General features: G+C 40.3%; 2 protein-coding genes and 4 long non-coding RNA genes across 6 annotated transcripts; 3 read left to right on the top strand and 3 right to left on the bottom strand.

The window, feature by feature from the left end:
• Nucleotides 1–16,086: 16,086 nt before the first annotated feature.
• On the bottom strand, nt 16,087–16,705 carry LOC110367247. The gene is made up of 3 exons (XR_002427335.2): nt 16,440–16,705; nt 16,273–16,333; nt 16,087–16,183 (listed from the first exon to the last, which is right to left on the bottom strand). It is a non-coding gene; the product is annotated as an uncharacterized LOC110367247 (long non-coding RNA).
• A 9,261-nt stretch (nt 16,706–25,966) lies between these two features.
• On the bottom strand, nt 25,967–27,944 carry LOC118566232. Its single transcript, XM_036147667.1, has 7 exons — nt 27,563–27,944; nt 27,394–27,453; nt 27,281–27,316; nt 27,123–27,180; nt 26,940–27,043; nt 26,169–26,441; nt 25,967–26,074 (listed from the first exon to the last, which is right to left on the bottom strand). Exons 1-7 carry the CDS (start codon nt 27,638–27,640, stop codon nt 25,967–25,969), a joined length of 717 nt encoding a protein of 238 aa, XP_036003560.1. The 5' UTR covers nt 27,641–27,944.
• Nucleotides 27,945–32,301: 4,357 nt separating this feature from the next.
• On the top strand, nt 32,302–34,748 carry LOC118566081. The gene is made up of 5 exons (XR_004932780.1): nt 32,302–32,809; nt 33,670–33,778; nt 33,869–33,904; nt 34,135–34,191; nt 34,718–34,748. It is a non-coding gene; the product is annotated as an uncharacterized LOC118566081 (long non-coding RNA).
• Nucleotides 34,749–34,764: 16 nt separating this feature from the next.
• On the top strand, nt 34,765–36,951 carry LOC118566086. The gene is made up of 3 exons (XR_004932785.1): nt 34,765–35,329; nt 36,509–36,747; nt 36,866–36,951. It is a non-coding gene; the product is annotated as an uncharacterized LOC118566086 (long non-coding RNA).
• On the top strand, nt 36,947–47,525 carry LOC118566231. Its single transcript, XM_036147666.1, has 11 exons — nt 36,947–37,044; nt 37,150–37,243; nt 39,571–39,663; nt 39,745–39,862; nt 39,983–40,074; nt 40,182–40,296; nt 40,786–40,887; nt 41,099–41,260; nt 41,548–41,694; nt 41,915–42,059; nt 47,486–47,525. Exons 1-11 carry the CDS (start codon nt 36,986–36,988, stop codon nt 47,523–47,525), a joined length of 1,167 nt encoding a protein of 388 aa, XP_036003559.1. The 5' UTR covers nt 36,947–36,985.
• Nucleotides 47,526–51,189: 3,664 nt separating this feature from the next.
• On the bottom strand, nt 51,190–55,736 carry LOC118566080. The gene is made up of 3 exons (XR_004932779.1): nt 53,855–55,736; nt 52,249–52,417; nt 51,190–51,388 (listed from the first exon to the last, which is right to left on the bottom strand). It is a non-coding gene; the product is annotated as an uncharacterized LOC118566080 (long non-coding RNA).
• Between the last annotated feature and the right edge of the window lie 16,353 nt (nt 55,737–72,089).

Raw genomic sequence — 72,089 nt, 5'->3', positions numbered from 1 at the left:
GGACATCAGGGCCTATTTTTCTCACTGATTTCTACTGTTCTCCAGTCTAGTGTTCTCCAGTTTTGCATTGCATTACATTTAAACGACTTGTCATTTCAGCTTTGAACTTTTTGCTCTCTCTCTCTCTCTTTTTTTTTCTTCATAGTAGTTACATCTGGTCTGGCGTTCTGTTAGCTGTGACATCATCCAGGGACGACAGATCACCCGCTATTACCATCTAATGTAGAACAGATTACTGGATCAATGTGTGCTTCTGTGCTTTGTGTCTGTCTTGTTGTGTCTCTGCTCTGTCTTCTGTAACCCCCAGTCGGTCGAGGCAGATGACCGTTCATACTGAGCTTGGTTCTGCTGGAGGTTTTTCCTTCCCGTTAATGGGGAGTTTTTCTTTCCGCTGTCACTTCATGCTTGCTCAGTATGAGGGACTGCTGCAAAGCCATGGACAATGCAGACAACTCTCCCTGTAGCTCTACGCTTCTCCAGGAGTGAATGCTGCTTGTCGGGACTTTGATGCAATCAACTGGTTACCTTATATAGGAAATATTTTACCAATCTGTATAATATGATTGAATTTGACTTTGTAAAGTGCCTTGAGATGACATGTTTCATGAATTGGCATTATATAAATAAAATTGAATTGAATTGAGTTGAATTAAGCCAGTCTGCCTGTTTGTGTACCAACCCTGGACTGGTATAACGACCATGAGCTTTGTCTTGCCCTGCCCTTCATTTCTGCCTGCGTGTTAATCCTGGTTCCTTCTCCCGACCTTTTGTTTAAATAAACCTTTTTTTAATTTAACCCTCTTGTCTGGCTGAATACTGTGTCCTCAGTCTCTGGTTTAAGACAGGTTTTCCATATAAATCTGCTGAAAGAGTTTCAAGCCTGCCAGGAGCATTTACAGCAGTTGTTGGTGAGAGCTGTAAAGGATGAGGAGGTGACCGAAAAGTTTTTTACCACCCCTGTAATGGAGCCTGCTGCCATTGACATGTCTCATCTCATTCCCTCTCAGCAAGAGGAAATAAAACCTCTACTTGATCCAGATTTGTTTCAGGAGACCCCTGGCTTTACTTCACTGGTAAAGCACAGGAACCGGTGCAAAAAGGATACTCCAATGAGACAGATGAGCTACCGTATTCCTGAGCAGTTGGGACCAGTGCTGAAAAAAGAAATTGAGCTAATTCTGGAGCTTGGAATTATTGAGGTCTTTTTTTCCAGTGTTCTGTCTAGCAATGTGGCAATAGGAATTGATGTCTCAACGCCAGATAGAGCTCGACAGATTATGCTTTCACAAGTGGAGCGAACAGCTTTCGCCATAGTGCTCCGCTTGATTTATGCATGTAAATAGCTTTATTGTAATTCCTGCAGGGAGAATTTCAAATTATATGGACACTACAATGGGAAAGTAAAGGAAGAACAAGAAGAGAAAAAAAGAAAGAAGAGGTGAAAGAATGAAGAAATAAAAGGGAGAGAAGGATAAAACGTTCTCCGTCTGCTCCATTACCTGGAAAGAGAGATGCAAAAAGAACAGCACAACCAACAGACATAAAGCAACAGATACAATCGAATAACACCTAGATGCCATTGCTAAATCATACGTACTATTATTTAAGCTGACATGTGTAAAGTGAAACCTAAAAAAAGAAAGTGAAAGAACATAAATAAATAAATAAATTACATGCTTTCTGTATACAAGTGAACACTTAATACCTGGAACCCTGCACCTGTGGGAGTTTGTGAGAGTGCACTAGTTTAGGTGAAAATTATCCAGAAGGAAATAGCTCGATAGTGGTTGTGGAGAACCAAAGGCCTGCCTTCCCCGAGCACAGAGGCAGGGGTCAGGGGACCCATAACCCTGGACTCCCAAAGGGGCCCCCAAAGCAGGGCGCTCAGGAGGGGTCTACACAGGATATCTGCAACCCCCCACCCCAAGGAAAGAGCAGAGACGTCCCCGAGGAAATCCCCCAGCCACCGCAATGCCAACGCCCCCAAGAGCCGCGGGGATGAGCCCGTGGGCTCCGCCAGCAGCCAGCCCCGCTGAAGTGGTCCCGGCCATGGGCCCTGAGAGCTAGAGGCCCCAGGGGCGCCCCGAGACCCACCAATGTGCCAGAGGGCCAAGGCATCTGCCAGCGCAGCGGAGGAGGGCAGGACGTGGGGGGATGGGCTCCGCTCCTAGCGGAGACTTGAGGTGTTCTTGGGAGAGGGAGCAGACCGGACCCATACCTGGAAGAAAAAAAAAAAAACTCTTTCACACCATCCCTCCCTAATGCCCCACTCACCACACACAGATTTACAAAAACCCAGCCAGAACCCTTCCTCACCCCCTAAATACCTAATAAACCCCCTCCCTCCCCCACCTTATCCTAGCCACCCCTGCCCCCCCACCTCTCCTGGGGGGAGCGGAGGCGCCAGCCCCAGACCAGGCAAGCCGCTGACTACCCACAGCAGCCCCCTGCCAAGACCCCGGACACAGTGGCCCGCACCTCCTCCAGGCCCCAGACTCCTTGCCGCCATCGGAGAACGGGGGTGTGCAAAAGACCCCGATCCTCCCTACGCCCGCTCAGATGTTGTATTGTTGCATGTTGTTCTCAAGTGTGTTTAAAACTGGGAGCACCAAAGAGGGTGCACGGCAGAGCCCACCCCCCTCCGGAAGGAAGCTGGTGCCAGCGCACCCCCTCCAAGCAACTGCCCAGAACCCTCAATGTCTAAGTGCGAGAGGAGGTGAAGGGAGCCGTCCGAGGCGAGGCTCACACAACATAAGCCCCCCCCCCCCAGACGTCTCCCCCCCCCACCCCCATATGATGGCCTACATGAATGTGCGTTGTGAAAATGTTTCAAGTGAAAGTGTCTAAAATGCATGATAAAATTGGGGAGAGGGACGTCACCAGAAAGTGGCAACCTCAAGTAACGCCCCCTCCCCAAGGACCTACATGTGTGGCGGCTGATGGAGCAGGCAGAGGGAGTAGTCCGGAGATGGGGAGCGAAGGACTGGGGAGCAATCCCAGGGAACCAGCTCCTCTACTGACTCCAATAGGCACCCCCGCTCCCCGAAAGCCCCACCCAAATAAGGGGGCCTCGCCAGCGGCACCACCGTAGCCCGGGGGCCAGGGAGAGGTCGCAGGGCCTGCCAGCCAACCACCCACTAGGACCAACACTTCCACCCCCCAGCCCACCCACCAAGCCTACTGCCCCCCCCCCCCAAAATAAATAAATAAATAAGAGGGGGGGGGACCCTGGCCAGCAAGCCCACACGAGCCATCCCAAACCCCACCCCCCAAGCGAAACCCGCACCGGGAGACGACACGGATCAGGATGGGGGCATGGGGCCGGACACAAGCCCACCAGAAACGTCCATCCCCCCCCCGTAGATTTAATCCCTCCCCAACACTAACATTCAAACAACTCACCATACATTCGACAGTAGACATCCAGGCTGGGAAAGTCCCTACTCCCACTCCTTCTCCTCCCCCAACTAGCAGAGTGCCGATCCAATGAAGGGGAAGAGCATCTGCCCTGAGATGTTAATCTCCATGCCCCCCTACCAGCTCAACAGGCCCCGAGGCCACCCAGCGCACCAGAGGGTGCGGACACCCGGGCGCGCGCCGGCCCACACCCCAAGCGGCACACCCCCAGGAACCGGAACCCCCGAGGCCCCGCCAGGGCCCCCGCCCGAGGGCGGCGCGCCCCAGGGACCCCAGGCAACCCCAGACTCACCCCGGCCCCACCCAGCGGCAGCACAGCTACCAGGTCAGTAACCCACATCCGTCACCACGCAGTTCCCCAAGAGCACCGCAAGCGGCTGCTGTAGGCCGCCCGTAGGCCTCCCAAGCCCTTCCCAGATGGGGGCAACAAACCCTGGAGTCAGACCCACCAGGCGCCCCACTCCGAGTGCCCCCAGAGCCCCAGGAACCCCTCCATCCAGCCACTGCGCCCTGCAGGAAGCAACCCACCGCCCCCTATTCCACTAAGTGATGGCGTTGATCAGAGGAGCCCAAAGAGATCGATCAGATGTGGATGCAGATGCTGTCTCAAGATTAATATGATCCAACAAATGATCTCTATACTGATTGATACTGAGATTTTCTTTGCTTTTCCAATTCATGAGGGTAGTTTTCTTTGCGATACATAATGCAGTGAAAACCATGTAAACTATTTCTTTTTCCAGAGGGCTTTCCTCAAAGTTACCGAGCAAGCAAACTGATGGGGATGGTGTAATTTTACAGCTCAAGCACTTTGATAAGTCCTTACATATCTGTGTCCAGAACCTCTGGACTGGTGTGCATAACCATAACGCATGAATATAATTATCAGGATGATTGCCTATGCAGTTTGGACAGATATTAGATTGTGCCAAACCCATCTTGAATAATCTTTGTCCTGTGTAGTGTACTCTGTGAAGGATTTTGTATTGTATTAGTTGTAAGTTGGTGTTTCTAGTCAATTTGAAAGTTCTTAGACATATCTGAGCCCAGAAGTTTTGTTCAAAGGTGACTGATAAATCCTCTTCCCATTTCATAATAGGAAGATCATCTATTTTAGTCAGTGTCCTGTATGATTTAGACAGTAGTTTGGGGGCTGGGGGTAAATCTAGGAACTCTAATATATTAGTTGGGATTTGTAAACCACCATTAATATGCTTACATTTATTTCTAATTATAGATTTAAGTTGTTCATATTCCAAAAATTAATTTTTACTAATGCCATATTGCATATTTAGTTTAGCAAAATTGATGAACTCGGTTCTGTCAAGTAGATGTTCCAGATATTTAATACCTTTATTCTTCCAGTATGTAAAGTTTATCATATTATTATTTTGTAGGATGTCAGGGTTGTTCCAGATGGGTATACGACTGCATGGGATAAGTGATGACTTCGTCATTTTAAGAAAATCCCACCATGCTGTCAGAGTAAAACTAATGTTGATATTTTTGAAGCATGTATGCCGTTTTATATTTGAGCTAATAAACGGCAAATCTGAAATCATGATATTATTGCACATTTCCTGTTCTATATCTAACCAAGGCTCATCTAGATGATTATTTTTTATCCATTTAGAGATGTATTGTAGCCTATCAGCTAAGGAAGAGTTATGGAAGTTAGGCAAATCTAATCCTCCTCTGTCTTTAGTCTTCTGTATTGTCTTTAAGCTAATACGTGGGGGTTTATCTTTCCAAAGAAATTTAGATTTAGAATAAATTCTATAATAATTCTAGGTAGGACCATCATTTTTATTGAAGCTACCCTACCCATAAGTGAAATTGGAAGCGATTTCCATCTTTTAAGGTCCTCTTCTATCCTGTTTAAAAGTGGGGTGTGGTTAAGTTTTAGTAAATCCGTTAATTTAGACGACACAGTAATACCTAAATATTTAATATTTCCTGATTGCATTCGTAAATCTAGGGAGTTTTCGAGAGAGCAATTAATTGACAGTACCGTAGATTTGGAACCAGTTTAAAGAGTAATCTGATACTTTAGAGAAAGATTCTAGTATTGTAATTACTTGTGAAAGAGAATTATTTGAATGCTGGAGATAAAGTAATACATCATCTGCGTATAGACTAATCCTATGCTCTATGTTCATGCATTTTATACCTTTTACAGCTTTTGTTTGTCTGATTGTTGCTGCTGTTCTATAAAGATGGCAAAAAGTGATGGAGAAAGAGGGCATCCTTGCCTGGTGCCCCTCTGTAGACAAAAACTGGAAGATATTTGATTATTTGTCCTGACACAGGCTGTTGGAGAACTGTATAACATTTTTTACCAGTTTATGAAAAAAATTGCCAAAACCGAATTCATGTAGAGTAGCAAATAAAAAATTTCCAGTTTACTCTATCAAATGGTTTTTCTGCGTCTAAAGACAATATATTGGTTTTAATGTTTTTACTTTAGGAATAATCAATTAAATTAAGTAATATGCGTGTATTTGTGGATGACTGCCTTCCTCTGATGAAACCAGTTTGATCTGGATGTATTATGAGAGGAGTTACTTTGTCTAATCTTTTTGCAAAAGCTTTACAGATTATCTTAATATCCGCATTAATTAAGGATATGGGACGATAACTGGTGGGCAACATAGGATCTTTGTCTGGCTTAAGCAGAAGGCTGATGGTGGCAGAATTCATATTAGCTGGAAATCTGCCTTTTTCCTGTATTTCCTGCAACATTCTGTGGAACGTTGGGTCTAGAATATTCCAGAACTCTTTGTAAAACTCAGTAGGGATCCCATCTGGACCTGGAGCCTTTTTATTAGGCATGCTTTTAAGAGCTTCCTGGGTTTCAACTGTTGTCAGCGGGGAGTCCAGTGTCATTCTTTGGTTATCTGATAATTTAAGAAGCTAATTTCATCCAGAAATTGCTTGATATCATTCTCTGATGGATTTATCTGTGGCGTGTGTAAAGATGTGTAGAAATCGCGGAAGGCATTATTTATACACTCCGGTTCACTTACTGTATTACCAGTTGAATCTGTAACTGCAAATATAGTAGTTTTCTCCTTATTTATTTTAAGCTGATTAGCTAGGAAGCTTCCTGACTTATTGCCATGTTAAAAATTTTCTATTCGAAGTCTTTGTATTAGAAATCTATTTTGCTTTTCAATATACTGGTTTAGTTCTAATTTTACTTCACGGATTTTACCTAACATTCCTTCTTCTTGAGAGGATTCTAGTAACTTAAGTTTTTCTTCTAATTGCTGAATCTTTTTGTTTTCTTTTTATGAGATGAGAAAGAAATTATTTTACCTCTCATCACTGCTTTTCCAGCTTCCCACAATATCGATGCCGATGTACTTGGTTGATCATTGTATTCCAAGTATGAAGCCCACTGTTCTTTGATGAATTTTATAAATTCTTCATCTTGAAGCAGTGATGTATTAAATCTCCAGTTTTTTTTTTTGTGGAGTTATTTTTTTATTAATTAAGGTGAGAGTAACAGGAGCGTGATCACTGATGGCAATAGGATGAATTACCGTCTCTGAAACTTCCGACAGCAGTGAGCTGCTTATTAGAAAGTAGTCCAGACGAGAGTACGAATGGTGAACAATTGAGAAAAAAGTATATTCTTCACTATTAGGATGAAGAGAACGCCATGCATCGCAAAGACCAAAATCACTCATGTATTGTTTGACTACAATTACTGACTGCCAACTACACTGAGTCCCTGTTGTATTCAACCTGTCTATATCGTTATTTAAACCAAAGTTGAAGTCACCTTCTATAATTAGTGAACAATCCCCGTGTTTTGAAAGTGCAAGGAAGAATTGGTGGAAAAAAGAGGGGTCATCAACATTTGGACCATATATACTGACAATACATAGCTTCTGGTTATGGATAGCTATTTTAATTATTATGTATCTACCTTCAGGATCTATAGTTTTGTCTAATATTTTAAAACTAACGTTTTTGTGGATTAAGATTGCTACACCTCTCTGTCTAGAGTTATAGCCGGCTGCAAACACATCAGGGAACTCAGGTGAATTAAGCTCACTTGCATTTGTAGCTGATTTATGGGTTTCTTGCAATAAGACAACATTTGCCTTTAATCTAGTAAGCTGGTTAATGATCTTCAATTTTTTCTCTCTGGTGCCAGCCCCATGCACATTCCATGTCACAAACTTTACATTCGCCATAGATGTGAGTGAGAAGTTAGAAGGTGCATGCCCTCGACAAAATCGTCATACATAGACCCAGGTAGCATCATATGATGTGCTTGTGATTGTCTGGTGAACAGGAAAGAAGCAGACAAATAAGATAGAAATACACAAGGAAATAAAAAAATGCATAGAGTAAGAGAATGTGAAAAAGGATAAACCATAGTCCATGCCTTGTGCACCCAACCGTGAACAACAACCATACCAACGTGCTCTTGAGCTGAGTGTATTTCATTTATCACCGTGTACTGATCTGTGCACCTTTTTTATTTATTTATTTTATTTATTAACTTTTTTTAAATCATTGAAACATGCTTTAAATCCACCTGTGGTGTAACTAATAAAGCCAAGGGGTGATCTTCTGATCCCTGAACAACTGTCCATTAATATAAAGTCTGTCAACCGATATGGTGGCTTTAACGCAATCCATCATGTATTTCTTCCTGATTGGGAACAGTACTCGCCTGCGATCTAGGATTTCCTTAGGAAACTGATCATTAACACTAAAGTCTGTCCCTCTCAGTTCCCTGCCGCAACTTCTAACAAATTCTGGTTAGAATTTGAGGTCTCTAACAGTGAGTGGTGTAGCCCTGTTGTTTTGTACCTAAAAAGTATAGTTCTCTATGTTTCTGCATTGATTTCAGGTACCTGAATGTAGTATTGAACATTAACCCGTACCCAATGACCCGCATCAATGATTTGTAGGAGCGAGTTGGGAGTGTAACATTCATCACTACACTGGATCTCTCCAGGGGCCACTGGCACCATAAACAAGATGATTAAATGCTTTCTGAACACCTTTTGGTTTCTATCAATTCTGGGTGATGCCATATGGCCTGCAGGGGGCCCCAGCCACCTTTCAGAGACTCAAGGACTATGTGCTGAGAGATATCTCTGAGTTCTCTGCTGCCTACCTGGATGATGTGGTCATTTATAGTCGTCCTGTGAGATACATCTCCACTTGCAAATATCTGTGTTTCACAGCAGCAATGAATCGTTGAGGAAATGGCATAAGCTGTTGTCAGTGACAGGCTGTTGTGTTTGTGTTGTTCTGATTTGAAACATTCTCAACCCAGGTGGAGCAATCCTCCTGCAGACAGCCCAATCATGGGAGTTTAAGGTTAATCTAAAGAAAAGGCTTCATTTACAGGATATCGTTTAGACCACTTTAAGACCCGATGCAGTATTGTTCTCTACTGAGGTAACAAAGATCATTCTGATCAAGTTAGTGTCCCATTGGAAGAGGGGTGTGAAGGGGAATTTATGAGAATGTCAGATCGTTAAAAGCACTGGTGCAGGACGGCAGGCATAAGGGTTGTCAGACATCGTTGTATCCATTGGAGATCAGGTGTGGAGGTTTTTTTTAACTCAGTCAAATTGGAATGTGTTTTTTAAGGATAAAATGATCCACTGGAATAAATATATGAATCACACATCAGCTTAAACTAATAATAAGATAAGGCACAGCTCCTCTCTGTACTACTTATGTCTGCTTGCACCAGTGTTGTGTGTGTGTTCTTGTACTTGCAGCTGAGTGAGAAAATGTTTTGCTCATTTTAGTAATAAAGTGAGAACTTTGATGTAAAGCAAAAAAAGGTCCTAAAAAAGGTTCTCCGGGCTGGGGGTTAGGTTTAAGACTAAGGTGTCAATTAGGTTTAGGGTGGGGTTAGAAATAAACCCCCAATGTTTAGGGCTAGGGTTAGGCTATAGTGTGTGTGTGTGTGTGTGTGTGTGTGTGTGTGTGTGTGTGTGTGTGTGTGTGTGTGTGTGTGTGTGTGTGTGTGTGTGTGTGTGTGTGTGTGTGTGTGTGTGTGAGTGAGTGAGTGAGTGAGAGAGAGGAGATGATTGAGGTTTTCTGACTTGCTCCAAAGTTTGCCTCACAGAGTTAAAATCTAGCTTTATAAGATTTTTGCCTAAGCCATGGTAGGAGCAATGTTAATGCATTAACAGCTCAGAAAATATTTAACCAGAGTTATATTATTTTCATAGAAAAGCTCTCCCCATTGAGAGCAGCCCACAGCGGGGCTGCTCTCAATGGGGAGAGTTTTCAAGGATTCTTCAGCTGTGAGCTGCTCTCAGCAGCTGTAAACACATATTATAACCAAAGAGACAAAAACTTAACAGCTTTCAGAGTGTCTAAAATTATTGAAGGCCTCTGTAATTCTGCGGATCTGATACAGCAGATATGTGGAACTAGCTGAAGTATCGTTTTTCTTTGTTTTTCCTTCCTTCAAGGGTGGTTTATGGTGTCTAAAGACAAATTCTATTTCGGTTTGACCCATTGCATTCATGGTGGACTTTAGTATTAATGTCGTCACTATTCAGTTTTTCTGGGCTTCTTCCTTCCCCTTAGCAATTACTGACAAGCAGTGTGTTCCTGTCAAAACTTCACTCAAATCTACTTGGTTTGACCCTGCTTCTGAGCAGAGGCAGAGAAACCCGGGTTGGCTCTGAAAAAAACTGTTGCTGAAATTTTTTGCAAAGCCGGCAGAGTGGCGTAGAGTGCGCCACACCGAGGCGGTGGAAATGGGATTTAAGTTGTTTCTAAAGTCTTTTATTTTTGTGACTTCAGTGCAACTCGAGTCAGAGGCTCAAACTTGAGTTGCCATATCTGGCCTAGAAGCCAAATAATGACATCCGGCAAGCATCCTCTCTCCACAGCTATCACATCAGATAACAGCCCAATCACATAATGGTAAACGTTTTAAACCACTTCAGGTAGTGCTGTTTTGTTTTGTATTGTGTACAGTGGATACTGCCTAGTATACAGTACCTGCTTCTTTTTTCTTTCTGCTTCTTGGAGAAGGCGAACGCTTTTCTTGTCTTTTCTCTCCTCTGTTCCTCTCCTTTTCCCCTCTGCCTCCCCCTTTTCCCTGCTTGCTTGAGTTAATCTTTTTTTGAGCCTCTTTTTACATATCTTCCAAACTATAAATTATGGATTTGGTCAGCTGAACTCTCAACACAATTGATAAAATTTTCTTAACGAGAAGACTGGGTGAAAGAGATCCCCTGTGCCGACGGGACATGTGCAGCTGGGAGGTGGGAGGAGGATCATGTGTCAGTCCATTTTGTCTGTTGAGGATGTTGAAAATGTGTTTTTAATCGGATTTATCATAACAAGATTTCTGCTTTTTCGGACCATGTCAAGTCTGCCTGAACTATGTGAGGGATATGTCCACTACCAGCACTCAGACTGACATGCTGTGTAAGCAGAACTGCAGGCCAGTTGCGGTTTGTGAACTTGCTGGCAGAATGACTACAATTTTGGCTGTTTTGACATCGCCATTAAGATTGAATTTGACTTTGTAAAGTGCCTTGAGATAACATGTTTCATGAATTGGCGCTATATTAATAAAATTTAATTAAATTGAATGTACCAGTGAGACTTTAAGGCAGCCAAAAAACAAGGGCCTGCCTGCCCAAAACAAATGCTGGCTCCCCTGCAATCTTAATTTCTCCTGGATGTTATGTTAACAAGACATGTGACAAATGTGACCTTGAAACTCTGCCCGATTTTCAAGCATTTAAAATACAATTTTTTCAGCCCTGCCTTTTTTCCCTGCTTTGGAGTAGGGTCAATTAGAGCAGAATAGGGCCAAAATATGAACAACAGACTGGTGTTCACTGCTCACCGAGCACCAGGCGAGGAAACTGAAGAGCGACAACATTAATATCAAAGACCACCATGAACGAAGTGGGTCAAACCAAAATATAATTTTCCTATTTACAAACCATAAACCATGTCTGTGGGAAACAAAAGAAAAGAAAAAGGACACTTCAGCTTTATATACACAGATGGGCAAACTGTATTTAATAACTTATATCAGATTTCTGGATATAGCAAGGCTTTCTCTCATTTTACACATGAAAGATATTCAGTTTTGTCTCTAAAGAGTATTAATGGTTCAATCAGGGACCGTGTACAACATTTTGAACCTCTTTATGCAGGAAAAGGAACCCCCCAACACGAAAATCCATAAAATACAGTTGATAGAGGATAGAGTAGATTAGAGGACAACCAGTGTAAGAGGAGCTATCGTCTTTGTAATTGTCTTCCTAGTTTGACCCCATCCAGGACAACTAGAAGACACAGCCTTGTGTCTAGTTGTAACACAATCTTTAAACATATTTAGTTTTCAAGAGCCTTTACCCTTTCTACATCTTTAGCTAACTTTTTTCTCATAAGACATTTTACTCTTTTCAGCATACCCGGTGTAATTTTTGTTTTTATTAAACTTTGACCATCCTATAACTAACACTGCAGACTAGGAAAAACCTATTAGCCAACTGGAAAATAATCCAGGCTTTCAGAAAAAACCCACTGGTGGTTGTTCGGACCTTTCTTCACTTGAAATCAACTAAATGTCCTATTCACTTGGAGGTCTGGGAAAACTCAATTATGGTATTATTTGAGATTTGAAAGTATGTTAAAACAGTAGGCCTACTGTAACCATAATATTTGGCCAGCTATGAGTAGCTTGCGGATTTACCCCTGCCTATTTTTCCATGTGGACTACCGGAACCAACTGTTTCCTGTCACTCTGCTGCAACTAAATAACAAGCACATGTCACATTTGTTTAAGGCATCCTGGAAATCATCCTGCCTTCGCAACACGACAGAATTTGGACCTCAGCTGCAACAAATATGAGTGACAACTATGATCATGCTAGCGGCTCCCATTGCGATTCCACATGCTCTTGTGTTTTTACATCTGTGAGGGAAAGGAACATCTTAGTGTTGCGCACTTAGAGATTCCTTCGCTCACTTTGGTTCCACCATTCTGCAAAAAAAAATTCACAAAAAAATAAAGTTATTAATTTCTTCTATTGAAAGGTAACATTTCAGTTTATGTGAAATCTTAATGTGTACAGTCACAAAAGACCTAATTTTTCATGCCTGAAAAAAGGCATAAATCAGATCTAATTATCTCAGTACCAGATTTGCTCCTTCAAACATGTCTTATTTTTTTCTTTTTTGTCAGTAAAAACATAATTTCGAAGATGACTCAGATAAATACAAAATGCAGTTTTTAAATTATGATTTTTTTATATTTAAAGGAAAAGGCAAAGTTGGCCATATAGGAAATTATTGTATAGCTGACCACCTCGGTAATCATAAATTAACTGTGATAAGCCATGTTCTTTGACTCAGCTTCACTACTGACACCCAGGCCCGATCACTACAAATACAAATAGAACCTATCTGACAACATAAAGAAGGATAAAATAAAAATCAATAAATCATGTCCAAATCTAAAGAAAATATGTGAAACAAAGTCAATGACATCTATTGGTCCGGAAAGTATTATTTGGGATTCCAATGACCAATAGTAAGAGTCAATAGCTTCAAATGGAGAAAACATGGAACAGTGGTGAGCCTTCCCAGGAGTGGCAATCTACCAAAATGACTCCATGAGTGCATAGACTACTCATCCAGGAGGTCACAGAAGAATTTCTAAGGCCAAAAGTACAGCTGACCATAACCAGCAAACGTTGAACGTTCAGTCAACGTCTGCCTAATGTGTCCAAGAATGTAATTAGTTAGACGTTCGCCAAACATAGATATGAAATACTTTATATATATATATATATATGCCAAACATAGATATGAAATACTTTATATATATATATATATATATGCCAAACATAGATATGAAATACTTTATATATATATATATATGCCAAACATAGATATGAAATACTATATATATATATATATATATATATATATATATATATATATATACACACACACACACACACACACACACACACACACACACACACATTGCAAGCAAGATGTTGCATCTCAAGGGGTATTCTACTAAGAAATAGAAAGTTTCAAGCTGATGCAGCGCAATTAAACACTAGAAACGTTCAACTTCTGAAGAAGTTGAAGAAGGCGCCCGCCTGGTGGTGTGCGTAACCGTTAAAGGCAAAGCTTCTGAGTGTTGGTTAGGCTGAGCTTTTGTAGGGTGTAAGGTATATCTGTTAAGAGCTTGTAAGAATTATAAATGTGTCTCTCTCTGTATGTGGTGGAAAGGAAATTGTAAGCTGTTCAGATCGGATGCTGCTTATTTCAAATATCTTTGGTTGTTTAAAAATTATCCTTGGTTGTAGGCTTTTATTGCTTGGGGATTTTAAATCAAATGTTTTTAGAGGTTCTTCTTAAGCAGAGGTTTGATACAAGTGCATCTTGTATCTGTCTTCTATGTAAACTGTTGTCATTAAAGAAACATCAGAAAACAACACAGGGAAGACACTAAAACCAATTGAATCAGTGTGCTGACACTGTGGAAGGTAAGACAAATACCCCAAGATTTTCCAATATTTTAGTATTTAACCTTTTGCCACGGGTCAAAACTTAAGACAGGGCCTTACCTCCATTAGCACTCAGAGTCTCATTGGATTAGGCACTGGACAGCACCTGTGGTGACTACAGAGCCCAGCCTGGAAAGTCTGCAGCCATTTCAGCACTGGACATTTCTGTACCAGATTCAATGTGTTTATGGGTAACATATGACAAAAAGGTGTGCTCAACATAATATTTAAATATGTTAATGTGACACAAACAAAACCTACACCTTCTGGAAGTTGTAGCAACCAGATACTTAGCAACAACAAGCTTATGTTTCCATTTTCAATGTTTGCTGTCTTTATCTGCATGGGTGGTTCTCCCTTGCATTGCTAGGAATTGTGGGGCCCTAGAATGAAACCATTACAAGCACTGTTCCAAAGTTGGCAACATTTTTAAAAGAAGCCTTTTTCTATCATTGTGCACTTGTGAAATAAACTCCTAGTTTACTTAGAGGCTTGCACTGCTTTTTCTGCTTTGTTACATTTGTTGTTTATTTGGATTTTTTAAGTTGCTTTCCTTGTGGTTTTCCCATAATTTAGCATATATATTGTAATATATAACTTTTTGCAATGGAGTACTGTCGATCACAGATCAACAGCTTTGGTTATTTTGTCTTTAGCCCCAAAAAGGCACTTCTGACATTGACTCTGGTTTGGAGGGTCCTGACACAGAGTACTCCACATTATAAGTCCATACCTGGTATGTAGGTGGTCTTTATCCACCAACTCTGTATTTAGTCTTCTTATTGGGAAGCTTTTCCCAATTTATTGAATAGATTCTTGCCAATTCTCACAAAGAATCTAGTTCTTGCTGTTGCTGGGGCACTGTTTAGGAGTAAATGTTTTCCTTTTGCTCAATTTTCTTTAACATGTTTGTATGTTTATACATTTTGCATGTTAAACCTTGTACTAGTTACCATTGTCATGTATACAAATAAACAGACATCAGTATACTGACAAACATATTTATTAAATAATATACAAAGTGAAGTAAAATACATATGATATCATGTGTAATGCGCATTGTCTGTAAGAAACAGATCAGCTGCATCTTATAGGTGATGCCAATGACACATGTCATTATTGTCTGTGTCCTGCATGAGGGCAGCTGTGGAATGTTCTCTTATAACCAAATGGCCAATCTGAATTAAACAAAATATATATAAAAGGTTACACACAGTCAACAGACCACAGTCCAAGCATTTTATCTACAATTGAGGGTTCAACTATTTGAGCTGGGCCTGTTTTAGGTTGCTAAGCACACATTTTAAATTTACATTAAACTAGGTAAGCTAAGACTGTTCAGTAACCGAGGTCAAATTCGTCTACTGTACCTCCACCCCAAGAAACCTCCTACCTGATCCTCCAGTGTCCATCCCCATGGACAGACATGCATCACTCTTAAACCTTACAAATCCAAGAGTATCAGTAGGGAGCATCACAGGGTGGGCTGAGCCTCCACCAGAAAAACGCCACCTCGTCTAAGAAAGGGTAAAAAACTGATGCAGCCAAGTCAAAGAGAATCCCGCTCTGGCCCAATCTGAGCGGGAAGACACCCCGTATTGAATCAAAAAATTATCCTGAGTAATTTATGGATCTGTGATACCCATCAGATCCTGGTTGTCTACATAATAAAGCAAAAAGATTGCAAGAACTGTAGATCTTAGTGTGTGTCTGTAGCAGAGAGTTTCCATTCTTAATTATAAAACCTTAACAATCAACGTAATGCAACACAGTATAATACATAAAAGCCAACATGACGATGGAAGTCAGTGGAAAAGAGAAAAATCATAAACATTCGTGAAATAAAAACTGTTCGTATGTCAATACGGCAAAAAGCTATCAGGACATTTTGAGCATGTGGCAGACATCAATGTGTGCCACAGTGGTTAGCTCAAGGTTCTTGGGCAACTGCTCCTTTGTTATAAAGTGAAAAAAAAAATAAAAAAAAAATAAATAGTTCTGTGGCATCTTCCTTCCAAACTGCTGAAATTGAAATAACAAAATACAAAAGCTTACATAAGGCCTTTTATGTTATCAGTGACATTTGTGAATTCAACAGAATACAAATGTACCTTGTTGTCTACAGCGTGGGTTGACAAGCCCAACTGAACACTATGGCCAGTCACAGGGCTATCTGGTCATTCCTTCAGTCCACGGTAATACTTAGTCCAGTGCAAATTCTAAAAGAAACCATGATATACAAGAAAGCTTTTGAGAATTTAACATAAGCATTGTACAGATTGTAACTACATACATTTTAAGTACATACCTTCACAAAAGCTCTGAATATTGAGACAGACCTCTTGACACACCTCAGTACCCAATATCACCTAAAAACACAATCATAAGATTGTTGTAATGGCAGAATGATTGAGTGATGACAAAAAAAATTGTAACAAAATATTTGTTAGGTTTGGCCATGTGTAATTTGGATACCTTGCTGCAAATGGTGGGTTGCCTTCCAGGTCTACCAGGTTAATCTTGATGTTCTTCAAGCACAATCTTATGTGTGTCACCTTGCATAGCTTGCAAAACAGAGAAAAACTTGGGGGGAAAGGAGTTAATTTCACCCAAAACCTGACATACAAAGCTGTAAACTTGAAGTGCAACATCATTTCCAAGCAGGCACAGGGCGGTAGCAGAGACAGCAACAAGAGGTTGAAGCATGCATAGCGTGGAAAGCAGATGCAGGGGAATAGGATGAAGCATGCATCGGGGTGGCAACAAAAAATAAAATAGTTACACATTCCTAGATTTAAAATGTAGCCAAAAATGGCCATTCTGGAACATGGTGGTCTGCATAGCTCTGTATAAGCAGTGGCTCATGATCAATAATAACAACAACCACCACCAAAGGAAAGTCTAATGGGAGCACTGCTAAGAAAGAGAAACAAATTGTGCCATAAAACATATTCAAAGGAGTCATTCTTCTGCAAAAAGTGTAGGCTCATGGTTAGACTTAGAAAATATTAAGAGGGTCGTAACAGTCAGCTGTGCTATGTGATTGCAACTATTAAATCAAGAACAAAGCAACACTATCCTGTCCAATTGCATTTTACATGTCAAAGTGAAGGAGAGGCAGCAGCAGACAAAGAAGACAAAATACAGTATACCGGGTTGTGGTAACTGTAATATGTCTGCAATACACCTGACTGGACACAATATTCTGGGCGAGATATGTAAATGTGATCAATCAGGGTGTGCTTTTTTGTTGTTGGAGATGAGATAAGCTGAGTGAATCCTTTGCTTTCAAACAAGTCCTTGATTGCTGTTTTTCCTGGAGAGAGAAGATCTTCATTGAAGTCTCCCAATACAACAACCGGCTGAATATCAATACAATCAAGACCATCTAAGAAGCTCTGAATGTTTTTCAAGAAGCTGGCAAGATCATAACTGGATGGCCTGTAAACCGTGGCAACAAGGAGTGATATCGGAGCGTTCAATCTAATGACATTGTACTCAAGATCTGTAACATTGTGAAAGTATCTGCGTTCCTCAGGTTGGAGAATGCTCCTGCAGTAAGTTGCTACTCCTCCCCCTTCCTTGGAAGCAATGTCGGCTCTGCTAGAGTAGGAGACGTGTCTGTTGCGCGCAAACAAACAATAACCCTCCATATTCAAAGAAGCTGGAAAAGAAGATCCAAACAAATGACTTTCTGTAAGACAGAGAATATCGGCCAATACCAGTTCATGATGGTGCTTCATGTCGTCATAGTGACATACAAGACCTTCGACGTTGTGGTGGATGATTTTCAATGTAGTGTGCTGAGGACTTGATGGGAAATGCAGGAGGGGGCTGGTGTTGGAGAACGATGCTCGCCTCATCGTATCCATGGCCGCTGTGATTCTTTCATCAGCGTAGATCTTTTTCTCATCAAAATCAATGATTTTAAGCCCTTCCAAAGAAGTTGTACGACTTAATCCCACATACGCCATGCCAGGTGCAAACATACGTTTTAAAGAAACAACTGCCGATTGCATGGTCATCCCTTGTACTTTGTGTGCTGTACACCCAAAGGCCAATTTAAGTGGAAACTGTCGTCGCACCACTCCTCTCACGCTGCATTGTTCCTCGAATCTCTCAATGTAAACCAAGTCGTCTGGTTTACCACGCATTCTTTTGGTACGTCCAGCCGTGGAATTGTCCAGTCTCAGTCCGATTAGTTTCACAGTTATCGTTTTGTCATTGGTGTGGGTAACAATGTCTGCTATCGTTCCAAAGGTTCCATTCACCAGGCCATCCTCTACATCCAGGTTCCTCGTTATCATGACTCTAATACCCAATCCAGCTTGGATGTGGTCGCACAAATCTCGACTGTTGCCCCTAACGCATCTGCCCAGACTAATCATGTTTCCTGTTTTTGTTTCTCTCCTGTATTCCTCTGCGTAAACATCAACAATAGCTGTACCTAATGAGGCAACCACTGCAGCGTTATGTGCATCCACCTGTTTGTTTGTTGCAAAAATGTGCAACACATCCAACGGACAATCCTTGGGATCTGCAACACACTGCGTCAGCAAAGTTCTGTCCTCTTTGCTGAGATCATCAGCTTTCCTTTTGACACGAAGCCGGTTAAGCAGCTCAGCAAAGAGTTTGTCATCCTTCTGTCGCATGATCTCTGTAAGACTTACCAGGCAGAAATTCTCATTCCAGAGATCAAGTACACCATCCTCCATGACACAAAGAGGTTTTGAAGCTCCCAAGGGGGGCAGTTGGTAAAAGTCTCCCACCGCAAGAACACAAATCCCACCAAATGGCCTTGTGTTTCCTTTGATCTGCTGAAATCTCCAGTGAACATATGCCAATAGTTCTTTAGAGACCATAGAGATTTCATCAATAATCAAGATTTCCACATTGGAAAGAACTGCTCTGACCTCATCCAGGGCATTTCCAAGTCCCTTGTACGGTGCCTTCAAGCTTTTGGGGAGCTTCAAGATGGAATGCAAAGTTTTGCCTGAAATGTTGTATGCCGCAGTCCCAGTGAAAGCGGTCAGGAGCACAGTGGGTTGAGACATGTCACCGACATCACGAAGTCTAGGAAGCTGATGCAAAAGCTTAGTTGCCTCCTGGTAAACACATTTGATGACATGCGATTTACCACACCCTGCTCCTCCTGTCAAGAAATAAAAGAATGGTTCAGGGTTCTGACCCCAGACACGCTGCAGGCACCAATGGCGAATTGCATAGAATATGGATGATTGAGTGTGATTTAAACTGCGGAACATATGTCTCACAAAGTCAGGGCTTAGGCTTGGTACTTCAACTGCTGGCAGGGATACATTCATTTGGTAATCTGGAACAGGGTCCTGCTCTTCATCTTCTTCCACCACTGGTCGCTGCGCAACACATTCCAAACGGTCCACTTCAACCTCAGGCGCAAAAGTGTTCCAAGCATTCCGGACTGGTCCTTGTCTTTCTATTTTTTCCATGATCTTGTCAATTTTTTTCCCATGTCCTTCATACCTGTTGCGATTAAAGTCCACCCATTGTTTCACACGCCACCTACGGTGATGTCCATTGTTGTAAAATGATTCATATGAAGGGTGTTCATGATTGTTGAGATCCTCGTCGCTCCTGTGTGGCAAGTACAACTTCAGGAGCCGCCTGTAAAACTTTTCTGGCTGTTTCTTTTCAGAGAAACGAGTGAATCTAATGATGGCTGGCTTCCCCACTGTTCTCTTCTGGATATAGCCAGCTTCGTTTAAGAGAGGGATTGCATTGGGTCCTTTAATTTGCCTACCGTACAGGACCCTGTATTCAGATACAAATACAGCTAGACACATGTCTTCAAATTCCACAGTTTGAGGTCTGTTGATGTATTTGTCTGGCAATCCTTTCATCCAGATATCCTTCTCATCTGGGCCCATGTTCTTGAGTCTGCTCATTGGAAGACTCATTTTCACAGCGTCTTCTGCTGTTTGAATGAAAATGACACTACGTGACGACTTCTTGAGAGGTAGACTGCAGGTGCGGGCTACAGACTCCTGAGCACTGACCTCTTGTTGTTTTGAATAAGCCTGCATGATCTTCTTCATCTCATCCCGTTGGTTGACATTTGAGTTCTTCAGATCCTCAATGACAGACTTGAGAAACTGTGACATTTCATGCTCTGGCTTGGCTATGTAGGACATCCTGTACTCGATGCAGCAGAGAATGGGGTTGTAAGCATTAACCCAAATGTCCTCAAGGCTACGCTTCATCATTACCACCATGCCAGAAGTGAGAGCGTCAACATAGTATCTGTATTCCTGGCTGGTCATGTTACAAGCCTGGAGTAGCTCCGACAAATCCTTGAAAGATGTTTTTTCGTCCATCAGTAAATCCCTTACTGGCTTCAGCTTCTTCTTAGCTTCAGTTTGTAGTTTAGAGATAAGTCTGGATGTGGATTTTTTGGAGTTCTTCAGATCTTTCATTTTTGACACTTGCTCTGTGTTTTTCTCATCATCTTCCAAATCCACATCGAACTGAGGAACAGTGATCGTGGTTCCTTCCATGGGTAGTTTGGGGAATCCAAATCGGCATTCAACGTTTCGTTTCTTGCATGATTTGGAATGGTTTCTGCTGTGCATCTGAACCTCCTTGACAATTTTATGAAGCTCGGGGTCTGCGGTTTCATCGGGCAATTGACAGCATATGTAGCGGTCGATGAAATTTATGACCTGATCGCAACATGACGGATCTTCCATCTCGGGTGCATCCTTAATCCATATCACCGCATGTATATGAGGTGAACCCCTAGCCTGAAACTCCACACGATAAAAGTAATCCTCAACAGGTCCAAGGGACTGCGCCGGGGAAAGAATGAGGTCCGTAAAGAGTGCGTCCACTCTCTTGTCAAACATGCGCATGACAGTGACTGGATTGCTTCTAAGAATATCGCACTTTGCATTCCAGTCAAGTTCTGAAAACTCTACCTGTTGTCCATGCTGAGCTTTGATGGCCTCAATGAACTGTGGCCATCTCATTTCAGCAGCGGAGAAGGTCACAAAGAAGGTAGGTTTTCCAAGCTGCCGAACCATGGCGTGCAAATCACGGAGGCCTTTTTCCCAATAAGCCGGAGTGCCTCGTAACGGTTGCATGAAACGAGTGGCCTCTTTATTGTGGATCAGTGTTTCCACCTCTTCTTTATCCTGGAGCATTTTATTGGAAATGTTCCTTCCATCTTTGGTCGTTGGTTTTCCTTTTCGTGTTTGAATAGACATGCTGCTGTTGGCCATGTGGGTCTCAGTGATAAACTGAGCAAAGAAAAGATAACTCTGGTCTGCCGCAAACCTAGTGTCTACCGAGAAAAGACGTACATTGAAATACATACTTGGAGACAGCTTGACTCGTCTGACTTCATCCAAGGTATTTCTTCCAGTGGGGAATTGGACTGGGTAAGCCATGGATTCAAGCCTGGGAACACTGAAGAAGGAAACAGGTTTATTTCCTTGGGCAGGAGCAATGCTGAAAATTCCGTCTCCATAAGATAACACTTCTTGTGCCAAGTCCGGGGGCTGGATGCACGTGTTCAAGACTAAACCAGGCCGAAGCGCTTGATGCTCTTCTCCTATGTGCTCAGGTTGTTGGTCTGTTGCTGCACCTGAATCAGTGTCAGATTCAGGGATTGACTCCTTGGTTGGCTCATTCTGTTGAAAATCACAGGCAGCACTTTGATTTATTGTAACATCCCTGTAATCGGGATGGGTCTGTTTAAGTGTTGTCAGACCAGCCAGAACATTCTTCATGTTAACAGTGTAAAAATACTGATCTCCTTTGAATGTTATTTTTCTTTTCAGCTTGACCTGTAAGAGCTGGGCTTCTGTGTTGGGCCGTGGGAGACTGTTTACAGTTGTTTCCATATCAGAAGGAACACATACAACTGCTCCATGCACTGCTTTTTGCTGTCCTTTTGGCAATGACACGATCTTTGCAAATGGGATAATTTTTGCAATAATCTGCCTTTCCAGTACATTCAGCTCAGCAAGCTCTAGGGGAATGGGTGACAGATGCAAGCCATTTGCAGCAGCAATTGGTGGCATCCCTCCTCTAAATAGGTGGTTGTCACATGTAAAGCAGATCCATTCCTGCATCCTCTCCTTAGGTACAGAACATGGGGCAGAGCATGCAGATCCACAGATGTGAACATATGTTCCTGTTAAGCACTCAGTCAACACTTGACTGTTCTTTGTATACTTACCTCTGTTACAATGCTTTACTTGCCCTGGGAAAAGAGCTCTGTGACACACCGTGCAGACATATGTGGGTCCATGGCGAATTTTATCGTGAAACTTTTATATTGCAGCTTTTATTTCTTGAGTTATCAGGGGCTGTGGAGTTTTGTGGTAGAAGACGTTTCTTTTGTACTTTCTTCTGATTCGCAGAGCATGATGTAGTATCTGGGTTCTGGAAAGAATGTTGATTGACATCCTTATTTTGTTGTTGGAAGCACTACTTTTAATTTTTTGGACACGATAATCAGGCTGTTTATGGTACTTTTCTTTCATTGATTCCCGCATTTTCATTTTTTGTTGGCTTCTGAAGACTGGATCATCTCTGTACCGAGTTCTTATGTATGCTTTTTGCTGGTTTTTGAAGACTGGATCATCTCTGTACCGAGTTCTTATGTATGCTTTTTGCTGGTTTTTGAAGACTGGATCATCTCTGTACCGAGTTCTTCTATACTTAGCAATGTATGATTTATGCCTGGCTCTGAAGTCAAGTAAAAAGTTATATTTGAACTTCATGTAATTTTTTTGTCTTGTTTTGAAAGCATCATCTACCTTGTATCTGTTTCTCATGTGATCCCTTCTCTGGGACTGTTGAAGATAATATTTTTCTTTTAAAGCCTGTAGCTTTTTGTTCCTAAATGTAGGGGATGTATTGTATCTTTGTTTTTCAGATGCACTTTGTCTAATTTTTGTAGAAGTGTTTTGTTTCTGCTGTGATTTGAGCCTGTCCTTAATTTTTCTTCTCTTGGCTTTTTCAACTTTTGTCACCTGAGGGACTTTTGGAGCAGTTTCTTCTACTACATTTGTCATTTCTCTCAACCATGGAGACATTTCCTCTTCATCAAAATCTTTGTCTGGTTTTCCAACAGGTGGACTTGCTTTGGCTGTTGGACTAACTTCATCAAAAACATTGTCCATTTCTTTCAACCATGGAGGCATTTTGTTTTCATTCAAAGCATTCTCTGGTCTTCTGGCAGTTGGATTTGCATGTGTGGGGCGAAGTGAAACATTTTGAAATGTCAAGGCCTGAGGAAGGTCATCATTACTATTATTCCTGACAAAACCCACGGGTACAAACTCATAGGTGGCATTCGGGCCACGGTGTTGAAACAGCCGTTGCAGATGTTTCAGCATGGCAGTTCGGTTGCTGAAAGTCATCATTATTGCAGTGCCATAGGGTTGGGGCAGACCTGCAGAATTTCTTGAGTGGGAATCAAAAACTCCAAACCTGCCATCTCTGTCCCTGAAAATTGCAATGCACTCTGGAGTCACCAGAAGAAATGCATGGGTGACATTTTCTGATAGACACCGCAGTTCTTCACCAAGAGACAAAGCCATTTGCCGAGACCTTTGAGGGCTTTCAGAAGGAGCAAAGACACGACCAACCCTTAAACCTGTTGTGTGTACTTCATAAAGGTTTCTGTCTGTCATGACATTCCTAGGCATCTCTTCAAACGTTAAGTGGTTATCTTCAAAAGTTCCATCCCTCAATAGCTGTTGTTTAGTGGCAACATAAAGTTTATCACCTTTCATGATCACTCTGTCTAGTAACATTGTGTTAAACTCTAACCCCTCATTGTGGTAAGCTAAAAATGTTAGAGCCATGCATGTGCACTGTAACCTGACAACAGCCAGCTGCATGTTTCGCTCCGCCTAGCTCCACTCACATACATCTGGGACACCGCTCATTCAAAGTGATTTCCCCAACCAAATTTATGGTCTGGCCAATCAGGACGCAGGGCGGGTGTTTCCTGGATGTGACGTAGCGGAGAAGTGACCGTGAGATTCCAACAACAATGGCGGCTCGCATCGAGGAAGCAAGCGTTGCATTGATGCTGCTATTTCTTCTGTGTTGTCCAATCTATCTGATATTGTTTCATTAAAAGAACATCAGAGAATGCCTCTGAAGGCTTTTGTTGGTGGAAACCATGTTTTCGCCCTTCTCCCGACCGGATTTGGCAAGTTTTGTTTTCCGGGGCGCGGACGCGCAACGCGGACGCGCCCCGGAGCGGTTAGCGGTTAGCGCTAACCATATAAGGAGGCCTTTAGTCCTCAACGCGGTCGGCCCGGGATCGACTCCGACCCGCGGCGCTTTGCCGCCTGTCTTCCCCCCTCTTCCTGTCAGCTCACTGTCAATAAAATGTGTGCCACTAGAGCCGCAAACACATAAAAAAAAAAAATTTAAAAAACTTTTTTTTTTTCCTGCGTCGGTCTCATCAGCGTCACGGGTTAGCTTCGGTGTGAGTGGTTGAAATAGCACGTCGATAAAGATGACAGACAAGTGGCTTATCCAATCATATGCAAGGAGTTTTGATAAGGCCCAGCCTTCAGTAAAGGCAATTCCTATCGCGGTGTCCCAGATGTATGTGAGTGGAGCTAGGCGGAGCGAGACATGCAGCTGGCTGTTGTCAGGTTATGTGCACTGGTGATTGCGTGAAAACTTATCATATCTTTTGTCGGCTTGGGAATGTGTAGCCCTCACAGACAGGACAGGTGGACCTCTGACACAGGGTTCCAACACAGAAGCCTGTAACAAAAGAAAATTTAACAAATTCAGTATTTGTGTTATTATTCACCGTTGTTATGACTACACACCAAGAATACAAAAAAATACTATTAAAGATAAAAAGATTGTGCAATGTGTGTAATTTAATACAGTTCATCTATATAAGGCCAATTGACAAGAAATCACAACTTAAGAGACTTTATGAAAAAAGAAATTAAGTATGTATGGAGTACCTTCTGGCCACCACCGACGACAGTTCCGTGGAAGGGGTGTGAAGCACTCTGACCAGGCCCCTTGCCGTCCACAACAAGCCTGGGGAAGGGATGTCTGGCCGAGAAATGGGGAGAAGCAGGCACAGGGCGCATAACAGAGACAGAAGAGGGTGACGCAGGGACGGTGCATGAAGGTGAGACAGACACGGGCAGAGAAGAGGGTGACGCAGGGACGGTGCATGAAGGTGAGACAGACACGGGCGGAGAAGAGGGTGACGCAGGGACGGTGCATGAAGGTGAGACAGACACGGGCGGAGAAGAGGGTGACGCAGGGACGGTGCATGAAGGTGAGACAGACACGGGCGGACAAGCAGGCAACGACACGGGGGGACAAGCAGGCAACGACACGGGGGGACAAGCAGGCAACGACACGGGGGGACAAGCAGGCAACGACACGGGGGGACAAGCCGGCAACGACACGGGGGGACAAGCCGATAGAGGTGGAAAAGCAGACAGAGCTAGAGACTCAGACACAGGCGCACTTAACTGAAGTTGTGTGGAGACAGCAGCCCACAGCAACTTAGCAAGAACCTCCATCCCAGGTGCGTCACTCAGATGAACCTGAAACGCAGTTATAGAAAATATTTTATTACAGACAGGAAGTGTAAGTCCAATGTTGTTGTTTAAAAATAAAAAATATAACTTACACCATCCCTACTCCACATGTCCAGGTGGCTGAGAGGGAAGTGCTCAGTGACCGGTAGGTACCGAACACCTAGACAGAAAAAGAAAAACATTGTTATTCCTAATGTCAACCAGGCTAACATTGTATTGTTGAAAGATTATACTGACTTGGCAATGAAAGAGTGTTTTTTGGGTAAATTCAGTATAAAAGTGTTTTACAAAACCACTTAAGTACCCAGTCCCTCCCAAAAAAGAAATAAAAAAGTGTTTATTCTTTTTCCCCCAGATAACAATGCTATACTTGGTAACATGTAATGGATATGACAAAAGTTTTAGTGTAAACACAGATTGTTAACAACACTTACTTCTGTTGGCTGCTACACGGCTGTACTCCTGTCGCAGGAGTGCCTGCTCCCTCTCCTCAACGATGAGCCGTGGTGGGAAGTCCAAAACAATCACCTTTTAATTTCAAACAAAACAGAAGAAGCAAATTAACATGTCATATTTTCAGATGTAATCGATTAAAAATAAATGTAGTGGGTAATAAACTTACATTAGCACAGAGGTTGCTTATGGTATGTAACAAAGAGTCGAAGTCCCGTCCCGCCTCCTGGAAGGTTGTGCTAGAACTCAAGTTGTTGCTGGGCGCCAGAAGACAGATGACGTCTGGGGTCCGAGGCAGAACCACATCGAGCACCTCACGCCGCAACTCGTCTGCAGAGGCGCCAGGAGAAGACAGCACCCCTAAGGACAAAGTACTCCCTGGCATGGTGACAAACCCATCCACAATAGCTCGCAAATGGGAATCGCCAACCAATAGAGCAAACTAAAAAAAAAAAAAAAAAAAAAAAAAAAGGTTTAATGGATATTGATTCAACATTAAGATTAGTTTATGATATGGTTATCCGAGGTCAGGTCATGGAGGAAGCAGCTTCAGTAGGGAGGCCAAGATGGCCGTGTCCCCAGCTACTTGGGTCATGTGGGGAATCCCAAGACGTTCCCAGCGGTTTCTGTCACAACCCAAAGCTCATGACAATAGATGAGGGCAGGAACATAGAACAAAAGTTAAATAAAGATCTTAGCATTTTGGCTCAACTCTATTTTCACCACAACGGACCAATAAAGCACCCATTTCACAGCAGAGTCAGCACAAATGCACCGGTCAATCTCCCATTCACCCCCCCCCAAATCCTGAAAAATACCTCAAATCAAAATAAAAAAAATAAATAATAACATACACACACACACACACATATATATATATATATATATATATATATATATATATATATATATATATATATATATATATATATATATATACCTTTTTCTCTGGAGCCTCAGCTAGGAGCACGAACTTGCGCCTACGCCTGGTTACGCGTGAATAGCCCCACTGCATGACACGATGCCGATACCCCGTCCCTTGACCTGTTTGGAGACACGTACGTTAAGATCAAACCTTCAGGTCTTTGAGAATTAAATAAATTTTACAACGTTCTCTACATACGTGACCCAAGGGGGGTCGATGGCCCACGAGGTTCCTCCTGGCACACCATGGGACATGTCTACGAAAGAAATGTTTTTAAATAGATGTTTAGATCAACTACAAAGTAAACTGGATTTGTTTGTTGCAAATAAATTATCAAACATTTTTCATGGACATACCTGGTCTGGGGGCCCGAACGCCATCAGTAGGGGTTTCTAAAGACAGAAATGAGTAATATGAGTAAAGAATGAATTCAACAATAAGACATTGAAAACTAAAATGATAGTTATACCTTCTTCTCTGGAGACTGAGTGGGGGACCAGGCCTGCGGGGTGGGTTGGGGTGTCGTGGGCTATAGACAGAGAAATATTTGCAATCATGCCTAAGGCCAAAACTACCAACATTTACTGAAATGGTAAGAGACCAAAAAAAGATAATACTGCAATGTATAATTGATATACCTTGGCGATATCTGGCTCAGGGTCCATCCTTCTCCATCTGATCTTTGCTGCCTCCGACCGACGCCCTCTTCGTGGCATTCTGTTAAATCACAGCAAAAGAGAACTGGGGGGAAAAAGTTGTTATTCAAATCAGAAGCAAAAATAAAGTCAAATGTAGTACAAATATTTTGCTTGATAGAAAGATAGAAGTAAGTTAATCAAATTTAGCAGTGTGTGTGTATGTTTTTGTGTTAAAATAATTGTGTTGTGTAAATGTGTAGATTATGCTTTTGTCTAAATAAATTTAGAATTAAGAGGTAAGTGTATTTATGAGCTCTTGATGCAGGTGAGTTTCACAGCAGGTAGCAGTGGAAAACGTCCAAATCGCAGTCTGGCACACGTGAAAGGCTGTAATAAAAAAAGCAGAGTTTGGTTTAAGGATGCTTTTAAAAAAATAAAATAAAAATTCTAAATAAAATGTTAAGTATGCGGATAAGGTTGCAGACTGGACTACGGCCTTCAAACAAGACTAAGATCCTTTTAAGAACTGGTGCTAGCCTCAGTATATCTTAGAAATTTGTAAAAACAAATTTAATAAAGAAGGGTTAAGAAAAACAAATTAAAAAGGAGCTTTTCATATCTAAAGCAATAAAAAAAAACATTTAACTTAGTGAACAAAGGCTTAAACTGTGGAAGCAGTTTAAAGTAACTTAAAATAAAAAGGAAATGTTCTAAAGCATAAGCTAAAATAAAGCAAAAAATGACATTGTAAACTATGGAAACTAGTGCATACAAAAGCACATCAAACATCTCTTTTACCTAGTGGGTAAAGGAGGAGAAGGAAATTGATAAAACAGGAGAAAAGGCAACTGTCAAGATGACAGTCAAGAAATCTGCTTTAGCACCATTTGCCCCAGTAGGTATAAAGGTCCTCCAGCAATTCCACCCCCACAAAATGTTACAAAGCGCCACGTGGAAGTCTTTAAAGACGTGTGGAACCGACTCACAATATGAACTTAATGAGACAAAAGGCACATTCATGCATATATACAGACACACACACTGATATAGAAACAAGTGCTAAATCACTTTAACATGGATTTAGCCAAAAATTATATGCAGGCGTTTTTTTTAATAAAAAACAACAATCGTTTACATTCACAGCATGTTGAAATTAGATCGCCTCCAACGTCAACGCAGGATCCTCCAAATATTAGTGGAACATGAGGTATGTTCGTGTATTTTATAAATACCTATCGAGTACAATGACAGGCTTTGCGCGATTACTTTTTGCCTGTTTTTCCACTGCCATTCACTATATGCACGCGCTAAAGCAACAACAACAAAAAAAACGCGGGTTACCGTAAAATCGAGGAATGTTAATTAGCAAAATTCCTGCAAATTAACCCACGCATTGTTTCTCATATAGCACTTTATAAAAAACGGAATATCACAATACAGTTTAACTTCCTCAAAGCACACACCAAGCAAACAAGCCTACGCGGTTTTAGTTATATTGTACTTCGATAAAAACAAATAAAACAACAGATTTCATGGAGAACACCGCTTACCTGGGCGGCTTACGTCCAAAGACGCAGAATCTTCTTCTTCTTCTTCTTCTCCTTCTTCTTGAGTTTATTTGCGGTGTGCAATCTTCTTCTTCTGCTTCTTCTTTTAAAGACGCCAACCCGTTCTCATCTCAGGGCGTCATATAAGGCCGTTTTGTCACGTCCTTCGGCGTTTTCTGCCCACGCATATAGCACCCTTTTGCGTACACATGACACGCACATGGCTTTCAACCAACTTCAATGTAAAACCATCCGCGATGTTATTACACGCTCTCGGCTAAACCACCTCCAATGCGTTTCACAGGACGCGCTTGGGCTTATATATAGCCAATCCAAATGCGTGATATCAGACGCTTTCAGCATCAGTAGCGTGCGTGGGCTATAATTTCGCTTATTTTAAATTAGCCTGTGGTAGCCTACTCAATTAAATGTGACTGTGTGCTAGGTATCCTAACTAAAAACACGACAATATAGGTTCGATCATCACTTAATTGCCCGCAGGAGAATATTGGCCGAATTCAACACACACCCCCTTTATCGTCTGTCAGAGACGCTCTTTCAAATGCAGCCATCCGCGTTTTACAGGACGCGCTTGGGCTTATATATAGCCAATCCAAATGTGTGATATCAGACGCTTTCAGCATCAGTAGCGTGCGTGGGCTATAATTTCGCTTATTTTAAATTAGCCTGTAGTATATAGCCTACTTTATATAAGCCTGGATATAATCTTGCTACGCCTAATTAAACAAGGCAAAAATGTGACATAGGCTCCATCACCCCTTAATAGCCCGCAGAGCAGTATGTTCAACACGCACCCTTTATCGTGTGTGAGAGACGCTCGAGGCTTTCAACCAACTTCACTGTAAAAAACCATTCGCGATGTTATTGCACGCTCAGGGCTTCGCCAGTCAATTCACCCCAATATCGTCCGACTGCACAGTCTTATACCTTGAGCAACAACGAAGTTTGCTCCATGGTTATTATAGATGGTCATTGCTTTCCATTATTTAGGCTATCTTTTGAGAGGAGCATAGTGTCCGTTACACCCTTTGCGTTTATCAGAGACGCACCTGACTATCAAGCAAATGCGAATCCATCTGCGTATTTAAGCACGCATTTGGTCAGAAAATAAAGACGTTTTCAGTAATTAAATATTTTATATATATATATATATATATATATATATATATATATATATATATATATATATTATAAATAATATAAATTATAAATAATAATATAATAAATAATAAATTAAATATAGGTTCATTGAAACTGATCATGAAGTTTTGTCCACAAATAAACACATTTTTTTTCCCCCTCCTGTTGTTATTGTTGAGATAGATTAACATCGGAGTTGGTTGAATGACAGACGCTGCTAAAGGGTTTTGAAATAAAAGCCTATGTTTAATTAGGCTATATATTAATTATATATTAGGCCTTTCTATATATATATATATATATATATATATATATATATATATATATATATATATATATATATATATATATATATATATACATTTCTTGGTGATTCGCATATCATCATTTTAAATTGTCTTGATTTGATGAATATAAGGCTTTCTCCAGTTTTTGAAAGCGGAATCCCATAATTCCAGAAGATCACAGGTCACATGTCACTTCGCTGACGCAGTCCATACCAGAATTCCGACTTAAGTCTTCTTCGACTCTCTAAATCTTCTTTTTACTTTGCTGATTCAGGTAAGTGAAATGTGAATATAGACATATATGCTCATGTTATGGTCATGTTGAAGCTGGTTACAGCAGGAAGTTTTATTTAACTCCCTATATAGTCTTTGCAAATAGTGTAATAAAAACGGAACATTTTAATAATAAAAAAAGAAATCCAGAGCAAATTGCTATAATGTTAGCATCTGCCTCCTGTTCCTAAATGCTCTATACAGAATGCACCTCCAAATAGTATTAACTTATGGGTTTATTTAAATAAAAGGGTTTATTATTCTCGGGCATGTTCAACACGCACATGTCACCCATGGCGTGTGTTTGAAACGCTTTAACCAGCTCAGAAGTAAACCTTATCGACTGCAATATTGGACGCTCGTGGCTAACTTCGCTTGGTATCAGCGTCCGACTGTCAGGTAGCATTGATTGCTCTCTGTATACAATGAATAGATAAAATATGCCTTGCTATCCCTGCTGAAAAAAAAAAAAAACAATAGAAACCATTACAGAAATGCTAATGGTTTCCACTACAAAACCATTACAAACCAGCCGTTAACCATTAAAACCATTACAAAGCGGTGTCCATTACGTAGTGTGTTTTGGGCCGCATTCCATTAGGACTTATTGGTACTGTAAAAAATATTTTAGCAAATTAGTTATTTTAACTTATTTTTTGTGTAGAGATAACTAGATTTTCCAGACAACAAGAAATTTTAAGTTTTTCTTGTCCTCAACTTATCGAAATAAGTTAGTTAAACTAAAAAAAAACCCATGCAAAAAGATAACTCAAAATAATGAGTTAAGTTTTTTACAGTGTAGGTTTCCATTACAAATTTGTATTGGTCATGATTTGTATTTTTAATGGTTTCCAATACAGTTTGTATTGGTTCTGCACATATTTAATGGTTTCCATTACAGCTTCTATTGGTTCTAAAACGCCAAAGGATGAGAATGCGTTGCAGCCAACATATATGTATTGGTCATGATTTGTGCATATTTAATGGTTTCCATTGCAAATTAGTTGGTTTATTTATGTCATTTTTAAATCTATTTTGCTGTTGCAATAATTGTAAAAAAAAAAAAAAAAAAAAAGAAATCTGCATTTAGCCTATTCATTATGTGTATGTGTATATTAAATCATTATCATCAAACCAAAGAAAACACCACATTTATTGGAGTCTTAATGGTTCATACTGGTGTCCAGTAGATACTTGCAACCTATAAGATTTCAAAAGTGTTCTATTGGTCCTTAATGGTATCCAATAGAAAAAACATGCCACCAATAGAAGAAAGCAAATCACCAATAGAGACCCACTAGGACCAGTACAGTTTCCATTAAAACCAATACAGACAGATTGACAAAACATAACACCAATAGAAGGAAGCAAATTGCCAACAGAGACCCACTAGGACCATTGCAGTTTCCATCAAAACCAATACAGTGCCCTTTCTAACCATTAAAACCATTAGTTATTCTGGAATGGTTTCTATTGTTTTTTTTAGCAGGGTATTGTGTCATATTTGTCGTTCAGCCAACAAGACTGTGTGAAACAGGCGACAGAACGGTGCTTCGGACAAGCGTTCTGTTCAAAACTTTGCATATTCCACAGTATGTTACGTTAGCCTACAAGCAATAGGCATTATAGGCCAGATATTAGAAAAATTTACCTAAAGTCGTATTTAAATCTTCAGTGTTGGGATGTCTACATATTTCTCTAAGGCATAGGCTACAGGTGCTTTGACTGTGTATTACTTCCATAATCCCCATCTTCACATCTTGTAGCCTACCCTGCAGCAAAGATAATGAACACTGATCTTATTCACATAATAATCCAAGATTAATTATAAAGATTAGATTGTATGTTTCTATTTATTTCACTGACATGGACTGTCAAAATTCTCTTCTTTTCAGTGTGTTTGAAAAATGGAGCAATTGGATGATTTGGAGTTGGAGGATGATCTTCAGGACACAGATAAACTTCTGCAGAATTTACATGTGGGTTATTGTTAAAAAATCATGCTTTCTATTTTTACGATAAAGTGCAGCTAAACCACATTGTTTCTAGTGAAATTGGACACTGCATGTTACTACAGTTTCAAACACTTAAAGGAGTAGTTCACTTAAAAAAAAACAACTTTTGCTGATAATTTACTCACCCCCATGTCATCCAAGAAGTCCACGTCTTTCTTTCTTCAGTCGAAAAGAAATTAAGGTTTTTGATGAAAACATTCCAGGATTTCTCCATATAATGGACTTCACTGGTAACCAAACGGTTCAAGGTCCAAATGACAGTTTCAGTGCAGCTTCAAAGGGCTTTAAACAAACCAGACGATGAATAAGGGTCTTATCTAGGACCCTTTGAGTCATGACTCGAAAAAACATTTGTTCATTTTGATGAACGAGTTTAAATAGGAGAGTCACGAACGCGCATCACAGAACAGAGCAAGGCGCATTTGTGCTTATAAAACTTAAACTTTTTAATTTATTTTTTAAATGACCGATTGTTTCGCTAAATAAGACCCTTATTCATTGTCTGGCGTCGTTTAAAGCCCTTTGAAGCTGCACTGAAACTGTCTCTTGGACCTTGAACCGTTTGGTTACCAGTAAAGTGCATTATATGGAGAAAAATCCTGGTATGTTTTCATCAAAAACCTTAATTTCTTTTCCACTGAAGAAAGAAAGACGTGGACATCTTGGATGACATGGGGCTGAGTAAATTATCAGCAAAAGTTTTTTTTAAAAGTGAACTACTCCTTTAAACCTCAAATATTAGCCTACACATTCATCACACAAACATTCATTTACACATTAGGCTATATGGAGTGTTGCATTTTACATCTTGTTAAATTGAGTAGAATGAGGCAGAGGCACAGAGGAAAGAAAACCCAGCGCCGGTCAAATGGAGGAAGAGAGATGGGCAAGGAAATCGTATTCCTCAAAGGCCATTTAGGAAAAAGCCACCTGGTCAGTATTACTACTCCTCTTGCCCCTTTTTAGATGTTTACCAAACAATTTCCATAAGGAAATATAATGCAACATTATTGTTATTTTCAGCACACCGCGGCCCCGCAAAGCGACAGAAGTGTCCAGGTAAAGGAAACAATTTCAATTATGCAAAAAGCATATGCTTGAAGTTGATGTTACGACTGCTTACATGTTCTTTACAGTAAATACTCTGTGAAAGACAATTTAAAACTGTCAGATTATTTAATTATTTGAACAAAAGTCAATATAATGTATAAACAGTATTTTTGTCGTTTTTCAATTAACTTGCCTGCAACTCTTTGCCTCCTGCTTAAAGAAATAGCATTCTTTTTTAGGGACAGTGCATTCCCAATGTGATGTACCAACTGATGTCAGTGTCAGCTTCACAGAAGGTACGTGTCTAAACACACACACACACACACACACACACACACACACACACACACACACACACACACACACACACACACACACACACAATAACTTGATGCTTGTTTAACATAAGACATTTTGTACAAAACAGTAAACTTTAAATTATCATGACAATTACTATATAGTGAAATCAATTACCCTTAAATACTAATATTAATTTTATAGTACCGGTAAATGAAATTTAACAGAATGATAACCATAATCGTAAATATATACAAACCGTGACTGTAAGGACAAATTAATTGGATAGAAACAAGGTAAAAAAATCAGTGTTTAGATGCTTTCTGAAGATCCCAAAGCTATCACTAGAGCGATGAGGATACATAATTTCACCAAGAAGGAATCACAAAACAGAGAAATTAGAAATTTAATTCTGGGGGAATAATATAAAAATATAGGAAGCCAATGTTGAGACAAACAGTGACAGTATTGCCTGGATAATTGTGCTTTCATCATAACACCAATAATGTTTACTGTTTTTGACAGTAACTCAATCCAAGGTACTTCGCAAGGAGCTTCTCGACCTGCTGGAGGTTGGTGTAGAGGATACACCTGAGACAACAGACAAAGACCCAACAGAATGGAACATTAGGAACACTCTGTCCGCAGAGAAATGGAAAGAGGCCAGGCCATCTCTCATTGATAGTATGCTGGCCAATGAGGACCCTCACCCACAGTCTGGATGCCAGTGTGGGAAACCAGCTGTGGTGAGGTGTATGGACTGCCTGCCTCTCCCATTACTTTGTTTAGACTGTGATTTAATTTTGCACTCTCGGTTTGTCTTGCACAACCGAGAACAATTAAATGGAGAGTTTTTGCAGCCTGTTCTTCATCAGCAAACAGGTACCCATTTAGAGTCCTTAATACATATCAGCCATGTTTTATTCCTGTCAAACTTTTTCAAAATCTATATAAAATCTACATATATTTACAGCTGCAGCAATGTTTTTTTTTTGTTTTTTTTTTGGGGGGGGGGGAATTACATTTTTTGAATGTTAGCATGGATGGTGCCTATTCAAAGGCCAGATCGTGTGTGCCACTGCTCAGGCAGCATCCATGTGTCACCTGGAAGGGTCGTGGCAGTCATAACTATGAATGGTAAGACATCTTGTCACATTATACATTAAAATCCTACAGAGTTATCCTTTAAGAATGCATTACTCTGGATTGCTCATCTGCTTACTCATTACAGTGTTACTGCCTGATTTCAAGTGGTGATGATGATGATGATGATGATGATGACAAAATAATAACAATAACAATAATGTCTTAGCACCCAAGGTCACTTATAAAAGGTGGGGTAGGGGAGGAGGGTTAAAGGCCAATGGCATCAGTGAAAAGTTGTGCATAAGGTGTTTTTCTACGTGCCCAGACTGGGAGAACAACTTTTGTGTAGTAGTAGGTTATTCCATGGAGTGGGACCAGCAATACAAAAGGCTCTATCCCCAAAGGTCCGCAGTCTGGTACGATGGATGGCAAGCTGATCATTGTTAGAGGATCACAGGGGCTGTGACTAGATTTGTGGGTGGAGGAGACCAGTAAGATACTGGGGTGCAAGTGTATGGATGGATTCATAGGTGAGTAGGAGGATTTTAAAGGTGATGTGGGATTGGCAGCCAGTTAAGTTGCATTACAATGGATGGGTGTGATATGCTGCTTGGGTTTTGTGCATGTTAGGATCCTGGCAGCCGTGCAATGACATCATTGCAATATAGGCCAGACAGGAGCTGTTGAAACAGTGAATGTGAGTTTCAATTTCAGAGTGCTCTTGAGAGTTTTTTTAGGTGGTAGTAGAAGGCAGATTTGGGTGATGTTTTTGTTATGTGACTGGACTGAGAGGGTGGGGTCAGCGATGGTCACCCAGGTATTCCAACTTCAGTGGACTTACTGCCTGGTTTTAGGTGTAAGTATGTTAATAAAAAAATAGGATGTTGTTTGGATCACAGTTGTTAAGTTGTAATTATATTATTGGAATCATGAAATCCATGATGATTACACAAACAGGCCTGTAATTTTTCACAATAACAGGTTTATCACTAAGTAGCAGTCTTCTCTCCACTGTAATGTTGGTGTTTCAATTTGTAATTTCAGCATAACTGAGTAGCTTTAACAATGCAAATAGAAACTGAATCAGTCTTCATTCAGAACGTTGACCAATTACACTTTGTAAAAAGTTTTTTACATCCAAAGAAGTATTGCCTTATTCTGGTGAGGTAAATGAAGTCAATTTTTTGAGGAAATGCTGTATTACTTCATTTGGATTCATTCTCTGTACAGGCCGCTACAACCTATCAATGCCAGTGGTGAGTTGCACCAGCTGTTGTGTCACATGGTCCATCTCCATCAAGGACATCCAGCGTGATGGATACTGGCCAGGCAGTGGTACCACAAACTTCTGCACGCTATATGCCACTGATATCTTTCAGTCATTTTATGACTTGAAGATGGCAGCACCAGGGGTCTCTCTGAAGGCATACTTAAGAATGCTTGATGCAAGGACTGTGCGCTTTGGAAGAGTGAGTGTTCATTTTACAAAATGCAATTTAGTTACATGCCTTCAATTTATCAACATTTATGTTGAGTTACAACACAACCTGCACAAATTAAATATCCCTGTATTTTGTTTGTCTTAAGACTGGCAAGATATCACCAGACACATTTTATAAAAGCTTCTTGGAATGGGTAGCCGTAAAATATGAAGTACGAAAGCTGTGTACGCCGCAGTTCTTCAATTGCCCCGCCTGCAGTCCAGAGATGCTTGCAGTATCAGTGGATGGTAATCGCAAGCTTTATAGATTCAAATCAAATTCAAGGTACGCTACATTGTGAATGACATGTCAGTTAACTAGTAGATTGTATGAACAGCACATGTAAAATGGAGAAATTGTATAATGAAAACAAAATCGTCTGTTTTTCAGCACTCAAGAGCCAGGACATTTTGATGATGTTTTTATTCAAAATGATGAGGAGGTAGCCAAGTTTGTTGAATACATCCACACACAAACAAAACATGTAAGTTCAAATATTTGTTTTTTGTCTCATTGCCGACATTATTGCTGGCACTACATTGTTCATTAATATTTGCTGTTAAAGGAGTAGTTCACTTTTAAAAAAAAAAACCTTTGCTTATAATTTACTCATCCCATGTCATCCAAGATGTCCATGTCTTTCTTTCTTCAGTGGAAAAGAAATTAAGGTTTTTGATGAAAACATTCCAGGATTTTTCTCCATATAATGCACATTACTGATAACCCAAACGGTTCAAGGTCCTAGAGACACTTTCAGTGCAAACTGCAAACTGTTCAAAGGGCTTTAAACGATTCCAGACGATGAATAAGGGTCTACTCAAGCGCAACGATCGCTCATTTAATAAATAAATAACACAGTTTAAGTTTTATAAGCTCAAATACTCGCCTTGCTCTCTTCTGTGACGCACGTTTGTGACTCTCCTGTTCGATCTCGTTCATCAAAATGAACTAATCTTTTTCAGAGTCAATTGGTTCATCAACGAACAAATTGACTCGGAATTAATTTTGATGAACGAGTTTGAACAGGAGAGTCTCGAACGTGCTTCGCAGTACAGAGCAAGGCGAGCATTTGAGCTTATAAAACTTAAACTTTGTTATTTTTTTTTTTTAAATGAGCTATTGTTTCGCTTGATAAGACCGTTATTCATCGTCTGGAATCGTTTAAAGCCCTTTGAACAGTTTGCAGTTTGCACTGAAAGTGTCTCTTGGACCTTGAACCGTTTGGTTAAGTAAAGTCCACTATATGGAGAAAAATGCTGGAATGTATTCATCAAAAACCTTAATTTCTTTTCCACTGAAGAAAGAAAGACATGGACATCTTGGATGGCATGGGGGTGAGTAAATTATCAGCAAAAGTTTTTTGAAAAGTGAACTAATCCTTTAATTAACACTTTAACATCAGTGGCAGGATTGAGAGGAAGGAGGCTTTAACTTCCCCAATTTACACGCATGTCTTTCCTTGCTTTGCTCTATTATATCAAAGGCTGTAAATAATTCAACGGCCAAATTATGATGTATGAGAAGACTTGTTGACAGTCATATGCCTTAAAGGGATTCATAAATCATGTCATGCTATTATAATCCTTGTATAGGCCTCTGGAAAGGGCTCATGTGGTTCTTCTACATGGACAGCAGCTAAGGAGTCCTCCAGAAAAAACTCTGGAAAATTGGATGAGGAGGGACTGGAAATAGCTGTCTGCCGCCATGGGGTCCTCCTTGGGGCACTGAACATGTTTAGAGGAGAGATTTTTGCTTACCCTCTCTTCCTCCAGAGGAAGTTAGCAGAAAGTAACCTGACAACAGCCAGCTGTATGTATCGCTCCGCCTAGCTCCACTCACATACATCTGGGACACCGCCATAGGCATTGCCTTTACTGAAGGCTGGGCCTTATCAAAACTCCTTGCATATGATTGGATAAGCCACTTGTCTGTCATCTTTATCAACGTGCTATTTCAACCAGTCACACCGAAGCTGACCCGTGACGCTGATGAGACCGACGCCGGAAAAAAAAAACTTTTTTTTTTTTTTTATGTGTTTGCGGCTCTAGTGCAGGGTTTCCCGCAGCGCTATCTTGGCGAGGCGGCCGCGGAAAACATGTCGTCCACCCCCCCCCCCCGCTCCGCGGAGAAAAAGTCATCCACCCCCCCCCCCCCCCCCGCGAGTCGCTCCGCCTCGCATAAGCAAATCCATGCGGGAAACACTGTAGTGGCACACCTTTTATTGACAGTGAGCTGACAGGAAGAGGGGGGAAGACAGGCGGCAAAGCGCCGCGGGTCGGAGTCGATCCCGGGCTGACCGCGTTGAGGACTAATAGGCCTCCCAATATGGTTAGCGCTAACCGCTAACCGCTCCGGGGCGCGTCCGCGTACGCGCCCCGGAAAACAAAACTTGCCAAATCCGGTCGGGAGAAGGGCGAAAACATGGTTTCCACCAACAAAAGCCTTCAGAGCCGTTCTCTGATGTTCTTTTAATGAAACAATATCAGATAGATTGGACAACACGGAGGAAATGGCAGCATCAATGCTAACGCTTGCTTCCTCGATGCGAGCCGCCATTGTTGTTGGAATCTCACGGTGGCTTCTCCACTACGTCACATCCATGAAACACCCGCCCTGCGTCCTGATTGGCCAGACCAAAAATTTGGTTGGGGAAATCATTTTCAATGAGCCGTGTCCCAGATGTATGTGAGTGGAGCTAGGCGGAGCGATACATACAGCTGGCTGTTGTCAGGTTAAGCAGAAAGTGCCCCAGGAACAATCTCATTCCTGTGTTCAGATGTAGCCTGTAAATTTTTTCCTTATTTGGCTAAGGTGGTTCAGCAGTGTCCTGAGCACAGGAATCTGCTGTCCATGCGCCCCTTTCTTTCAGTTATGCATGCGAAGGCACACTCTGGGAAATGCGAGGTACATTTCAGCTTTACTGACTAATTTAGTAGGTGTACAATAGTTCATTTATAAACAACTTCTAATGTATCAACTTATTAGATCAAATGGGGAGGTGCGTTCCAGGAAGGTGCGGGTTCAACTATCGGAGAAGAGGTTGAACAGGTAAACAGTTTCCTGTCTAGGGCAGCCATCACCACAAAGTACATGTCTAAAGCAGGTATGTGGGAGTGGCTAGATATGTGTGTGTCTGTGTACTGTTCATAAGTACAATGGAATAGTTTATTTTCCAGAAAAAAGCTGGAAAGATTATCTGTAATCTACTTCTTTTTTAATTTAGGACGAAAAGACATGCTTACCCTCTTGGCGTTAGGGTGGAATGAAAGGAAGTTGGAAAACCTGAGTCACACTTTAAGCCAGAGATACTTAAAGGTTAATTTTTCAAAAAATGTTATTGTCATAATGAACTCAAACAACATTCATACAAATGGGATTGATTGATTGTTTTTGTAGTTGTTGTTGTCTTTTCTAATTATTAGACTGTAAGGATACTCAAAGAAGATCTGGACAGCCTGAATGCTGCAAAAAAGGAGCTTGGCATTGATGATGACACAGTGCAGCTGTGGGTGGCTGATGTGCAGAAGTGGGCAGAGGGTAAGTTTGCATATTTAAAAATTTTCATCATAGAACCCTGCACATTGACAACTAATTATGCTAAATTTCAGCATTGTAGCACACACTGTATATCAATGTGCTTATCAACATTCCTGGAGTTGTATTGCTAAGCCAACTGCAACAATGTTTTTGTTGTATCCACACAGAGCTTTTCTGGTTAAATAAAGGTTAAAAAAAAGTATAATTTAATTGATTATTGCTCACCTTCTAAAGTGGACAATGTGTGCTTAAAATTACTGTGCAAAATGGCCGATTCTTACCTAGCATTGTAGCTTACTGGGAGCACTGGCCATTAGCTACAGCTTCTCCAGTTCAGTAGCACCGATTTTGGTTGTGTATTTCCTATCAACCTGGCCACGATCAAGATCTATTTAGAAATTGGCCCGTTTTCTCCTTTTAATTACTTGCTAATTGTATTTGAGTGATTGTCATTTCATGCATATACTGAGTAATATAATTCTAATTTAGAAACTGATCAAAGTGATGGTAGCCTTGGTGCACTACAGGCACGGATAGAGGAGCTGGCTGTCCTCGTCAAAGTACGCAGCCTAAACCTTTACAAACAAACAGGTATTTCACAGTTACATACACCTATATTTAGGTTCTTATTAATTCTATTCAATTCTAATGTTTCTGTTCCTAACCATACACACTGTGACCTTTTAGGAAATGTACATTGTACCTATGCAGCTAATGGAGCCTTGTCCAGTTTATCTATAGCAATACACGTGAAATCTGAATCAACTTTAAAAAAAAAATTCTGTGACATTTTTTTTTTCAGATAGCAACAAGAGGCGACATAATATACGAAGAGTCATTTTAAAAGACAAAAAACGCCTGGCAGCAGCTATTGCTGAGTACAATCATCTGGCTGAACCGTCTGGACAAATTGTGTCCACTGATGGCATTATCCAGACTGACACGTGGCCTTGGCGAAGTGAAAGTAAGTTCTCTTTTTTATATATATATAATATATAAAGAAAAACATTTACGTTCTGCCTCATTGTGCAATATTGGTTTCTCTCAGGGTTTCCATGCTCATGTAAACCTTAGAGCTATGTCGCAGAAATGTCAAAATCCAATCTTGATATTGTTTATCTTGACATCAATCACATTGCACAGGACTCCTTTGAAAACTAGATGTAATATCTCAATGGGACTCACCTGGAAAAATATATTATAAATATAAACATGTTCTATACATCATAACTCCACTTTCACCTTTTGCAGACCTTCACACCAAAAGGATGGTATTTGATAAGTTTATGGCTGTGCAACGCCTGAAGGAGGAAGAAGTAATCCTCTGTAAGGAAATGCTGCAACACTGGATAGCACTAAAGACACAATACTTGACACTGGGAGCCCTTTCTTCAAACTGTAAGCACATCTATGTCTGTGTCACTGTTTATTTGTATTTGAAGTGTCTGCAATAACTGCAATATACACTTTCACCTAAATACAGTTTTGCAGGAGTGAGTATGTTTGGTGTAGATTCTCATTTCCGTGATTACAGCAATTAACTAGGCAGTCTAGAATGCATGTGCACACTAACAAATGTTATTGACTTCATTAATGATTTATCGTTGTGTTTTTGCAGCCTCTCTTGTTGACCTCTCTGAGGATGCCCAAAAAGGACTGCAGTGTCTGGTTCATAAGAGGCTCAGCAAACTGAAAGCAGAAATGCGTTTAGTCAAGGGCCATTACAACACTATCCTGAATGATAACTCACACCTGGAGATGGAGTTGGAAGAACCCCCACCCCCACACACACATAAAAACACACACACACACACACACACACACACACACACACACACACAAACACAAACACAAACACACACACACACACAGACAGACACCCACACACACCATTTCCTCCCCCCACACACAATTTACCAATTACTGCTACTTTGTAATTGTTGTACCACACTGCTTGTGTCGATAAAGACATATACATTGTGGCCTGTAACCTGATTACCGGTATCTACTCTTTTAATTCTATTTTAAGACTTTGTTTGTATTTATATAATTATGTATGATATGTCATTGTGATCCTTCTGATCTTTATTTGTATGACCTGTGACTACTTAATTTTCTTTCCTTTTTTGTAACATTCAATATATTCTGGAATGACAATAAAGCATCTTTTTTATTTTCTTCTGTTTATTGAGTTTCATAAACTGGGGAGGTGGAGTTATAGGTGGGGGGTGGGGTGTAAGCAATGAAGCTTCTGATCTCACTGATTTCTTTATATGCAGATAATTACTGGAGAATAGACAAGTGTCAACCTTTGTTGGTTCTTTATGTTATTCACATTAACTAACTCAATCCATTTATCCCATATGTAGGCCTTTGCTGATGGTATGAAATAACTGACATGGCCCCATATAAAAGGCTTTTGTCACCTATTAACCAAAGCTTAGTAAATTTTGAAGTGAAATTAATTCATACATTCGGAGATCAATATGTGGTGGGTGTTGGTATTAGTTTTGATAGCGGGTGTTACCTTATTGAGCTTTGTCTTGCCTGTGCAATTGATGTATTTGTAAACATAGGGTTAGTATTTCTAACTACCATCTCATAGACCTATTAAATTTAGCATGTAACAAAAGTATGACAGAAAAAAATTCTAATGTGTATTCTAATATGTGTCACAAGCTGATGTTTCATAAAAAACGGTGTTGCTTATTGAGGCCTGTCTGGCCTATATGGGTGACAGAATGGTGATTTCTGGCTTCTCAGAGTTGCCACAGCTGGTGAGATCAGTGAAAATGGTTAATTTCAGCACAACACACATGTACATCAATCAGCCACTACATTATGACCACCTGTCTAATATTGTAGTGTAGTTTACCCTTTGGCTGCCAAAACAGCCCTAACATAGTCTCAACAAGACCTCTGTTAGGATATCAACAAGGTCAAGTGGAACGAGCTGTTTATCCCGGCACATATCTATCAGATACCACCCCGGAGGTGACACAGCTTCCCTGCTGATGTCACAGTTTGGATGTGTACCGCCCTTGTATGGGTGTGTCCCGAGATCCCTTTATAATGTTTGTGTGATGAGCACTCGAGGCCTCCTGCCGATCAGGGGCCCATCAGCGCTGGTGTGACTGTAACTATTTCTCTGTCCTTACGTAGATAAAATATAACTAAAAGCATACTTGTCTGTTTTATGCGTCCTACATTCAAGGTAATAAGTAAGTGGGGGTCGCCTGACTGGGTAAAACGAGCTGGGTCCACCGAGGGTGCTTCACCGTAGACACGGCACGGTGAAACAGTAACACCTCTTAAGGTGTGTTGTGGTATCTGTCACCAAGACATTAGCAGCAGATCCTTTAACTCCTGTAAATTGTGAGGACGAACCTCCATAGATTGGACTTGTGTCCAGCACATCCCACAGATGTTCGATTGGATTGATTTATTTCTGTGGAAATTTGAGGCCATGTCAACACATTGAACTCATTGTTGTTTCCTCAAACCATTCCTGAATGATTTTTTTTTGCGGCATTATCCTGCTGAACGAGGCCACTGCCATTAGGGAATACTGTTTCCATGAAAGTGTGTACATGGTCTGAAACCATGCTTAGGGAGGTGGTACATGTCAAAGTAACATCCACATGAATGGCGGCGGACCCAAGGTTTAGCTGCAAAACATTGCCCAAAGCATCACACTACCTCCACAGGCTTGCCTTATGTCCATAGTGCATCCTGGTGCCATTTGTTGTTCAGGTCAACGATGCACATGCATCCGGCCATCCACGTGGTGTATTGCCCATTGTTGCCATTTTTGGCAGTGAACAGGTCAGCATGGGCTGTGACCATCACCTATAGATGTGATTTGACATGAATTGGGACATTTCAACTTCCTCATTGACCTATACTTTGCTATATTGTATATTGGTGAATCAAAATTACGGCTGATACCTTTTGATGTGTAGGCCTACTTAAAAAATCTAAGTGTAGCCTGTTGAAATAGCCGCCTGAGCTGAAACCCAGAGGGCCAGATCAGGCCTGCTATCTCTCTGATATGAGACTTTTATTAAACTTAATGCTGCAAACTATCCTCAGGAAGGAAGAGGCCACAAAATCGGACATGGAAGTTGGGTATGGAGGAGGATATGACAGCAGTACCTACATGATCTGTACATGTTTGCTTGTGGGTATAGTAGAAAGGCCAAGGAATTACAAGTGCATGAAAATGCAACCTATGATGTAAAATATAATACAGAGTAAAAACAGATAATGCAGGGATAGTTAAAATGGTTTAATTGTAATTTAAGTGCCTCACAATTCTTTACTGGTGGAGCATTGACAGTCTTTGCAGTTCTTGCTGGAACTTATGGGATCCTTTAAGCACTTTGTATTCAGTTCAGATGTTCTGGAGTCATCGAAGTGCTTTGGGGATTATTCGAGGAACTTTAATGATACAAACGGTTATTGTAAGATCTTTTGACATTTAAGTGGTTCCTGGAAGATCTCTTATGTTAAAGCCAGCATCTGAAGGAACCCAATGGTTCTGTGCAGCCAGAATATAATTATTATTATTATGCTATTATTACTATTATACTTAAGTTTGATTCAGTAGGCCTATACTTAGGCTTACATTTATTTAGTATAGGCCTATTGATTCATTTAAACCTTCAACAACAACAACAACAATAACAAAATAACAAACACACTATATATATATATACATATATATATATATATATATATATATATATATATATATATATATATATATATATATAGTGTGTTTGTTATTTTGTTATTGTTGTTGTATAATATATATATATAAGAAGAAGCAGGAGGAGAAAAGTTTTATTCCGTCAAGAAGCTGCTGCTATTTCTCTACTGTCATCATTCTGTGATCCTCGCGCTGCTCGCGCGCAACAAAGCTCGGCCTATGAGCTCGGCTGATCATCATCGGATTTGAAAGTAACGGCTCCAGTATCAAAGCCTAGCCTGCTGCAGCTTCCGCCGTTAGTTCGGCTATCCGTTACAAGGTTTGTAAACTCGCCAAAGAAATATAAATACAGACCTCTCAACTTTTATCAAAAGTTAGGAGTAAGATTATGCTAATTTGGGGGCGGGGCTTGTTTGGGGGCGGGGCTAACCGGACCCTGGAAGAGCCGATGGAGTCAACTCCATCTCATTTTTATCCCACCAGACAATGAAGTAGACATGTATTACTTGTGTTAAAAAGAGAAAGAGACATATTAATACTTTATTGTTCAGTTAATGGATTAAAACATAAATAATACACAATTGTTCAAATAATACTGAATAAAATTAAGTAGATTTTAATTATTGACCGAATTATTATACTGTTACACATTCATCTATGGGTTGTTTATCATTGTAAATCTATAACCTGATTGGTGAATCAGGCTGAGTTTCATCAAGCCTTTATGATCCCCTCAGCAGCAACACTGAAGCACACAGAGGTTTCCACTGCGTCTTTACGCACGATCCTGCTGCTGATGTGTCCCTCCTTTCAGCTCAATGCACTTCTAGACTGTTACAGTTTATAACATTCTCATCACCTTTCACAGCGACAGGTTTCTCAGTCAGTCGCCGCGCTGATCAGACAAATCTCTATTGCTCTCGTCAGTGCGCTCTGGGCGCACTGACGCCCAGAAAGCACCTGCTCCGAGGGAAAGGAGGGGAGGGAGAGGAGCAAGCGCGGAGGCACAGAAATACGGTGCATGTAGTTACAAAATGCAGAATTAATAAAAACGAAACTTATAAACAGACCAAGTGGCGTTTTAAACTGCATCTGGTTAGCAGAACTGTTTTTATGATCAGCGTGCAGCCATGACTGGTTCTGAATGGACCGGTCATCTTGCAGCAGCTCTCCCTCCGCCCCCTCCCCTCCTGTGTACGCGGTACAGGACCTTACCGGCTTATTTTCACCACTGTTAAGACTAAAATTATTCATAACTCTGATCACTCTTCCTGCTGCTCTGTTAACACGAACTGCAGCAGGAATTACTGATGGCCACAAGTTGTGAAAGAAGCTGAAACAGCTCAGCAGAAGGCGGAGTTTTGTCGTCCGCAGCCCAGATGGGCTTTGTGATTTTTATACGTGAAAAATGCCATGTTTGCGTGTGAAATGTCTTGTGTTGCGTGTGAGCGTGTGAAGTTAGTGAAATGCGTGTGTCACACGGTCAATGCGTGAGAGTTGAGAGCTATGATAAATACCATCTAACGTTACTCACTATATATTCAAACACATATACTAAATGTATTATATATATATATATATATTTCTACGTTTTGACAGTGTTTACCACTCGTTTATTGCACAGTTAACGTTATGTGGTATGAATGTTTTAGCCGCGATGCTAACTAATCTATTTAACACATGAAAACATTGACTTATTGTTTTAGATTGTTTAAGTCATTTAATTCAACGTATTCTGTACAACTGTCTTCATATTGCTGATATAACTAATTAATAGCTGATTCCTGCTGTCGTCATTGGGGTTTATTATGAATAACACAAGTGGTAGCAAAACGTTAGTTTGGTCTGTTTTTGTTTAACGTTAACTTTTACTACAGATGCCCTCCTCATTTTCTCAAATACTATTTTAAAGCCCTTTACGGGCCAATAAATATTATGTTGTGAATGGATATAATCAGCTTTGTTCTTTTCTTTCCCTAGAACAACCAGCACATTTCTAAAATAATCTGAAAATTTTCTTATACCTTAATCATTTGCATTTGAATATACGACATTTGACAAAAAAGCTATTAATATGGCTTCAGAAGAATTACAACACAACTCATAACACAGGAGATGTGGCCTCTCTTTTTTCCTCCATATTTTTTTAGGATCTTTTCTGTGACATATTTGGAGCTTAACAGAATATCCATCTTTACTTAAAGTGTTGCATTGAATTTAACTGAACTAGATAATTGTACATAAATTATTTATTTTCATGTGTCATGAATTATAAAAAAATAAAAAACTGCTTATGAACACATGCAGTGAAAGTGAACGGTGACTTGGGTTGTATTATGCCCGACTCCGAGATCTACTTTTGGGTTCCACAGACAGAAAGTCAAACAGGTTTGGAATGTCACAAGGCTGAGGAAAGAATTTTAAGTTCACAACTATCACTTTAATAACATTACTAACCGTATTTTTTGTCCTTTGCAGGGACCTCGGTAAGCTGAAATACAAGTTTCAACAAGAGTAAAAACCCTCCTGTAGACCTGAATGCCTGGACCATCCACCAGAAAAGAGGAAAAACAAACGGAAAATGAAGCTGCTGCATCCAATGTGGCAAAGTGAAGAACCGCAAAAGGCTCCTCCAGGAACCGTTTATTTTTACAGGTCTATTTTCTAAAAGCCTATTGCTTTCTTTCAACAATAACATAAAAAACATGTAGATGTAATGATTTTAATGTATTGAAACATTCAAAGTATAAAAGAAAATATCCAAATCAATTAACAAAATTGACATGAATACATTTTTATTTCGGATCTGACCAACAATTGCAATATAAAAATACCAAAAAACTTTTTTATTAATTTTTGAGAAGATGAAACACAAAAAAATAAAATATTTAATTAATAGATCATTTATATTGTTCTGCTGGCTCCCACGAGTCAGGCCATTCTTTCCCACTGTCCAAAAAGTAATGAGAAAAATGTTATTAATAGGACAACTGAAACACTTACATTGAAAACAAATACAAAACTATGTATTGGTCCTTTAGAACTGATGAAAATATATCTGAGAGTGAATGTCCAAATAGACAAATTAAAAATGACCTCATTGACGGTCATATAGTCTGTATGTACATCTGGGTAACATTTTATTTTACGGTGTCCTTGTTACATATGTTACATGTACTTAATGTAGTAATAACAGTAAATGATGCATAATTACATGTAACTAACCCTCCACCAAACCCTAATCCTACCCTAACCATATAGTAAGTACATGTTAACTATTATTACTCAGTACTTAAATATATAATTAAACTGTAACAATGACACCTTAAAATAAAGTGTGACATCTGTTTACAGGGTAGGACTTACCATTTTGTGCAAGATGTCCATTTCACCCTGACTTCTTCTTTTCCCTGAAAATAGATGAAACAAGGAAACGATAATTTTAAACATATTTGCAAGAGCACAACATGCAGAACATGCAAGTGGAAAGGATTGCGCTCAAAAGTGGTCGCTTTATTCTAAAACAGGGTACAAAATACATACATTTTTGCAGTGTTGTCAGTTAATTTATTCAGTTGAGTTCATTCATCTCTTTTTGCACGTCTTTCCAATGAATACTAACACCAGACGAGAATAGAATATTACAATAGTAGGCCTATCATAGTTATCAGATATTAAATCAAGGTCATTTTTGGCATTGTCACAGTGGGCTATATCCCATTTGGAAACCATTCTAGATTAAACGTGATTCAGCGACGACTAATATAATTTCATATGTAATATATTACATCTGTTTTGCTCAAAATCCTTGAGTAGTATTCTTTGAGAAGGAGTTAGTCGGTACCATCTGAGGGGAAAAAGTCTAGTCTCATAGTCATTTTTGGCAAGGTATACCACCCTATAGTAAGATAATAAGATAGCATTGCACTGATAGTAGCTTTTTGTGTGTTATCACCCTGTATATGTATATTATACACCTATGCAAGGATATATTACTAGTGAAGGGCACAGGTGAGGGGTGGAGGTAGGGATAATGAACAGAAGCACATGGCAAGTATAAATAAAGGAACACATGGAATAGGACACAGTAAGTTAACAAAGGTAACACAAGAGGTGCAGACATGATGGAACACAACACTAGCCAGGTAAGCAAAACCACGGCAAAACAAGACCCATTGAATTAGTCCTTGAAAAAGTATTCAGATCAGATGTGGAACAATATTGAGATTGTAAATACTACTGTAATATCGTCTGACACATTTCATTTGCTCAAAACCACTGTTGGTCGGCTTTAACCAAATCTTTAATTAACCTCAGCCTGACTCACCCAAATTTGTGTGTCTTACTTCGCTCTGGCCAAAGTTCACATGCACTGTCGTCAAAATATGCTCTCAACTTGCACCCTACATGTTTTACGAACAGTATGTTACTTTATTCTCTGAACTTAAATGAGAAATCCGCCAATTTTTTACACAGATCTCAGTTTCTCGAGGTCACCGAGTACTGTTGGTACGAAAAAAAAACGGAAACAATCGGTTTTGCCTATCTCGAGTTGCTACATCTAGCAGCTACAGCACTACACTCTGTGGGCATGTACATGGGGGATTGGGGGCTCATGGACATGACCCTAGAGTGTAGTGCTGTAGCTGCCTGGTTGGATTAGCTGTTGGCTATAGTAACTCGAGCAATTATCCCTTTGTCACAAGTTTCCCTTTTTTCGTACCGACAGTACTCAGTGACCGCGATAAACAGAGCTCTATGTGACAACTCGCTGGATTTCTCCATTAAAGGCACCCATAACAGTTTTTAGACCTTAACATAACGTTTCCAAAATCATTTCAGTGTCACATAACCTCATAACATGACGAACAGCACTTTGCCATTTTCTGACCTCAATATTATATTGGAGTTATGTTCATACTTTGTTGCAAAAGACTTTAGTTCAGTTATTCTTGTGCTTCTCAACTGTAACCGAGAGCAACATAGAAGTATGCAACTTAGGTCTAAGAAAAAATACTTACACCAACAACACGCTTATCCACAATGTGGGAATAATTGTATATGGTCTGTTTGGCATGTTTTCTGCATTCTAAAAATGACAATAAAAAAGGTTAGACAAAGTCTATGTTGTTCAACAGGTCAAAAATTAAGCAGAGTTGCAAAAGTCTGGATTCAGAAACTGAACGTCCTCCCAAGTATTACACTTAACACAGGTGATTTCACGAATTAGCTTATTTACTTGCCTGAGAAGTGGTGGTGATAGCACTCAGCTGGTGTAGTAGCACTGAAGCCAGACTTTTACCACATTTAATTAGTTTAGCTGAAATCTGACCTTTAATTTTACGTTTTGAATTGCGTTTTGCAGGTGGTGGAGGAGGAGAGGACCCAGGTGGTGGAGGAGGAGAGAACACAGGTGGTGGAGGGAGAGAGGACACAGGAGCTGGAGGGAGAGAGGACACAGGTGCTGGAGGAGGAGAGGACACAGGTGGTGGAGGGAGAGAGGACACAGGAGCTGGAGGGAGAGAGGACACAGGAGCTGGAGGGAGAGAGGACACAGGTGCTGGAGGGAGTGAGGACACAGGTGGTGGAGGGAGTGAGGACACAGGTGGTGGAGGGAGAGAGGACACAGGAGCTGGAGGGAGAGAGGACACAGCATAAGGCAACATTATAAAGAAATAACCGTCAGTAGTTGTCACTGGCTGAGAAGTGGTGGTGATAGCACTCAGCTGGTGTAGTAGCACTGGAGCTAGACTTTTACCACATTTAATTAGTTTAGCTGAAATCTGACCTTTAATTTTACGTTTTGAATTGCGTTTTGCAGGTGGTGGAGGAGGAGAGGACCCAGGTGGTGGAGGAGGAGTGGACACAGGTGCTGGAGGGAGAGAGGACACAGGAGCTGGAGGGAGAGAGGACACAGCATAAGGCAACATTATAAAGAAATAACCGTCAGTAGTTGTCACTGGCTGAGAAGTGGTGGTGATAGCACTCAGCTGGTGTAGTAGCACTGGAGCTAGACTTTTACCACATTTAATTAGTTTAGCTGAAATCTGACCTTTAATTTTACGTTTTGAATTGCGCTTTGCAGGTGGTGGAGGAGGAGTGGACCCAGGTGGTGGAGGAGGAGAGGACACAGGTGCTGGAGGGAGAGAGGACACAGGTGCTGGAGGGAGAGAGGAATCAACAGAAGGCAAAACTAAGAAAAAAAAATCCTCATTAATGACCACTGGCTCCTCCACCACCTCCTCCTCTGGAGGGTTTGCATCCTCTCCAGATGGGATTGGACCCCCCCCCCCTCCACTTCTGGTTGGTTTTCCTCCACCACCTCCTCTTGAGATCGGTTTGGATCCACCTCCCCAGGGACATCCTTTTGAGCAAACAATTCTGCAAAATGTTAATATTAAATGTTAATAACAACTGGATTAAGAATGTTAAGATGAAAAAGTGAAAATAAAAGTAGCTGTCTATCTGCAAGTAGCTAAGTTTTCCTATGGCTTAAAGTAGTAAATATATAACATGACCTATACAGGTGCATCTCAGAAAATTTGAAAATAGTGAAAAAAATCCATTGTCCTACCCAGATTGGATGATTAAATCCTCAAGAAACCATTGCCAGTGTTTTTACCTAATTAGCTAATTAGAGCTCTTCTCAGGTCGACATTTTACATTTTACAGCTCCTCCACCACAGCATCTCAAAATATTACAATATAATACAATATACACTGTATAAAACAGTTATCATCAAGATTAAAAACAAAAAAGGCTTGGAAGAATTTACTGGATGTGTAATGAATGTAGAATATAAAGTTTGAAGTTTTGAAATAAATAACAAAAAAACAAAAATCACAACATACTACATAGGCTAAGATGGATCTTTAATTTTCCTTATGAATGTGTACACATTGTAATTATACTAGTCGCAACATGTAAATAGGACACTGTTGGAAGTTCTTTTGTCACTTTTGGGAGATAGGTTAGTTGGTTTTGCCACCTCAGTGAGCTATACTAAGATAGCCTAAAGGTGGGTCTGACTGAGTTAATGCAATGGACGAGAAGGGTATGTATAATCTTATCTCACTTTAAAGTTTTTAGGGTCACACTGTACTTGGATAGTTTTTCCACAGACTATCTATAGATGCTCAGATTACTTAACTATCTGTTGACACTGTAAACAGTGTCGATAGTTGTGTAGAATATAAGTACGTATTACTGTGTTCATGTTGAAAATGACAGGAAATCTTACTTCGTAGAAGGTGCCCATAAAGATTTTTCATTTTTTTTATAATTAAAGAAATCTCAGGATTCCCTGGGTTCTCAAGGCAATGCATAATGTCTGCTGACATTCCCCCTTTCTTGTCCTTATGTCCCAAGAAAAGAATTGGGCAATAGTCCAAAACACTGAGTTTGGACACCTGCAAGGACAATAAAAACAAGACAAATATTTGGATTATAAACAATTATGCAGTTAGTGTCACTGTAGTAATACAATGACTAGACAATGAGAATACAAAGACAATGTACTTATTATATAATGTTATGAATCACAGATCAATGTGATTGGTTAGGCTGGATCAATGATTTTAAAGTTAATGTTGATTGTTTGTTGAAATAAAACAGAAGGGTGAACCTGGGGAACCAATGGCGAAACACATTGTTTGCTCCTAATAAAACAATTCCTGACATCAGACCAGTGTGATACTCTCTACTTATTAAATCTGACATTCCTGCACATCAATTCCTTAACAACGTATAAAGGAACAAGTCCTGCTTTGTGATTATGTGACTGGAAATCTAACAGTCTTAGACTATAGGCATAGGCCTATATTTGTTTTAACTAGATGTGTAGGGCTAATTTTAATCAGCCATGTTTTGCAAGTTTAAGCATAAGACACAGCACGGAAGAGGAAAGAAAAGAGACAGTAGAAGTAGAGTAAATCCAAAGTATAGAAATTGGATACATTGTTCATATACCTGCATCATCTACAGATGTTGCAAGTTACACATTAGTGTTATTATATACACAAACATGTGGTCTAATATTGTGTAGGCCCTATTAGTTGCTGTGCTTGTCTCGTTGGCTATAGTTCTGTGGCTATAGTTTCTCTTATGATTTGTTAGTGTAAGCTGTTTATAGGCTACTTCAGATGTTGGGGTAGTTCAGAAGTGGTAGTAGCAAATATTAATCAGATAGCCACTGTCCATGGTTCTGATCATAGACTAGTAGGGCTATGTTGTTGAGTTATTGTTATGTAGCATACTCATATTATATACTATTTAAAAGCTTGGGCTCTTGGGAATAGATACATTAAATCGTATTCGTATACAATATGCATTGTGCTTTACGTTATCAAAAAAAAAAAAAACCTCCAGCCCTTGCGTATATCCTAAGCAATATGATGCAACATATTGGGTATTAAAATATCCACAAGAATCCATAGAAATAGATTATACAGTATAAGTTATGAAAATGTGTAGTCCATCTTATACAAACCCATTTGAAACAGCCATGCTATGGCAAAAAAAAGAAGAGATTTCTATGTAATTATTACCTACTTAGTGTTGTGATTCTAGGCTATTTAAGAATGGCATACTTTTACAAATAATTGTGTCAAATACTATTTATTTTTATAATTTATTGATATTCTTTTATAAACAGCTTCACAAGACCTGTTGTCAGGGTTCAATTGTGTTTTTAAGACAATTCACATGACCTACATGGCTATGGATATTTCAGAGATATCTGTAACCTGTATAAAAAAATAAATAAAATAATAGAAACTACAGGCCCTCGGCTTTCCAAAAAGGCCAAGCTTTTATGTCATACTAACAATAGTCCATGTATGACTTACAGACAGCTGAGCAGCCTTAAGTATTCTGCACACATTTCTGTTTTTCTTAACAGATTCTGCCCACTTGGCGGTAACCTTTCGTTTGTGCTTCAAGGGGAACAGACAGGCTGTGCAGGTATTCAGCGGCAGGCGATTTGAAACGTGGCAGGTGGGGCAATTGACAGCTTGTGGCTTTGTCATGTCTGCAAATGGAAATGACATATTACTGTAGTTATGTTTCAATTAGCAATCACACCTTATTTCTATCACAGATGTGTTCTCAACATGCACTTATTGTGTTTAAAGACATGCCTACATGTTATTTTTAAGATAACCTAACTCGTATTTTCACGAAGAGTAGCCAAAATACTGAACGGTCACAATGCTTGGGTGGACTAGAGACAAAAACCAATTCAAACCATCATCTGAGGCCATCAAATTCAGTTCAAAGACAAGATGTGTCACAGGACAGTGGGATAGTCTAGGCTACTTTAGCCTATATTTGTGGAAAGTAGAGTAGACTTGAATGGCCAAAACTGATACTAGTCACACTGGTAGGCCTGGCTGAATCTTAGTTAATAAGTCAAGTGATAGTGTGAACTACTGAAGTTTGATATTTTACCTAAAAAGACCTCAAACAGATTGGAAGCCTAAAAGAGTCACTCGCGTGGCCAGTTTGACTCATTAAAACCAGAGTAAGTTATAGGCCTAGCCAACTTTTAACATTAAAGTTAGACAAGTACAGTTAATGCCTAGTGTAGGCTAGTTCCTACATTTGTATTATTCCTTCAAGACAAATTGGTGTTTAGGTATGGAGGTGTTGAAACAAACGGGATTTAATATACACATACACATAATGAATAGGCTAAATGCAGATTTCTTTTTTTTCTTTTTTTTTTTTTTTACAATTATTGCAACAGCAAAATAGATTTAAAAATGACATAAATAAACCAACTAATTTGCAATGGAAACCATTAAATATGCACAAATCATGACCAATACATATATGTTGGCTGCAACGCATTCTCATCCTTTGGCGTTTTAGAACCAATAGAAGCTGTAATGGAAACCATTAAATATGTGCAGAACCAATACAAACTGTATTGGAAACCATTAAAAATACAAATCATGACCAATACAAATTTGTAATGGAAACCTACACTGTAAAAAACTTAACTCATTATTTTGAGTTATCTTTTTGCATGGGTTTTTTTTTAGTTTAACTAACTTATTTCGATAAGTTGAGGACAAGAAAAACTTAAAATTTCTTGTTGTCTGGACAATCTAGTTATCTCTACACAAAAAATAAGTTAAAATAACTAATTTGCTAAAATATTTTTTACAGTACCAATAAGTCCTAATGGAATGCGGCCCAAAACACACTACGTAATGGACACCGCTTTGTAATGGTTTTAATGGTTAACGGCTGGTTTGTAATGGTTTTGTAGTGGAAACCATTAGCATTTCTGTAATGGTTTCTATTGTTTTTTTGTTTTTTTTCAGCAGGGATAGCAAGGCATATTTTATCTATTCATTGTATACAGAGAGCAATCAATGCTACCTGACAGTCGGACGCTGATACCAAGCGAAGTTAGCCACGAGCGTCCAATATTGCAGTCGATAAGGTTTACTTCTGAGCTGGTTAAAGCGTTTCAAACACACGCCATGGGTGACATGTGCGTGTTGAACATGCCCGAAAATAATAAACCCTTTTATTTAAATAAACCCATAAGTTAATACTATTTGGAGGTGCATTCTGTATAGAGCATTTAGGAACAGGAGGCAGATGCTAACATTATAGCAATTTGCTCTGGATTTCTTTTTTTATTATTAAAATGTTCCGTTTTTATTACACTATTTGCAAAGACTATATAGGGAGTTAAATAAAACTTCCTGCTGTAACCAGCTTCAACATGACCATAACATGAGCATATACTGTCTATATTCACATTTCACTTACCTGAATCAGCAAAGTAAAAAGAAGATTTAGAGAGTCGAAGAAGACTTAAGTCGGAATTCTGGTATGGACTGCGTCAGCGAAGTGACATGTGACCTGTGATCTTCTGGAATTATGGGATTCCGCTTTCAAAAACTGGAGAAAGCCTTATATTCATCAAATCAAGACAATTTAAAATGATGATATGCGAATCACCAAGAAATGTATATATATATATATATATATATATATATATATATATATATATAGAAAGGCCTAATATATAATTAATATATAGCCTAATTAAACATAGGCTTTTATTTCAAAACCCTTTAGCAGCGTCTGTCATTCAACCAACTCCGATGTTAATCTATCTAAACAATAACAACAGGAGGGGGGAAAAAAATGTGTTTATTTGTGGACAAAACTTCATGATCAGTTTCAATGAACCTATATTTAATTTATTATTTATTATATTATTATTTATAATTTATATTATTTATAATATATATATATATATATATATATATATATATATATATATATATATAAAATATTTAATTACTGAAAACGTCTTTATTTTCTGACCAAATGCGTGCTTAAATACGCAGATGGATTCGCATTTGCTTGATAGTCAGGTGCGTCTCTGATAAACGCAAAGGGTGTAACGGACACTATGCTCCTCTCAAAAGATAGCCTAAATAATGGAAAGCAATGACCATCTATAATAACCATGGAGCAAACTTCGTTGTTGCTCAAGGTATAAGACTGTGCAGTCGGACGATATTGGGGTGAATTGACTGGCGAAGCCCTGAGCGTGCAATAACATCGCGAATGGTTTTTTACAGTGAAGTTGGTTGAAAGCCTCGAGCGTCTCTCACACACGATAAAGGGTGCGTGTTGAACATACTGCTCTGCGGGCTATTAAGGGGTGATGGAGCCTATGTCACATTTTTGCCTTGTTTAATTAGGCGTAGCAAGATTATATCCAGGCTTATATAAAGTAGGCTATATACTACAGGCTAATTTAAAATAAGCGAAATTATAGCCCACGCACGCTACTGATGCTGAAAGCGTCTGATATCACGCATTTGGATTGGCTATATATAAGCCCAAGCGCGTCCTGTAAAACGCGGATGGCTGCATTTGAAAGAGCGTCTCTGACAGACGATAAAGGGGGTGTGTGTTGAATTCGGCCAATATTCTCCTGCGGGCAATTAAGTGATGATCGAACCTATATTGTCGTGTTTTTAGTTAGGATACCTAGCACACAGTCACATTTAATTGAGTAGGCTACCACAGGCTAATTTAAAATAAGCGAAATTATAGCCCACGCACGCTACTGATGCTGAAAGCGTCTGATATCACGCATTTGGATTGGCTATATATAAGCCCAAGCGCGTCCTGTAAAACGCGGATGGCTGCATTTGAAAGAGCGTCTCTGACAGACGATAAAGGGGGTGTGTGTTGAATTCGGCCAATATTCTCCTGCGGGCAATTAAGTGATGATCGAACCTATATTGTCGTGTTTTTAGTTAGGATACCTAGCACACAGTCACATTTAATTGAGTAGGCTACCACAGGCTAATTTAAAATAAGCGAAATTATAGCCCACGCACGCTACTGATGCTGAAAGCGTCTGATATCACGCATTTGGATTGGCTATATATAAGCCCAAGCGCGTCCTGTGAAACGCATTGGAGGTGGTTTAGCCGAGAGCGTGTAATAACATCGCGGATGGTTTTACATTGAAGTTGGTTGAAAGCCATGTGCGTGTCATGCGTACGCAAAAGGGTGCTATATGCGTGGGCAGAAAACGCCGAAGGACGTGACAAAACGGCCTTATATGACGCCCTGAGATGAGAACGGGTTGAAGACGCAGACTGATGGCGTAGATCCGGTTTTGATTCCGTGTCAGCCAATCAGAGAGAGACATCCCTCCATGACGTAAAGTTGTGCTCACGAGTCATAAATTGAAAATAAGTACTATAAAAAAAAACACTTCCTTTAGACAAAAACCAGCTGAAAGAAAAAGTGTTTAGACCCCCAAGAGAAAAAAAAGAAGAGTAAAGTTTTGTTAAAGTAATGAACGATCGGCGCACAGCCCATGACGTCACCCGTCATGGGCTACATGGGCGTGTTCTGCCTATGCTGTGATGCGTCAGAGCGTCCGCCATCTTAAAGGTGGCAAAGCTGCAGTATTCAGTCACTAAAACAGTATCAGTCGGAGTTTAATGTCAAAATATACTTATTTTTCCGAAGTATTTTTGTTTGTGTAATATTACAAGTTTATTTTCGTATCCCTTTAACTTCATTCTCCTGAATTTATTCTCGTAAAAAAAATAAAAATTAAAACAATCTAACCTGGTCCTATTACTCCAGGAGTAAAATAATTATGCAAACTATGACTATTCTGGAAATGTCCCCTCTTAATATGACGTTTTTCTCATAACAGTACCAGTTTAGTGTTTGTTATTTTTACTTTATTGTCCTAGGAATTCTTCTCTCATAATCTTAATTTTATCTCTTGAAGAGTCCCCCAAAAAGTCTGTTGCTAAAGGTTCACATGTCACACGGTTTTATGAAATAATGAAGACCACAATGTTTAGATTTAACAAATTAATGTTTATATTCAAAACACATACACGCACACACACACACACACATATATATATATATATATATATATATATATATATATATATATATATATATATATATATATATATACAAAAAGTCTGTTGCTAAAGGTTCACAAGTCGCACGGTTTTATGAAATAATGAAGACCACAATGTTTAGATTTAACAAATTGATGTTTATATCCATAACACATATACACACACACACACATATATATATATATATATATATATATATATATATATATATATATATATATATATATATATATATATATATAATAGCGTAATGATTTTGTACACTTTTTATCTAGTTAATTCTGTTCTAACATCATCACGCTGTGGATTTAGTAGCTTCTAAGAGCTTTTTTTTTTTAAAAAAAACATGTTTTTCTAAGATGTCTTGGAAACGAAGGATGCTAAGAATTTAGTATTTCATTGCCTTTATTAACAAACTTTAGAAGGGGATATAAATTGCCACAATTCTCAATTCAGTCACTAGGGTGCAGTGAACACGAGACAGGGGAACGTTTATAATGTTGATATTTTAATAATTTCACAACTAAATTTGTATCTTTTACGATCACCCAAGCTAATTAAACAAATACGAAAATGGTCTGTAACAGAACTAAACCTTGTATCGTCCAGGATCATCGATAGTCTTGCTAACAAAACAATTCTATTTCAACCGGAAGTGGATTCTGACCACGCTTAGCCGGAAGTTAGCAGGCGCCATTTTGTGCAGCCTACCGTGTTCCGGCGTCATTGGAAGGACTTTTTTTTTATCCTTGCAACGGAGACTATCTTTCGGACGACATACGGGTAAGAATGCCTCTACATCTAATAAATACTGTTTTTCTTAAAGTAACTAGTGCAGGAGCTATGTTTAAAGCAGCTCAGGATATACAGGAATACTTTAGAGAATTCTAAGGGTTTGAGAGTATCAGCAGCAGTAAAAAAAAAGCTGTGGTTGAGGACTAGGCCGAGCCAGCTGCTACCGCCGTCGGCTCGGAGCTTCAGCTCTGCGGCACATTCTGTCGTCTTAAGGGAATCAGAGCTGGACTTACACTATTAGACCTTAGCTGCTTGGGCTGTTTAGTGTATTTCTTTTTCTTTTTCTTTTTTTTGGCAGCCGGTATTTGACCGAAAGTTAAAAAGGGCCGTGAGTAGACCGTTTTTAATGCGCGTCAATGTTTTTTTTTTTCCCCTTGCTGCGCTCTCTGGACTTTTTTTTTCTTTCCCCTCGATGCGGTTAAGTGATTATAGAAAATGGGAGAGAATGGAGTATTAAAGGAATATTAGGGCGAGATGGAGATATAGAGGAAAATATGGTAATTAATAAAGCATTGTTTTTATTTTTACATAACACAAAATTAAAAAATAGAATATAGTAGGTTGAACCATAGAGCTACACACTCATGTACAGTAGGTGGCGGTATGCACCTATAAGTTGTTTGCAATCCGCCAACAAAAGGAAAGCGCGCTCACTGTTTCCAAGCCTGATTATTTCATACGACTTAATTTTTTTTTCTATATGCGGGGTTGCTATTCTTTCACTTTGTTTCTGAAAATGAAGTCGCTTTTTGACTCTCAAATAAGTGACGATGCAGTGTATATAACCAGCTGAAATCGCTCTGCCTTATAATGCACACATTGATGTAGTCACCTCTGTGATGCGATATATTTAAAACAAATCTAGCTTAACTTAACATGGACTTAGATCTGTGATTAACCCCAGAAATGTTTTTCTAACCAAATCATTTGCAGTTGTTGGTTGGAGTTCATCTGCTGTGTTTAACATAGCTGAAAGTCCTTTTTTTTTCTAGAAATAATCTATAATGTCTTCAGAAAGAACAAAAAGGAGGAGAACAAAGGTAAAAAGCAAAAGCGGAGCAACATTTGCTTGTGCTTGAAAATAAGTCTATGGCTTTGTTGGCAGATAATTCTGAGAACATGGATTCCATGGACACTTATGCTTGTGTTGATGATGGACAGACGCTGATCTCCTCTTCTCGTGGCAACAACTGTTTTTCTGTTGGGGGAAATGTTGTTATTGTGTAAAACATATTGTCACATTCCGGAACCGTGAAAGTACTGTGTCATTCCTTTGAAAACGCCCAACCGTTTTTCACCTATCCAGTGGACTCCTCGCTTGTTGGAATTCTTTTTGTCTTCAATTTATCTGAACACTTGCAGCTACTACCTGTGTGTTAGTGTTGTTTCCACCCACCACACACACACCGACAGTCTATGGAAACACTGATGTCTACATTATATGCACTACTGTGCATATAACTGATTGTGTTGTTATATTTTACAGGTCTAGGAAAGTGGTGTTGTCCAGCGAGGAAGAGGATGACAGCCCTACACCGCCACTACCTACATCCACCCTCGGGTATGTACTGACACCTTCTCTGCCTCCATCCTCTCTCAGCTCTGTGCTGACACCATCCATCCTCACATCCCATCCTGACACAGTGATGCGAGCGAGAGAAACTGATTAGAATGTGTACTTTTCATTTGGCCGGTTTAATTGTCTGATTCAGGTGTCTGTGCTGACATCTCCTTTGCCTCTATCCAACTGGTCTACACTAACACTTTTTTGCTTTTACTGTTCCTTAGGTCAGCTTTTTGGCTAGAAAGCTTAATTTAATGTAATTGGGATATTAAAGTGATCAGTTTTTGGTGAATATCACTTCAAGATGGTTGACTTTACAATCCTTACTCAGAGTGTTGTTGGCACATGTGAAGTGACTGTAACATATATTTCCTGCAGGAGCTTTAAAGAAGAACAGCCTAACCAGCCAGATGTGGAGAGGGCAGTGTCAAAATGGCTGATTGAATCTAGGGACAGGGGAGGCAATAGACAGGCCAGACAGGTCCGTCCTTCTCCCACTAGATCCACTTCTCGCTCAGCCGAAGAAAATTTGTTATGGGACCATTTTTTTTTCTGTTCAATTTTTTGTCTTGTATAAAACTTTTATAATCTGTATCATATTGTGTGTATTATGCATCTGTAAAATACATATTATGCTTTTGAAATAATAAAAAACCTTGAACAATGACATGGCATTTTTATTTATATAGTGCATAGAGGCAACTCGCATCAAAGTCTTAACAAGCAGCATTCACAAAAAATAATACATATTACAATAATAACACAAAATTACCCACTCCAAAATTAAATAGCCTGTAATAATAAAGGCTATACAGTGTAGGACATAATTAAGGACCCATAATCAGCCTAGGGTCGAGTGTGGGTCCCGTGTGGGTGAAAACTGTGTGTTTTCACCCACACGGTGTGTGAAAACATGTGAAACCCACCCTCAGCCCATGTGGGCTTGCCCATAAGGGGCCACCATGGAACCCACTGACAAAACTAGCTGGGGCCCACTCACCAGCCCATATCCAACCCGCATGGGCCCCTCATGGGTGTGTTGGCAGAGTATATATATATATATATATATATATATATATATATATATATACACACACACACATATATATATATATATATATATATATATATATATATATATATATATATATATATATATACACACATATATATATATATATATATAAATAATTCAGCAGTAATGCTGGCAAGCGGAGAAGGAAGCTCTTCTGTTTCTTCTGCTACTGTAGAAGACGCCATCTTAAAAGCCGACAGGGACCCAGTTTCATCCTATGCTGCCACATTTACCAATGTGCTGGGAGACACACCACATAGCACCATCAAATGGCAAAAGATGGCCTGGAACTGGCTGGCACAGGGGTTATTATTCCAGCCTCCTACAAGACACACAATCATATTAACATACTGTGTTTAAGAGCTCCTAAACTGATGTTGAGGCATGATACTTTCAGACAGGCGTAGTCTGTAAATTTGTGTCTGAAAAGGTGCAATCTCCGTATTTTGATCTGAGACGCAGCCAATGAGGTGATTTCCAACAGCCGACAGTCAAGGGCAAAACTTTGTGTCTGCAAAGCTGCAAACTCTTAGACGCTGCAGCGCTCCAAACTCCGTATTATGCCTGCTAATGAGCTAATTGCCAACAGCCGAGAGGAGAAGGTCTGCTGCAAACTCTTGTGAGACGCAGCGCTCCAAACTCCGTATTGTGCCTGCTAATGAGCTAATTGTCAACAGCCGACAGGAGAAAGGTCTGATGCGAAGCAGTATGGAAAATTGGTGTTATTAAAACATGATTAAATACTTGAATGTAGCATGAAAAAATTAAATATGTGAATAAAAAAGTTAAAGGCATAAGGTGAACTGTATTGATTTAAATTGAAAAATCGTTTTTTAAAGCCAAAGGGAAATGAAATATTGGGTGAAAAAGTAATTCTCTAAAATTGGCACATCTTGGATTCAAACTTTCGATCTTCTGCTTCGCAGCCCGACACCTAACCCACTCGACCAAAACACCAATGTCGTGCTCAGCCGAGCATTATTGAGAGGTCAATTGTGTTAAGAAGTGTTTTTTGCGAATTCTGTTCCAACTGTAAGTCGAAACGGCGTCACGTACAAAAAGCCCTGATCGCGGCGCCGAGATGCACGTTTTGATATATAGTTTGTGGGGGTACAGCCTACGGTTTGGGCTGTATTAACGGTGACGGAATATTAATAAACAATAATAAAGAAATCCTTATTGGGTGCATAACATAAGGCCTCCGCCATGCATTTTCAATGCATAGGCGGGCGCCTAATAATAAAGAAACCCTTATTAGGTGCATAGCATAAGGCCTCCGCCATGCATTTTCAATGCATAGGCGGGCGCCTAACTAGAATCGTTTAACTTCTGAAGAAGTTGAAAAAGGCGCCCGCCTGGTGGTGGGCATGACCGTCAAAGGCAAAGCTTCCGAGTTCCTTGGTCGTAGGCTCTCATCGCTTGGGGATTTTAAATCAAACCTTCTGAGTGAAAAGGATTTGTCATCATCAAAACCTGCCGACCGGGAAAACTCTGCATCTGCAGAGCTGCAAACTGCGTATATCGATCTGAGACGCAGCTAATGAGCTAATTGGCGACAGCCGACGGTCAACGTTTCCCATTCATTTGCTACGGTAGTCCTAAACCTCTACTGACATAATACACTTTTTGGCCACAAGCGTCATTTTGGGGGCGTTGTTTCCACTTCTTTTCGTAGAGCCGTTTTTAATAGAAAGAAGAAAAGCCAAAAACGGTCCAAACAAAAGGTTGTAACGTTTACATTTGTAACCTCTGCCTTACATAAACACTAGAATTAAATCTTAATAAATAAAAGTATAGACAATTATTTCAGTAACTCAATTCAGTAAGTGAAATACAATATATACAGGGGTTGGACAATGAAACTGAAACACCTCTCATTTTAATGTGGGAGGTTTCATGGCTAAATTGGACCAGCCTGGTGGCCAATCATCATTAATTGCACATTGAACCAATAAGAGCAGAGTGTGAAGGTCCAATTAGCAGGGTAAGAGCACAGTTTTGCTCAAAATATTGCAATGCACACAACATTATGGTTGACATGGGTGAGTTCAAAGGAGGACAAATTGTTGGTGCACATCTTTCTGGATGTGTCAAAACTTTCTTTAATTGAATAAAAACAAAACTGAAGTAATAATATTTGGACCAATAGAGGAGAGATCAAAGGTTAGCACACAGCTTCAGTCGCTTCAGCTAGGAACCAATGATCAGGCCCGAAATCTGGTTGTAGTGATGGACTCAGACCTGAACCTCCAAAAGCATTTACAGACAGTGACAAGGTCGGCTTTCTATCACCTGAGGAACTTTTCCAGGATTAAAGGACTGATGTCTCAGCAGGATCTGGAAAAACTAATCCATGCGTTTATATTTAGTAGAATTGATTACTGCAACAGTGTTTTCACAGGCCTTCCCAAAAAGTGGATCAGACAGCTGCAGCTGATCCAGAACGCTGCTGCCCGCATCCTCACTAAGACTAAGAAAGTAGAGAACCTCACCCCAGTTCTAAAGTCCTTACACTGGCTCCCTGTATGTCAGAGAATAGACTTTAAAATACTTCTGTTAGTTTATAAATCCCTAAATGGCTTAGCACCTAAATACATCACAGACTTGTTATCAGTGTATCAACTTTCCAGACCACTAAGGTCTTCTGGCTCCAGCCTGCATACCTAGAACCAGAACTAAACAAGGAGAAGCAGCATTTAGTTCCTATGCTCCGCTTATCTGGAACAAACTTCCAGAAAACTGTAAAAGTGCGGAAAGCCTGAGTTCTTTTAAATCAAGATTAAAAACACATTTGTTTACAATTGCCTTTGACTGTTCTAGTTAAGCTGTTTTACTGTTTTTAATGTTCTTCTTTATTTCTACATTCTATCACTTGCTTTTATTCTATTTTCTATCTACATTTTATTCCTACTTGCGTTTATTTTGCTATATTTTAATCATGTAAAGCACTTTGTATTGTCTCTGTACTGAATTGTGCTATATAAATAAATTTCCCTTGCCTTGCCTTGCATCTGTGACCAAGACAGCAAGTGTTTGTGATGTATCAAGAGCCACGGTGTCCAGGGTAATGTGGACGAACCACATCCAACAGGATTAACTGTGGACACACGAGGAAGCTGTCTGAAAGGGATGTTCGGGTGCTAACCCGGATTGTATCCAAAAAACATAAAACCACATAACTCTACTTATAACTAACTTTCTGAAATATAAACTAAAGGTCACCAATCAGTTCTAAAACATCTTTAGATGAACTCTTGTTGAGCCGTGGAGTATGGAGGACCAAGTCTTCCATATTTAAAAATAAATACAGAAATAAATAAATGCTCAATAAATAAATATGCATACAATTATGTGCCACCAAAAATACAATGCACAAATAAATGTAGATAGAAAATGAATTATACAGTGAGACAAAATGTATATATTTCCTTTAATTAGCCACTTTATTTATTAATTACTTATTTTTTTAAGTATTTATTTATGTGCATGTTATAATATTTTTGTCTGTTTTATTCTTTCTTTGTATCATTATGCAAATTAGGGGGGCTGTGTCTTAAGGGCTCAACTTCTTCCCATTGGTTGGTTAGCATTTTACTGCGTCGGTCAAATCTACATGGCCTTTCCCCGACATGAAGCATTGTTTAATAATAACTCAGCAGGCAGACGTTCAGTGTCCGACCTCTTACGGGAAGCTGCTAATAGACTGGAAGAATTAGAATGCTGTACATTTGGGATCTGAAATGTTTTTCTGTGGTTTCAGATTCGGCTTTCCAGAACAATAACTCATCGGCGGATGATTTATTCTACAAAACAGACACCTCTCCAAAACCACCGCAAGGCAGACACTGAGCTACAACCGTAGTTTCCTCAAAACGAGTCTTAGTCCGTGGGCCAGAATCTGTGGGACGTTTTCCTGTACCATAGCCCTTTCATCCTCATAAGCAAAAATAAGATGCCGAAGGTGTTCTGCAAAGGATGATAGAGAAAAAAGGTAAGCACAGTAAAATAACCCTAAGCATTTATTACTTGGAGGACAAAGTAAAGAATAGAGATTGGAAGTCTTTAAATCTGGTGTTTAAGACAAATACTCCTGCAATTTCTTAGATGGGTCTCTGCTCCAACACACCTGCTTTAAATGCAGGTAAACACCTAAAATATTAAGGAAAGTGTGCCCAGAGTTCCAGGGTTGAAGACCCGTGATGTAGACCATAAATTTCAAATGAAATTTACCTGCCAGTTTCCAATTGGCATGAGATCCCTTGAGGCACTGGATGGGATGTACGGGCAACAGGCGAACACGAGGAAAGTGGTGACGTCTTTCCCACCAGAAACAGATTGTGAAGGTGCAAGGCGCGTGGTCAGCAAATGGAAGTGATTAGCTCCAAACAGTAGGTAGCATTGCTGGTTTAGGTGGAATATGGCAATCTAGGGAGTTTCCTACCTTCTTGCTGGGAGGTAACACAAATAATCTAAAAGTCAATATTTACACAGTACGGGCTGCACAGTGGCGCAGTGGGTAGCGTTGTTGCCTTGCAGCAAGAATGTCCTGGGTTCATGTCAGCCCTGGGTCTTTCTACATGGAATTTGCATGTTCTCCCTGTGCATGTGTGGGTTCTCTCCGGGGACTCTGGCTTCCTCCCACAGTCCAAAAACATGACTGTTAGGTTAATTGGTCTCTCTAAATTGTCCTTAGGTGTGAGTGTGTGCGAGAATGGTTGTTTGTCCTGTTTGTCACTGTGTTTCCCTGCGACAGACTGGCGACCTGTCCAGGGTGTACCCCGCCTCTCGCCCAGTGAATGCTGGAGATAGGCACCAGCACCCCGCGACCCCGTGAGGGATAAAGCGGATCAGAAAATGGATGGATGGATTTACACAGTACTGTACCTGATAGAAGGGAAGATTAATACAAAGAGAAAGGCTAATTAAGTTTTCCAACAATTACACATACTTTTTTCAAACAGATCCTGTCTACAATTTTTGGTCCAGGGCTTCTAGTTCTTCTAGGGTGAAAGCTGGAAGGGGTGAGCCCAACCTATGAGGCCACAGAATTAATTAAATTAAATAAAATTTTATTTATATAGGGCCAATTCATGAAACGTGTCATCGCAAGGCACTTTCCAAAATCAAATTCAATCAGATTATACAGATTGGGTCAGATTATACAGATTGGTCAAAAAAGATTGCCTATCTAAGAGAACTCAGTTGATTGCATCAAGTCTTGACAAGCAGCATTCACTCCTCCTGAAGAAGCGTAGATCTACAGAGACAGTTGTCTGCATTGTCTATGGCTTCGCAGCAATCCCTCATACTGAGCAAGCATGAAGCGACAGTGGAAAGTAAAACTCCCCTTTAACTGGAAGGAAAACCCTCCAGCAGAACCAGGCTCAGTATGAATGGTCATCTGCCTTGACCGACTGGGGGTTAGAGAAGACAGAGCAGAGACACAACAAGAGAGACAAAAAGCACATTAGCACACCAACAACCTGCACAGGAAGACACAGAGCAGGATGTACTTCCTAAGGAGACTGAGGTCCTTCAACATCTGCAACAAGCTGTCGGAGATGTTCTACCGGTCTGTGGTTTCCAGTGTCCTCTTCTACACTGTGGTGTGCTGGGAGAGCAGCACATCCAAGAAGGATACCTCCAGACTGGACAAACTGGTCAGGCGAGCCGGCTCTGTGATTTGCAAGAAGCTGGACTCTCTGGAGACGGTGGCAGAGACAAGAACACTTAACAAACTGCTGGACATTATGGACAATGCCAGCCACCCTCTGCACACGGTCTTCACCACTCAGAGGAGCCTGATCAGTGGTAGATTGCTCTTCCCCAAAATTAGGACCAACAGACTGCTTAACTCCTTTGTTCCTCAAGCCATCAAGCTGTACAACTCCTCACTTGGGGAAAGGAGGAGGTGATAGGAAGAGGGACAAGAGTCACCCCCCCCCCTCTCCTTTGGACATCTTGTGCAAAACAGCACTTTTTGTCACTCGTGCAATAATCTCTCACTGTGCAATAACACATGCCAACTTCTGTGTAGTCTGGGTAAGTTTTTATTTATCATATTCCAAGACATTACAACTTTTTTATGCTCTTTTGCACTATATACACTCTTTTTATATTGTATTTTATAGTCTGTTGTATTCTATCTTCAATGGCTCTAATTCTGCCCTTTGTACTCTGTATAAGCTACTGGAACCAGAATTTCCCTGAAGGAGCAATCCCAAGGGATAAATAAAGTTGAGTCTAAGTCTATTGATCACGGAAGCTGTTCTACATTATATGGTAATAGCGGGTGATCTGTTTTCCCTGGATGATGTCACAGCTAACAGACCGCCATACCAAGTGCTACTACTATGGGTACTACTACTACAGGTTCAACTACTATGAAGAAAAAATGACAGAGAACAAAAAGTTAAAAGCTAAAATATGAACAAACAATGCAAAATGGATAACAGTAGGAGAACTCAGCAGAGTGAGGGAAATAGACCCTGATGTCCTCCAGACGCCTAAGCCTATAGCAGCATAACTATAGAGATAGCTCAAGGTAACCTAAAGCCGGGCGTACACTGTACGAGTTTTTCCCCTTTTCGGGCCGATTCTTCAGTCGTGCGAGCATTTTTTGAATCGGGCGGAATTTCAGCTTGATCGTAGAGGGGGGGAGGAGGGGGGGACTGGCTTCTCACGACTACCTCCCGATCAGGAATCGGACGATCGTGAAAATCAAACATGTTTGAAATTCAGTCGGCTGTCGTGAGGTTTTCGTGAGCGCATCCTGCTGTTCAAGCAGAGCTACGAGGGGGCGCCCTCCCCTCCTCTCCGTCCCCGCCAGCGGAGGGAGGGAAGCGGGCGTCCCTGAAGCAACCTGCGGCCGGTGTTGGGGAGGTGCGAGCCGTCCGGTCCGCGCAACGCGCTTGCCGCCTGTTTCGGCACTCCTCCGCGGTCCGCCTGTTTGGGCATTCCTCCGCGGTCCGCGCAACGTGCTGGCCGCCTGTTTCGGCACTCCTCCGCGGTCCGCCTGTTTGGGCATTCCTCCGCGGTCCGCGCAACGTGCTGGCCGCCTGCACTCCTCCGCTTGGTGGGGGGGGGGGTGCGGGCCAGGCGACCTGCCGTGCCGCGCGGCCGCCGATGCGTCTCGTCTCTCCTCTCTCTCCCCTCCGTTCCCCTGACGCCCGGTGCCTCACCAGAGCTGGGCTCGAACCCCTGCTCTGGGTCCCTGTCACCTACCGTCGCTCGCCTGCCTCTGCCACCACAGCGAGCGGTCCCAGAGGGGACACGACGTACAGTGTGAGCAGTCGGGTCTCGTCCGAGCGTCGCGCCGCACAGATCGTGAGCGGTGAACTTTTTAAACCCCGCGGTTCCGTCGCACAGTTTGAGATGTATATAAGTATCACGACTGAAAAACTCGTACAGTGTACGCCCGGCTTTAGCCACTCTACCTATAAGATTTGTCAAAAAGGAAAGTTTTAAGCTTAGTCTGAAAAGTAGACTGCCTCACGGAACAAAACTGGGAGTTGGTTCCACAGGAGAGGAGCCTGATAGCTAAAGGATCTGCCTCCCATTCTACTTTTAGAGATTCTAGGAACCACCAGTAGGCCTGCAGTCTGAGAGCGAAAGTGCTCTGTTAGGAACATACAAGGTAATCAGAGCTCTGCTATATAATGGAGCTTGAGTATTAAGGGCTTTATATGTGAGAAGGATCATTCTAAATTCTATTCTTGATTTAACAGGAAGCTAGTGAAGGAAGGCTAAAATAGGAGAAATATGACCCCTCTTGTTGATTTTCATCAGAACTCTTGCTGAAGCATTTTGGATCAGCTGAAGACTTTGAACTGCATTTTGTGGACTTCCTGATAGTAAAGAATTGCAATAGTCCAGCCTTGAAGTAACAAATGCATGGACCAGTTTTTCAGCATCACCCCAAGACAGAATGTTTCTAATTTTGGCGATATTCCTGAGGTGAAAAAAGGAAACTCTGGAAACCTGTTTAACATGGGATTTAAATGACATGTCTTGGTCAAAAATAACACCAAGATTTTTTACTTTATTACTAGAGGCCAAATTAATGCCATTCAAATTAAGTGACTGATTAAGAAGTTTATGTTTTGGAGGACTCTGGTCCAAAGATTACAACTTCTGTCTTGTCAGAATTTAAATGCAGGAATTTAAAGTCATTAAGCTTTTAATGTCATCAAGACATGCCTTTAGTCGAAGTAATTGATTGGATTCATCAGGATTTATGGATAAATATATCATCAGCATAACAGTGGAAATTAATCCCATGCTGTCTGATAATTTTGCCAATCGGAAGTGTCACGATTTGTCTTCGATGAACTCAGTGTGACAAAGTGGTTCAGTTTGTGTTCACCATTTGTCCCTTATTCTTATTTCTGATTCATTTCCTTTCTGTAGCTGGCCATATCGCTTAAATTTAAACATTAGTTTGCAGGTCTGCTCCACTTACTATCCCGGGTTTGTTTGTGTTAGCATTAGGTTGCAAGTTTCCATCTATATGTTTAGGTTAAAGCTACTACTGGATTATTGGTTGAACTTGTTTATTTGGTTTCAAAGTATATTCATATTTGTTTTCCTTTTTACTCACCATTGTTTGTCCTTGTAGATCTGCAGGAGTATGGGAGGGGCCGGCCCAGTACTTCCTGCTTAAATGTCTGAGTGATGTCACTGATTGTCTGGCTGGGTTCTACCAATTAGAGGGTTTCTTTTGGAGTATTGCTTTGTTTTTCTTTAAAGTAACTTTTTGACTTCTTTTGTATTACCTGGTTTATTTTTCAGACCATTTTATTATATAGAGGAGTTTGTAAATCAGATTAATAATTGTATTTTTGTTTTTCTTTTTAGTTTTCATGTGTTTTCCTTTTTCCTGTTTAATTGTGGTTTGGTCCACTCAAGTGCAGGTGTGTTCCCACTTGATTATAAAACAGCGCTCTTGGAAGCTCAGAAAAAAAAGGGGAGAAGTGTTCAGAATCCTGTTGAAAATAAAAGTCTTCAGAAGCTGGAACTGTTGACTGAGGCTGTTTCTTCGGTTCACCTTGCTGACCCTTGACCTCACTACTTTACACTCAGAACAACACGCACGGAGCTAAAATTGAGAGTTTATTGAAAAGGTTGATGGAGTGGTGGATGATGAAACCAGAGAGGCTGGACTGAACTGGAACGGAGGTGTAAATGAGAGCAGGAGCTGACGGCCCGGAGAGAGTTCTTGGAGATCAGAGCAGGATTCACAGCAGAGAATCCACAGCACAGCAGTAAGGGGAACCTTGCTGGTCAGAGTCACAACTGGAATAAATAGCTTGGTAGGGTGATTACTTGCAGATAAAGTCAAAACAGGATAGTTGCACCGATGAGACTGGAATAATCAATGGCAAGCTGAGTTATAAGGGAAGCAGAGGTGGCACGGTTCCAGCAGCAAGCAGCGAACACTCAGGTAGACAGGCAAGGAGTAGGTGTTGCATGATGACGAACCGGCAGAGGAGTGACAGCAGAGGGAGGCTTAAGTAGGGAGGCTGGCATGTGAAATGAGTCTGATTGATTAATAATCAACAGGTGTGACTGACTGCAGAGGAAGTGAATGGGAAAGCTAAGTGAGGCGGAAGAGGAGCTGAAAACTAACAGAAAATAAAGTTAAATCATAACTAAAACGCTAACAAGGGGCCCGTTCTTCGTACGTTGCTTAAAACGTCTGAGATCAAATGACACATCCAAGATGACTTCATCCGGCTAATCATGATCCGGCTAATTGGGTTCTTCGAACACAGCTGTTGTTTTATAATTAGTATCGCTGGATTGAATTATCTGAGATAACTGCGCATTCATGCATTTGTTCTAAAGGGGAAATGTATTGATAGTAGAAACAATGATGAGCAACGCTGCTATTGGCTGTTCAGCATGGAGGAAAAACTGAAAACAAATAGTAAACAAAAGCCAAGTCAAAACTAAACCCTGACAGGAAGCATATACAGTATATGTTAAAGAGAATTGGCAGAAGGACTGAACCCTGAGGTACTCTACAAGTGACCCTAGAGTTTGAAGAAGATTTATCATTGACATTAACAAACTGGAATCTGTCAGACAGATAGGATTTAAACCAGCCTAATGCTTTCCCCTTAATCCCTACTGTATGTTCAAGTCTTTGTAAGAGAATATTGTGATCAACTGTATCAAATGCAGCACTGAGATCTAACAGGACAAGT

The sequence above is a fragment of the Fundulus heteroclitus genome, chromosome 15 (assembly GCF_011125445.2).
Source record: "Fundulus heteroclitus isolate FHET01 chromosome 15, MU-UCD_Fhet_4.1, whole genome shotgun sequence".
NCBI lineage: Eukaryota > Metazoa > Chordata > Actinopteri > Cyprinodontiformes > Fundulidae > Fundulus > Fundulus heteroclitus.
Note: the sequence above shows the minus strand (reverse complement) of the source record. Positions and strands in the feature narration are given on the sequence as shown.

What these genes read in the sequence shown, in the direction of transcription:
- LOC118566232 (XM_036147667.1), bottom strand. Translation starts at nt 27,640, where the DNA reads ATGCCACGAAGAGGGCGTCGGTCGGAGGCAGCAAAGATCAGATGGAGA. An exon ending in CTCAGTCTCCAGAGAAGAAG is followed by an intron (nt 27,317 to 27,393) that starts GTATAACTATCA and finishes TTCTGTCTTTAG; the next exon opens with AAACCCCTACTGATGGCGTT. An exon ending in TAAGCAACCTCTGTGCTAAT is followed by an intron (nt 26,075 to 26,168) that starts GTAAGTTTATTA and finishes TGAAATTAAAAG; the next exon opens with GTGATTGTTTTGGACTTCCC.
- LOC118566231 (XM_036147666.1), top strand. Translation starts at nt 36,986, where the DNA reads ATGCTTGCAGTATCAGTGGATGGTAATCGCAAGCTTTATAGATTCAAA. An exon ending in AGATTCAAATCAAATTCAAG is followed by an intron (nt 37,045 to 37,149) that starts GTACGCTACATT and finishes TCTGTTTTTCAG; the next exon opens with CACTCAAGAGCCAGGACATT. An exon ending in CACACTCTGGGAAATGCGAG is followed by an intron (nt 39,664 to 39,744) that starts GTACATTTCAGC and finishes TCAACTTATTAG; the next exon opens with ATCAAATGGGGAGGTGCGTT.